Here is a 72,089-nt window from a genome sequence, read left to right as displayed (position 1 = left end):
CTTCGTGCAGCTCGATCAGTTTATCCCAGAGCTCCTTAGCGTTTTCATGCGGTCCGACCCGGTTTAGTTCTTCTCGTGTTAGTCCGCAGTGTAGAGTGTTGATGGCTTTGTTCTCAATTGATGCCTTTTTCTTTAAATCGTTTGTCCATTCTTCAGGGTCTATTATTTTCCCGGAGTTGTCTACTGGAATTTTATAAGCCTTTGTGACGCTCATCCATTGGTCGTAGTCTGTCTTCATGTAGACCTCCATTCTTCTCTTCCAGTACGAAAAGTCATCCCCGTTGAATAGGGGAGGACGTACTGTGCTGAAGCCTTCTTGTTGAGACATCTTATCCTGCACACACTAAATTAACTGGAAAAAGAAAATCCCAAGACTTCGTCTTGGATTAGCAGTGCGGAAAAAAATAGAAACTCTAAGTTGGTGTTGTACCAATTTAGATTTTAAGTGCAACAGAAAAAAAATCTTCCAAAAAGATAATAATATCAGTTTGGAATAAAAAAAATATTTCACCCCCTGTCTGATTGGTGGTTGCACCAAATCAGAGCGGTACCTGCTCTGATACCACTTGTAAGACCGTTAGATTCGATAGAGGGGGGGTGAATATCGATTCGAAAAACACCGAGTTAAAACGCAGCGGAAATGTAAAGAAATAAAGAAATGAACACGGTTGATTTTTACTTCGTTCGGAGCCTGAGACGACTCCTACTCGAAGGCCCGTACTCCTTGAGTACTTTCGTTGGGCAATTCACTAGCAATTCGGATAATTACAGTTTACGTACAGATATTGCTAATGAAAAGAAAGAGAACAAAGCTAACCGACAAACAATAAATTAAAAGAAGGAGTTGTCGGAGCTTTGTGAGCGTTGTTGGGCCTTGAAGGCAGAGTGATTGGACTCGAGTTCTCGAAAGGCGATATCTTGAAGCTCTGCACGGGGCTTCTTTTATATCTTTCTCGGCTGGATTCCTCCGGCGCAGGGCGCGGAACACTCCCAACCAGCGTGCTCCAGTGTCAGCGTCGTCACGGGGATAAAACTTGCCTCGGGCGGACCCCTCTTCTCGGAAAGTCCTTCTCCTGCAAGAAAAGGTTAGTCCGAGGCAATCAAAAGATTGTTAGCACAGTTTTATAGATAAGCAAAGTATGACTTAGATTCCGTCTTTCCGAGACAGGAATCTAGTCACGATCTCGACTTAGATATCCGAAATGGATCTAAGCCGGATCGACGCCTAATGTTCCCTTCCCGGGAACGCGTCCTCGCAGTCACTCCCCTCCAGTGACTTACCTCCTTCACGCCGGCCGTCCGGTCAGCCCGTCGACCCGTCTGGACTTCTCGCCAAGCGTCCGGTCAGCCCGTCGACCCGCTTGGACTTCTCGCCAGCTATCCGGTCAGCCCGTCGACCTAGCTGGACTTCTCGCCAAGCGTCCGGTCAGCCCGTCGACCCGCTTGGACTTCTCGCCAGCTATCCGGTCAGCCCGTCGACCTAGCTGGACTTTTCCTGCACACTTGATCAAAGTGTCAGACAACAACACAACTAACTTAACCTGCTTGTCATTAATCAAAACCTGGATTAGACCGTTAGTGCTACCCGCACCAACAGAAACTCCACCATCCTTGGAGCTTTTTGTGGTGGCCGAATACCTCTTGAAGAAGAAGAAGTAGAGATAGTCTTCATCCCTTGGAGCTTGGTTGGTGTATTTCTTCTTCCTTGGTGAAGCTTTCTTGTTTTGGCCGAACCTAGCTAGGAGGAGAAGAAGGTGTTTGGTGGTTTCTCATCTCGGAAGATCGTTGCCCACACAACGTCCGAGGTTAGAAGAGGAATACGGTAGAAGATCAAGAGGTCTTTCTAAAAGGTATAACTAGTAATTTTTCTTTCCGCGCCATACTAGTTATTTTTGGAAATAATACCAAATACAAGAGGCTTACGATTCTAGTATTTCGAATATGTTTTTCGGTGTTGTGTTCTTTTGTTTTATTTTTCCTTGTGATTTGATTGTTCCTTTCGGTTAACCTAAAGTTATTTTAGGAAATTAAATATTAGCTTTCCATAAAAGGTTTTGTCTAGTCGGTGGTGGTTGCTCTCATATCCAAGAAGGTCATGTGCCTCGCCATGTCAGTACTGGGAACCAATTATGGAAATTAATACTTAATGGAATTAATAACTTAGGTGATTTGGATCAAACGTGTTAAGTTCCGCAGGAGATCCAAGTCTAAACCTAAAAGAACAAATAGATTAAGTTTTGGATCAAACGTGTTAAGTTCCGCAGGCGATCCAAAATTTAATTTAAAAGAACACATGGTAGCTAGGAAAAAGTTCAGACCTTTGTACAAAATTTTTGTACAGTGGAACCTCTAGGTTTTCCGAGTAGCAACCAACACCATTTGGACTTCCACCAAATGTCCGGTCATCCTCGCCCATCTGGATTTTCTCGTGCCAAATATTCGGTCAATTTTTTAACCTACTTGGACTTTCCAACAGCAGGTGTCCGGTCAACCTTGACCCACTTGGATTTCCACGTGTCTGGTTTTACTCACCAGTTATTTCTATTTGCCTGGCTTCACTCATTAAGACTTTCCATCTGCCTGGCTTCACTCATCAGGACTTTCACCTAGCTTCACTCACTAGATATTTTCCAACTGCTTGGCTTCACTCACCAGGACTTTCAACTGTCAAACCTCCAGTTAGGACTTTCCCAGTCAAGTATCCGGTCAACCTTTTGACCTACTTGACTCTTCTTCACATCTAACTGGTCAACATTGACCATAGGGGAATTGTATCAATAATCTCCCCAAACGGACGATTACATCTGCAATCTCCATGTATTGTCAAACATCAGGACTCAAGTTTGAGCCAACTCAAGCTTAGTCAACCATGTCAACCTTGTCCTTGGGATATTGCACTAATAATTATCGAGAAGGACGACACGGGAGAAAGCTGACGGGCTTGGTGCGTCTGAGAGACGAGGTGCTACAGAAGAGTACCCTGGCAAACAAGAATGACACATGTGGTGGTCCAAGGGGTGAGAAGCCGGAGGAAGACTGCTCGAGGAGAAGATCGGAAATTGGGTTCGAGTGAACTCTATTTTGATTGGCCAAAATCATCAAAGCAAGCGGAGTAGCGGAAGAGCCAAAGGAGAAGTTTGGAGTTCGGTAGTAGCTGTTGGGGGCGCTTTCAATGGATTGAAGGCGCCTTCGATTGGGCAAATTTTGCCGTTGGCAAAGGATAAAGCCTTATCCTTTGGTGACTTGTCGGAGGTGCCTTCCAACCTCTTGGAGGTGTCGTCTAGCCCAGGATAAGATTTTCCATGGACTATAAAAAGACCCCTAGACCTAGGAAATAGAACACAACACTTTTAACTGAATCCTCTTGAGTTCTGTTCTGTAATTGAGTGTGTTAACTACTGTAAAGAGGCTTCTCTGGCTGAAGGAGAGTTTAGTGTGCTTTCAACTTCTTTGGATTAACAACCTCTCCGGTTGTAATTAAGTAACCCTTTTGTGCCTCTTATTTTGTTTGGTCGTTTATTTTGTTTATACAAGTATTAATTGTTTTTAAGCTATAAAGATCGAGAAAAGTTCGTATAAATTTTACAGGGTTATTCACCCCCTCTAGCCGGCTGCCCAAGGGTCCAACAGTATTATGAGGGGTCCCAAAGGTGATGTGGTGGTCAGGGTTAAGGTAAGGTGGCAGTAAGAGTCGAGGTGATGTGACACTCAAATTAAGGAGTATGCAGTCGAGCAGACCTCTTTTAGTAGGGTTCAGCTTCTCACTCCTTGAGTATGACTCCCAATATCAATCTAACCGACCCAAGAGCCGGTAAGACCTCTTGGACTCAACTCCTCATTATTTATGAGCATGACTCCCAGCATCAACCCGATCGAACCCAGAGCTGGTCAGACCTCTAGTATTCAACTCATCACTTATGAGCATGACTCCCAGCATAAACCCAACCGTACCTAGAGCCGGTTGGACCTCCAGTACTCAACTCCTCATTACTTATGAGCATGACTCCCAGCATCACCCCGATTGACCCTAGTCAGACTTCCAGAGTTCAGCTCCTCTTCACTTATGAGCATGACTTCCCCTATCAGTAGGCTCTTAGTTGACAACCTGCCTCCAAAGCCGGTTGGACCTCTAGGATACAATATTGTCAGAGAATCATAACCAATTATAACAGAATAATTGTTATGCATCAGAGAATATTATACTATTCTGACATATACTAGCAATAGAACCTTCTTCTGCCTAAGGAAGGGCCACCATACAACCTCTATTACTCGACATATTCTAACACCCAACATTCCTTGACGTCTCATTATTGTGAAGGTTATGAGAGACGTTATAAAAAGGGGGTCATCTTTTTCGTCGGCCAGGTATGCTCATGCTCGTGCTCACACACATAAGCTACTTTTCATTTCTACCATACTAGCTCACAATTTTTCCTTCATCACCTGTCCAACTTGAGCGTCGGAGTACTTGAGCCAAGGACCCTTTCCTGACCCAGTTACTAACATTTTCTTTCTCCTAATTTTCTCCTTGATATGCAGGAAGACATGCGACAATGAATACGTTTCCTTAGAGTCATCTCACAGTCAACCTCCAAACTGCATCGTCCATCTTGTCATTTCCTCCTATTACAAACATGATCAATTACTCTCTCTCTATTTGATATATTTATTTTAAAAAAATAATATTTAGAGTGAACTAGAATATATTAGTAATATGATTTAAAGTTAGGTATTTTTTTATTTTATTTTATACATTTGCATCGAGTCAATAGGGACTTGAATAATACAAATGTAACTAGTTAACTCAATGACATTGAGTTGTAGAATTATGACTTTTTCTAATTAATAATCTTTTCCGTTTATAGATCTGGCAGAAGGGCGCTAGTCGACGGTAATTTGGTCGCTCAATTCTATTGTTTCGAAGATGTAACCATCCCCGTCGGATCTTCATACGGGCTCTCATCCGACGCACTCATCGTAAAGTATTCCACGCTCCGCACCTCGGTCCAGGCTCGCCTACAGATCCGAGGAAAGCTTTCCGTATCTATCGTCTCGTTGCGAGGCGGGCGGAGGTAGCAATGGAGAAGGGGAAAGGCGTTGCACGGCGATGGGCGGTGGAATTCGCCGACAACTCTTCATATTCCTCGCCTTCTGACATCCCAGATCCCCTCGGTTTCACCCGATCTTCTTCTGATCCCGTACTGCCCTCTGTTAGCTCTCCTTCTTCGATCTGTTTACCTACGTCACTTGGTCTGTTACACTGACTTGTTTTGGATGCTGGTTCTTATCCCAGGATGATGCAAATGCCAGCCGGCAGAAGCGGCTTGGAAGGCGCAGGTTCTAATATTTAGGGTTTTGATTGTCCTTGTGCTCGATTGCAGTTTATTTAAGTTCGGGTGAAAATTTTCAAAAATTGAGGAAATTGTTTTTGAGATGTTTTCATATAACTGATAGGAAAAAAGTATATTTGTGCAATGCATATGAAGTTTGCGCTCTGTCAATTTTCAACAAATCGAGTTTGAAAATTCTATGAGCGCTATGTAATGAAATGGTATACATACGCAACAAACAAAAGCTTTTAGTGTTAGTGAGAGGTATGGTGGTTAAAATGAGTTTAACACAAATCGGATATGTAGCATACAATCCAAATACTAAATTTAATCTATCATCTGAAGAGTACAGATTTTTTTGTACATATCTGCATTAATCATAACAGAATCTGTCATATCTATTTGCATTAATTAAACTACCTTAGGTAAATACCAGTAACCTTGACACCTTGAGAAGGGAGCAACACTTTCAATATATTCTTGCATAAGACATCCAGATTAACACACTCTGTTATGTGCTTATATGCTATATCATCAGGACTCCATGTCAACAAATGATTATTTTTAGACTTATTGTTTAAACTAATTGTAATGAGTTTTAATATTGGTTCACCATGGACCAAGTTATTAAAATAATTTGTTTTACAATTAGTTTACTTTTATTTGAAGATGTCCAGATAGATGATTCTTTAAACAAAGCTTCAAAGTTTAATTAAAATAATCATCCCTTTTTCTTTCAATCTTTAGTGATCAACATCCACGATACCTGGGCCTTGGTGGTTAAAACATGATAACATTTTTCAGTTTCAAAAATTGGAATCTAACGTTGACCATATTTGTAACTGATTTATATCAAACCAGAATGGAGACTGGCATGGAAAGATATATAATGCCCTTGTTTCACATTCATATAAATGTTTACTATTTTTTTTTTCTCGTTATACTTTTTGCCTATATAATTCTTATACAAAAGACTTGAACTGAGTTGTTTGATTTTGGTTTTAAACTATCAATTCATGTGGGTATGCCAAACTAAAATGTGGGCATATGAATTTTGTTTGGGTTATTTACTATAGGTTCGTTTTTTGATGGATTGCTTTATTTGTCTGTGAGTGAAGCTTAAATTTATGGATGCTTTTGTGGGTTAATATCATAACAAGATTTCAGATATGCAGAAAATATGATTTAACTAAAATACAGTTGCTCCTTTATATTGAAAATTGTGAAGGTTAATGAAACCTTTTATTCTAAAATTGTAGTATCTGTGCTCGTGCATATTATAGACTCAACCTTGTCATGTTTCTGATAATTAACACTTCATTACCCTCTTTCCCATGTCCGATATTGACACTCTAACAACGTTACTCCACACCTAATATCCATGTTTCCAAATTAGCACCTTCTGAGGACTACTTTTTGTGGCACAGACCAAGTGGTTCAGATCATGGTAAAGGCTTTCTAATGACTTAATTTTATAGTCCCCTAACTTTGTACACGGCACCCAAGATGGATTTGGTTTGGGAAGGTCCACAAGGAAGATTAACAAACCCACAAGTCATACTCGCCCCCTAGGAGTGCTTTTTTTACTACTTTAATGAAATATAATTATGGACGCAATGAAAGGATTCTGTCTGCTTGTTCAAATAATAATAATAATAATAATAATAATAATAATAATAATAGACTTACTTAGCCATGATTAATAAATATAAAAAAGAGCAACTCTTCAAGAAAATACAAACAAACATGAATTTTTTGTGTTTTGGGCTACATCACTTTGGATTGCTTGAGCAAAATGGTTGTTGTAGCATGTACACTTAGGATTAAGCTGACTTTTACATGCAACTGTTTTTTTTTTCAATTATTATTAATCTATGTTTATAGTTGATACGGAATAAACCTGTTCCCTTCAAAGGAAGGAAATTGCTAGGGGAAAAATTAGTGAAAAAAAATCAAATAATCGCAAAATATTTTCCATCCGACTAATTTCTTGGAGGAAAGAAAAGACTGAGGGAAACTTAAATCTTAATTTTTTAATTTAAAACATAGAAAAAAACATTAATGAAAAGCAAATTTGAAAAGGAAAAGTAATTTTGAACTTTTTTGATGTATGAATTTGAGCTTCATTGCTCTTAGAAGTGAGGTTTCCTTACAAATTGGATGGAAACAATAAAGAGGAAAGCTTGTGAAAATTATTTCCTTTATATTTTCCTTCTATCCGAAGGGGAGCCTTGGCGCAACGGTAAAGTTGTTGCCATGTGACCAAAAGGTCACGGGTTCGAATCCTGGAAACAGCCTCTTGCAAAAAGTAAGGTAAGGTTGCGTACAATGGATCTTTCCCCGGGATCCCGCATGGCGGGAGCTTCGTGCACCAGGCTGCCCTTTTTTTATATTTTCCTTCTATCCTTTATTTTTCCCAAAGGAAATAGAGGGAAAGTGTGACAAGAAAATCTCTATGCATCCTTATTTCTTTCTCAGTTTGCTTCCCTTAATTGTAGATACAACTAGGTATGTTTATTTGTATTGCACCTATGAACAACACATTTTCGTTCCGTCTATTTACATTCTTGATGGGGAAGGTGACATTACAATCATTGTGCTTTTTATTTTACTCTGACTACTGGATTCTGAAGTAATTGATAATGCAAATGCTTTGTGATTAATTGTTAATTATCATTTCTAGGATAGTACTTGTCTATCTTCTTGAATTTATAGGTTGCAATAATTATTTTTGTTGCCATTAAGTATTGCACTTAGTGACATGTCTAGTTTCATTTTTCTTGTTTTACTCGATTTCCTTAACTGCACAGCATCATCATTAGACTGTGTTTTTCTTTTCCTGTCGTGCATGTTTTAATTTGTGCCATATGTTCCCCTTTTTCTTATGAAGAAAGCTTGGGAAGTGGCTCAAGCCCCTTTCAAGAACTTGTTAATGATGGGGTTTATGATGTGGATGGCTGGAAGTACAGTTCATTTATTCAGTATTGGTATCACCTTCTCGGCCCTTTGGCAACCAATAAGTGCTCTTCAAGGAGTTGGAAATGGTTTGTAATAATTAGTATTGTTATTTTTGATATAATAATATGCAAATTTTTTGCTTTTATGTAGCATTTATTTATTTTATCACTCCATGCATTGTGGTTTTTCTTACATTGGCTATATCGTTTCTTTAATCTTTCAGCCATATACATGTATGCTAACTCTTTTCTACACATCCAATTTAGTTACCATTAAGATCTACTAAACTTAATAACTACAATATTGACAACAAGATATATATCTCAATTTTGGCACCAACTTGGATCATACCTCAAAGAATAGTGTATTGTTGCCAATTTCTACCAATACATGTTATAGGTCAATGACAATCCAACTTTATCAACCTAGGTTTTCTTGCATCGCTTGCAATTTACACATTGTTATAATCTCTCGACTCTTTAATCAATCATATTCTTCATCTCTCTTAAAAGAAATTCTTAAAAACAACTTAGCCCTCTATAACAACTTGATTAGCTCAAAATCAGCTTGCAGCCATTCAGTTCCAGCACACCAAGTTCACGGGCACTAGCTGATTTGTTAATCATCTTGCAGTCAAATTTTGAAAACTATGTTTTTTTTTTTGGTTTTTGGCTTTAATACAAGTGTAAGTTCAGATTATAGCTCTAAAAATGTTAGAAAGTTTGAATTTATGAGGTATGCTGATTTGTACTCGCACCTTGGAATTTGACATTGTTTGCAATCTCTGCTTGCGTCAAAATTTGAGACAAATAAACTTTTCTAGGTTCTTGACACAGGTCGTAATATGTGTTTGGGACTACAAAAATATTGTAAATCTTGGATTTATAAGGTGCAAGTTGAGTTACAAATCACTTTGTGCCCTAGTTTGCACACTAGAGATAATGAACTTTGTTAAGATTTAATAGGGCAAGGATATTTCGGCAGTGTATCTCTAGGGGCACTCCAGAAATGCAACAAATTGTGAAGAGCAAAATGACTTTTTCTCTTACAAATATTTTCTATTAATCCGTCTTTCCGGTATTGTTATATATATATTCAAACTCCCCACCTTTAGCTGGAAACTCTCTGGATCTAGATTGGTTACCACTAGACAAAGCAACTGTTGGTTACACACATTTAAACCAGTTTTTTAAACTTCTTTCTTTTTTATATGCTGCAAGTCTACAATTTTGAATTCTTGGTAGTTTGCATTTACTTTCTCAGATGTGGTGTTATTTCTCTTGCCATTTTTGTAAACCTAGGCTCCCAATGGTTAACATTCAATTATCCCACATTTTTTATATGAATACTGTTTTTCTATCTTCAGTTTTCGAACCTTACAAGGATCCAAGGGTGGATACTCTTGCACCCAAATTGCTCTTTATTGCCCTTAACTTGGCCGCGATGGCATTGGGTGTCTGGAAAGTAAAAATCTGACCATCTAAACTATGTAGTTTGTGCAAGTTGTTACAAGGAACCTTCAAAAAGTTATCTGACTCTTTGACAGCTGAACTCATTGGGTCTTCTTCCTACACGCATCGGACTGGGTTTCTTCACTACCTACTGCTCCAGTATGTTGCAATTTCATGCAATCCCTCTGCATCATTTCATTGATACATCATCTCTACTGAAATAGTGCTGGATAAATGATTCAGAAGCATCTTCAAAACAAAAATCCAGTTTATCTTTTCGCTCATCATTTGTGTGACTATTCTTCAGGAAGTTGAATATTCTAGCGGGGGACTTCCTTTCCACTAATGTGCTTCTTCATCCTTGGCTTTGTTTGACGCTAACATGGATTCTCATGGCGTAGTGGAAATTTTTCTGTCGGTCACAGATTTTTTATTCAGTCATGTGAAAATGTGATGAACTTCATATATTGCCCTGTTTGAGGGCTTAAAGACTTATTGAACATTGTATTAGAGCTTGGTTACCAAGTGTTTTAGATTTTTGGCTTAAACTTCATTGAGTCTAGAAATTTCTGTTAACTATGTGATTTTTCGTTGATTGTCTACATTTTTTATGCTTGTCATATAGATAGAATGTGTTTCTCGATGGGGGGCATGCAAGAGCAGTTGCATTCTATTTATCATGCAGCCTGTTCTATGATTTTTGGTGTTAGAACCATTAACGTCATATAATTTCCATATGCTCTTGTAAATATAGTTTAGATTCTCATTACGTATGTTAGCTGTGGCCATCGTATGATGCAAAAAATTAAGGCTGGTACTAAGGAATGGGTCAGAAAATAGAGTGGTCTGTTCATATTTAGAGTTATTCCTTTGCTTGGTTTGACATTCCACCCGATATTCTGGATTGAGTCGCTACCCAATGCCTGATTTCAGAACCGAGAACTGGAACTCTTTTTCATTTGTAGCTCGATCTCAGCCTGGACAACTCGCGTTCCTATTCGTCCATACGCTGATCAAAAATCAAATCCTAGCAGCACCCTATACTTGTGTTGATATTCTCTTTTGCCACTCTTCCTTTAACCATTGATTTTTTTTGTAACTCTTATCGTGTGAGAGCAGAGACCATAGCTGAGGCACGAGACCGGTGCGGAGCTGTTGCTTTAGGTGGTGAATGATATATTGAACACGACAAGGACATGACATCAAAGGAGTTGGGATGATAGGAAAGGACGTGGCAAGGGTAAAATGATGTTCCAAAGGTTGCGGAGATGGAGATAGGGAAGATGGAGGAGAGCTGTGAGTTTTGTCATTGTATTCGGAATTAATAACTTTCTTTATAATTTTAATCATATAGATTATAAGACAATTTATATGATTTTCGGGATGAAATAGTAAATATTCAATTATAGTTTATCTTTAGATATTGTTCTGCATTGCAACCTAAAATTACATGATGTAGATATAGGTTGAGGGGTAGAGAACAAATTAGGGGGACGAAGGAGGGCATTTTGATCTTTTTGCTGGTTAGGACTTTAAGGGGGGGAAGGATGCACTGTAGCCGGCGGTGTTTTTCTTCCCTCTTCTTGGAATTTTGCTCCCCCGTCGCCAACAGAACCAGAAAAAAGGGCCTTCTTCCTCCCTCTCATGCTCCTCGCCGACGTCGGTTGCCGGTCGGCAAGCCGACACCTCTTTCCTCTTCCTCTTCTCCTTGACGCCAGCTATAGCCTTCCTTTCTTCTCCCGCTGGACACCATGCCGCCAACAAGAACTAGGCGTCTTCCTTCCTCTCCCTCTCATGCTCCTCGCCGGCTCCCACTCCGACGCCGGCAACCACCTCGGTTCCTCTCCTCCTCTTCCTCTCGCCACATCCGCCACGACCGGGAGGAGGGGAAGCTTAGTGCTTCCTCACGACGCCGCCATCGAACGAACTCGGCATCGTCCTCCTAGCCACCTGAGCCCACCAGCCGACACCGGCAGCCGCCCCCTTCTCCTCTCCACGCCACCATCACACACTGTAAGACGTCGCCACCACTGGACCAACCCTACCGCCTACGAGCACCTCTCGCCAGAGCCACCTCAGCGCCATCCTCCCTCTGCTCTCTCTCTCTCCTCTCCTCTCACCGGAGTTGCCGCAAAGTCGTCCCCCTCTCTTCCTCTTGCCGGAGCCACCCCTCTTCTCCACGCTGCCTCAACCAAGGAGACGACCAACAGCCTTCTCTCCTCTCCCCGGCCAACGCCGCTGCACTCGTGCCACTACCCGCGCCAGGCACGCTCGGCCATATCCCCTTCACCGTGCCGCACTATCGACATCTTCGCGCTGCAACCGCTGCCCCCTCTGCATGATGGCTGGTTGTTGTCATCTTTGAGAGTCCGACGATGCTCCAGAGTGGATTTCTCGTCGTCGTATGCTTGCGATCTGCGGGCCACTAGGGCATTCCCGCCCTTCGTGCCGTTATTGTGTTATGATCTTCGTGTTAATCTGGCTTGTGTCATGTTTTGGCCTTCGTGCCGTTATTGTTATCCGGCCTAGGTGATACTATCGTCTCTCGGCCTATATGTCGAAGTTATATTCCGGCCTGCGTGCTGAAGTCATATCTCGGTTTGCGTGCTGATTTCATATCTCGGTCTGCGTGTCGATCTCATATCCTGGCATGCATGCCGATCTCATATCCTAGCCTGTGTGCCAATCTCATATCCCTGTCAGTGCGACACGGTGAGGTCCCGACCTGCATGTTATCTTTCAGACCCAAATAGCGCTCGACTAGATGTCGTCAGATCTAGATCTTCATCCTGCTCGAAGTCACCTACTCTTCCAGGTTCTGACAACTCGAGCAGCATCCTATCTGAGGGCCCCCCCTGGGCCAGGGTATGTTCTCTGTACTCACTCCTTATTCGTTTCATTATTTTAGTATTAGCATGTTATTTATATATTCGTTGGATCTACCTCGAGCCTCGGGGGTACCAGGGACCGGGGGGATCTGGTCGCTGGCTGCAGGTAGCGTTGACTAAAAGACTTTTAACGACTTGGTCAACACAGAAGTCATCTTAGCACACCCCCTTCCAAAACGTCACGACTCGGTCAATATTCTGACTCAGATTCCGGACAGGATTATTACATATTATAGTTTATCTTTAGATTTTGTTCTACAGTATAACAACAAATTATATATTATTTTTACGATTTCTCTCCAATTTATTTGATTTTTCATCTTTATTTCCATTTTAATTATGATACTATTTGATTCTCTTCAATCACGTGTATCTCTGCAAGTTAATGTTACTCTAAAAAGTTATACATAACCGTTACAATATTATTTCATTTCATTTTCATTCGTTTAAATTATGATTCTATTACATTCATATACAAGGTAAACGTATGACCATCATTAACATTCTAGAAATAAGTCAAAACTTGATTTGCAAGACAACGGCAATTTACCAAAAGCCGTAATTAGTTTAATGTATTTATCAAAAGGTACATTCTCGTTTGGTATTTACTAAAATACGTAGTTTACCAAAATCAATTCCCAGATTACCCCTCTAGCTAATCTGGCAATCGTCTTTTTCAAACACATTTTTCCAAGCATCCAAGTCGAAATTAGAATTGCAAAATATTTTATGCTTCGGATGCACGTCTTCTCACCATCTCTCTCCCTCCATCCCTCTGCGTGGTGTTATAAACCTGAAAGAAATATGAACCCTGTGCTTACCATTGCTGCTCGTGCTGGTTGGCAGGATTGCAATAGAACAGTTAGGTTTATGATATAATGGCGTAAGAGTCTAGAGGAAATCAAAGGACAAATGCAGTTAAGAACGTCAGCCGAGAAGGACAAACTTTTTGCAAGAGGGAAAATAGTAGAAGAATACATATAAAAATTTAGACATGTATGTATTGATTTTTTTACTGTAAATTAGGGTAGTGTTGGTTAATAAAAATTACAGTATTGGGGGAAAGGGTGGCGGCAAAAAGTGTTGTTGTAGTTTATTTTGGTAGTGTGGGGAAAAAATATTCAACAATACTTGAATTATGATGTAATAGAAGACTTAATCGATTTAAGTCTTATTATTTTCTGACATTGATAGTTAAGTTGGGCTAAATATTTTATATTTATGGTTTAGGGTTTAGTCAATGGTGGTCCTAGTTTTCAAGAAGTATCTGCTTCAAAAGGGGCCTGATATCATAGATATCAGGCCCAACGTGTTATGTGGGTAAAACTTTGCTTTTACATCAGATTGTTCTTTTTCTCGCTCAACCCTTCTTGGTGGTTTCATTTGAGCAAAATTACAATTTAACTACAGCAATAGATTATGTAGTTGCAAATTTACTAAATTAGTTTGTAATTTATTAATCAGGGATGATCATATAACTGAAGAAATTCTCTCTGAGATATGGAATACTCTTGATGCAAATGCTAGCATTGGACATGGAGCTAATGTAGGAGAAGTAGCCAGAACAAATATTCCATCATTTTCACAGTACAGTTATGTGTCTAACACAAATAGAAATACAAGCAGTAATTTCACATTTGATCTAAATGAAGAAGCTAGTATTCAAGAAGATGAAGTTCTGAACCCGTGTACAACACTTGGTGATTACTATGAGGCTACTTGGAGTGAGGAGGAAGGGTATTATAACCGAAATGGAGAGGAAATGCAATGCAATATAGATGTACAATAATTCTTTGTTGATGATATGCAGACTGAACAATATGAAATATCTCAAGAGCAATACAGTGACTTAGAGGAGGAATTCCTAATAGTTGATGATCCATATATTCTAAATTTTCGATTGCTTCAAAGGCCAATTGAAGAGGCAACAGATCAGCATGAATTTTTTGTAGGACAGATTTTTCCATCTCGACAAGAGTTCAAGATTGAACTTGTGAAGCATGCCATGGTTAAACATCTGAGATATAACCTAGTTGACACTCGGAAAAATAAAGTAAAAGCTGTCTGCTTTAATCAACCGTGTAAGTGGAGAATAGTTGTCCGGGGTGATGTAGAGTTCATTGTTATAAAATATATAAAGGAACACTAATGTGGCACCATTAGGGAAAGTGTTGATTATCAAGCATGCTCTTCATCCTTTGTAGCTTCTTTTCTTGAAGAGCAATTTCTTGCTAATGAACAATGCAAGTCAAGTATAATTATAGCAGATATAAAAGTTAGGTTCGGAGTGATCATATCCTACAGAAAAGCATACATAGCTCGAGAGAAAGCGATGAAGAAAGTTGTTGGAGATTATGACCAAGCATATAAAGATCTTCCACTATATCTGCGTGAGTTAAGAGTAACGGATCCTGAAACCTATGTGGCACTACACATAAATGGGAATAATTAGTTCCAACGTTGTTTTTGGGGGTTTGGAGCTTGTAGAAGAGTATTCAGGTCTTATCTTCGTAAATTAATTAGAATTGATGCCACACACCTAAGAGGCAAATATCCGGGTGTGTTGTTGATGGCTACATCAATAGATGCTAATGGCAATGTCCTCCCAGTAGCCTTTGGAATCGCTAAAGTTGAATGTGGGTGTGCATGGGAGTAGTTTCTGGATCATACGAAGAGATTCTTTAATGTTGATCCAAAGTCAATGAGTATAGTATCAGATAGACATTGTGACATTATATCAGCAGTTAGGAAAGTCTACCCTACGACCCATCATGCTTTTTGTTGCCACCACATATCTTGCAATATGGTAATAGATACTGCAGTAGGTCAGGTTTAGGGTTGCTTTGGGCAGCAGCTCGAGCAAATACAACACTAAAATATGATCTCATAATGCAGTCCATGCTTGAAAAACATCCAGATGCTCATAAGTGGCTTCAGAACATTGACCCTAAAAGATGGCTAATGCACACTTTAGTGGCAGAAGGTACACAATGCTAACCACCAATTGTGTAGAGAGTTTAAATGCTTTGTTCAAGGAGATGCGTGAACTTCCCATAAACAGGTTAATTGATAATACCAGAAGAAAGGTAGCTCAATGGTTCTTTAACCGTAGAGAGGAAGCGTCAAAATTGTATGTTGCGTTGACACCTCATGCTAACAAAGAAATGGAATCAAGGAGGAAGAAAGCTAGACAATATAAAGTTCACCCCTACTCTCAATCCGAAATGGAAGTAGAGACATGGGGTGCTTCATACATTGTTGATTTGGAGAGAAAATATTGTAACTGTGGGGAGTTTCAAATTTCAGGATTGCCTTGCTCACATGCAATTATCGTCATAATTCACCGGAACACGGATACACTCCCATATTGTGAGCATTATTTTCATTCACAGAATTGGAAAACGACATACATGGATCATATTTACCCCGGTCGAAGCAAGGAATTTTGGCCTAGGGGAGTAAACAATATTATAATGCTATGTCCCCGTAGCCTTGTGCAACCTGGTAGGTGAAAGAAGGCAAGGATCGAGTCGAAACATAATGGAAAGGTAAAAATCAAATGCAGCAGGTGCAAACAACTGGGCCATAATAGGAGGACCTGTAGAATGTCGCCAGCCCCCTGGTTCTTGACTGAATTGTAAATTGGAGGAGTTGAGCCATATGTTTTGTATGAATTACATATATAGGATTGTAAGAAAAATATTTGTGGGAAGTGATGTTTCTGTTATATAGGTTTATGGAGTATTTATTTTGTGTTACAGTGTTATTATAGGAATGAGAAGTGTAAACCATCACCTGCAAGGCGGAAATAATACTTCACACCATATCTCCATTGTTTAAAATAAAAATGCGAAACATTTCAATTCAACAGAAAGAGGTTAGTAATTTCAAAGTCACGTAAATATGTTGTGAAATATAAATGAGTTAAAACTCGCACAAAGAGATAGTAGTAATCCTTGCAAAATAAGATAGGATAGCAGTTCTCGGTCATTGAAAAATAAAAGAGGTGCACTGTTCCGTGTCAACTGGCACGGAGCAATAACTTCTTGGACATGGTGTAAAAATATGTTTTGACACCAGATATACCTTCTTCTTAGTCATACCTTAACAGGGAATGTGATTTCAGGTAAATCCAAGTAGGGGAGGGTCATCAGTGGGTTTTGGTCAAAACTCACTGATGAACAAATATGCACATCAATCGAGAAAGAGGAAAACGAAAGAAGACTCAGTTAACAATGAGAAAATAAAATAAAATTCATTTAAATATAGATGAAGATATAGTAGGGGGATCGAGCCTAGTGATATAAAAGTATCCATATAGCTGAACCCACTTAGTGAAATAAAGGATTGTTTGTTCTTGTTGTAGATGAAATCCTTCCTCTTATTCATATCATCATTCTGCTATTCCAAGTTTTTTTCTAGAACAGTTGCATAATTTGTGATTATTATATGTACTCATCACCTTTTTTACTTGACCAGTTTTTGCTCCCTCTTCTGTTTACTTCATAGGTGTCTAGGTCCATTAGTGGATTTTGACCAAAACCCACTGATAGCCCTCCCCTACTTGGATTTACCTGAAATCACATTCCCTGTTAAGGTATGACTATGGAGAAGGTATATCTGGTGTCAAAACGTATTTTTACACCATGTCAAAGAAGTTATTGCTCCGTGCCAGTTGGCACAGAACATTACACAGCTTTTCTTTTCATTTACCCTATGGAAGCACCTTTTAAAATTGATCTTATTTTATTTTTTTGATCAGGATCCTTTTAGCATGTTTGGAGTTTATATTAGGGGAGATAGAATCAAGCCTTGATATGCTCTCATATCAGGCCCACGTTGGGCCTGATACGAGAGCATAGCATGCCCAACGGAGGCTGATTGTATTTTTTTCCAACACCTATAGAGATTTAAATAGGGCTTTGCTAGCAGATTTAGGCTCCTTGCAACTCCAGAATCCCAGTAGAACTGCAACGGGTCCAATCATAGGTGTCTAGGTCCATTAGTGAGTTTTGACCAAAACCCACTGATAGCCCTCCCCTGCTTGGATTTACCTGAAATCACATTCTCTGTTAAGGTATGACTATGGAGAAGGTATATCTGGTGTCAAAACGTATTTTTACACCCATGTCCAAGAAGTTATTGCTCCGTGCCAGTTGGTACGGAATAATGCACAGGTTTCCTTTTCATTTACCCTATGGAAGCACCTTTTAAAATTGATCTTATTTTATTTTTTTATCAAGACCCTTTTAGCATGTTTGGAGTTTATATTAGGGGGAGATAAAATCAAGCTTTATGAAACGATACGATACCAGGCCCAATGGAGGCTGATTATATTTTTTCTTATTCCAACACCTATAGAGCTTTAAATAGGGATTTGCTAACAGATTTGGGCTCCTTGCAACTCCAGAATCCTAGTAGAACTGAAACGGGTCCAATCATAGGTGTCTAGGTCCATCAGTGGATTTTGACCAAAACCCACTGATAGCCCTCCCCTACTTGGATTTACCTGAAATCACATTCCCTGCTAAGGTATGACTATGGAGAAGGTATATCTGGTGTCAAAACGTATTTTTATACCATGTCAAAGAAGTTATTGCTCCGTGCCAGTTGGCACAGAACATTACACAGCTTTCCTTTTCATTTACCCTGTGGAAGCACCTTTTAAAATTGATCTTATTTTATTTTTTTGATCAGGATCCTCTTAGCATGTTTGGAATTTATATTAGGGGGAGATAGAATCAAACTTTATGAAACGATACGATATCAGGCTCACGTTAGGCTTGATATACTCTCATATCAGGACCACGTTGGGCCTGATACGAGAGCATATCAGGCCCAACGGAAGCTGATTGTATTTTTTTTCCAACACCTATAGAGATTTAAATAGAGCTTTGCTAGCAGATTTGGGCTCCTTGCAACTCCAGAATCCCAGTAGAACTGAAACAAGTCCAATCATAGGTGTCTAGGTCCATAAGTCGGTTTTGACCAAAACCCACTAATGGCCCTCCCCTACTTGGATTTACCTGAAATCACATTCCCTGTTAAGGTATGACTATAGAGAAGGTATATCTGGTGTCAAAACGTATTTTTACACCATGTCGAAGAAGTTATTGCTCCGTGCCAGTTGACACAGAACAGTGCACAACTTTCCTTTTCATTTACCCTATGGAAGCACCTTTTAAAATTGATCTTATTTTATTTTTTTTATCATGACCCTTTTAGCATGTTTGGAGTTTATATTAGGGGGAAATAGAATCAAGCTTTATGAAATGATTCCATACCGGACCCACGTTAGGCCTGATATGCTCTCATATCAGGCCCACGTTGGGCCTGATACGAGAGCATATCAGGCCCAACGGAGGCTGATTGTATTTTTTTCCAACACCTATAGAGCTTTAAATAGGGCTTTGCCAGCATATTTGGGCTCCTTGCAACGCCAGAATCCCAGTAGAACTGAAACGAGTCCAATCATAAGTGTCTAGGTCCATTAGTAGATTTTGACCAAAACTCATTGATGGTCCTCCCCTACTTGGATTTACTTGAAATCACATTCCCTGTTAAGGTATGACTATATCTGGTGTCAAAACATATTTTTACACCATGTCCAAGAAGTTATTGCTCCGTGCCAGTTGGCACGGAACAATGCACAGCTTTCCTTTTCATTGACCCTATGGAAGCACCTTTTAAAATTGATCTTATTTTATTTTTTTATCAGGACCCTTTTAGCATGTTTGGAGTTTATATTAGGTGGAGATAGAATCAAGCTTTATTAAACCATACGATACCAGACCCAACGGAGACTAATTGTATATTTTTTCCAACACTTGTAGAGCTTTAAATAGGGCTTGCTAGCAGATTTGGGCTCCTTGCAACTCTAGAATCCCAGTAGAACTGAAATGAGTCCAATCATAAGTGTCTAGGTCCATCTGTGGGTTTTGACCAAAACCCACTGATGGCCCTCCCCTACTTGGATTTACTTGAAATCACATTCTCTATTAAGGTATGACTAAGGAGAAGATATATCTGATGTCAAAACGTATTTTTACACCATGTGCAAGAAGTTCTTGCTCTGTGCCAGTTGGCACGGAACAATGCTCGGAACAAAGCTGACCTTGTACTCTTGAAACTGAGTGTTGGTCCAAGCCTATTTGATTTTCTAAATAATCCCAACCGTTACCATGTTTTAAGTTTTGAGAAGATATAAATGATGTGCAGTATAACTTATATACATTATGTCTTTTTCCACTGATAAGCACCAGCATCACATTTTGTATATTGTGACTTATACAATACTAATCACTATGCAATATTATTAATATTCCAGTGATAGTTTATAATTTTATCATATACTATATACCACTGTATTAAACAACAAAGACTACATACAAAGATATTAAACTACCTACACTACGTAATAATTTCATTTACATTCTATACAAGTTTTTGCATTACAAAACTATGGATATTTAATCCAATGTTTTAAAATACTTATCCCTCAAAATTGATACCATTACATCAATTCTAATCTTTTTCATGTCTCCTTGTTTGAAGTCCATATTCATATCATATAGGAGACATTGAATGTATTACATCACAAAAAAGCCACAGTCAACACTGTAAATAACAACATTTTTATGGTCAATATTTTTTTTATCAATAACTTCTATTCACAATCTGTGCTCGATTTACCTTGCTTGTTGTTGTGGACATTCTATTGTGCAAGAGACCCATTCATCGAACGGATAATGCCTTTCCAAGTTTGGATCAATAGCAGCAACGTGCTCACGACTATATAGTTTAAAATCTGATACCTGAAGATTGAAGAGGAAATTTTCATTTTCCATCAACTAGCATTTATATTAGAATATAACCATACACATTATTTTTAGATGCTCGCTGCTGCTTCAAATTCATATTTGTATTTACTTCCACTTGCTAGAGAATTGTACTGCTTGAACGTCATTGATTTGGTGTCCACCAGCAGCAAGTGGAAGTGTGCATTATCACTGCACAAAGGTATAAAAATATACCTTACCTCTTCATCTCCTATATCTGTCTTTATCAGGTGTTGGAAGGTAAACTTACTTGACGATTTAATTAATGACTACAAATATGCAAAGTCATACATATATCACCAAATAATTAAAAGAATTCTAATTTTTACTCTTCTCAAATAAATTCCTTACTGTGAAGAATGTTGGACAATATATTGACTTGTTGTATGTGCTTCCAGACGGGAATGCCCCCCTAACTAGAATTTTACAATACGTGTCGATTACATCCCCTCTTGTCAACATCTCTCCATTCACACCAGATAAAAGGGAATACAAATTTAAACAAAAGGGTGGTTCCTCCCAAACTATATCATTTGTAAACCTACAAAGTAAACAAATCAGAGATTATTTTTACAAATTTAATTTTGATAACCTTAGATCAACTATGTAATTAGATAAGCATATAATTGTTTTGACTAATCAACTATGTAATTTACATACTTTATTTTCTCCAAGGCTTTTAACAAGTACGCCACCTCTTCGTCTTGTTTTTTTTTCTTGGAAAAGTTAAATTGCTTCTTCACATACTATGCACATAAACAAAAAAGGCAATTAGATAATCCATTAAATCTAACAAATTGTTGGTTGCTACTCGGAAAACCTAATGGTTCTACTGTACAAAAATTTTGTACAAAGGTCTGAACCTTTTCCTAGCTACCATGTGTTCTTTTAAATTAAACTTGGATCGCCTGTGGAACTTAACACGTTTGATCCTAAGCTTAATTTATTTGTTCTTTTAGGTTTAGACTTGGATCTCCTGCGAAACTTAACACGTTTGATCCAAATCACCTAGGTTATTAATTTCATTAAATATTAGTTTCCAAAATTAGCTTCCAGTACTGACGCGGCGAGGCACATGACCTTCTTGGATATGGGAGCAACCACCACCGACTAGACAAAGTCTTTTAAGGAAAGTTAATATTTAATTTCCTTAAATAACTTTAGGTCAACTGAAAAGAACAATCAAATCACAAGGAAAAGAAAAACAAAAGAACACTATATCGAAAACAAATTCGAAACATTAAAATCGTATGCCTCTTGTATTTGGTATTATTTCCAAAAATAACTAGTATGATCCGGAAAGGAAAAATACTAGTTATACCTTTTAGAAAGACCTCTTGATCTTCTATCGTATTCCTCTTCTAACCTGATCTTCTATCGTATTCCTCTTCTAACCTCGGACGTTGTGTGGGCAACGATCTTCCGAGATGAGAACCACCAGACACCTTCTTCTTCCTTGCAAGTTTCGGCCATCAAAACTTCTTCTAGGATGAAGAGGTTCGGCCACCACCACCATGCTCCAAGGGATGCTAGAAACAAAGTTTTCTTTCTCTCCTTCTTCTTCTTCTTCTCTAAACTTGATCCGGCCACCATATGAGTCTCCACAAGAAGGATGAGGTTCGGCCATCAAAGAGAAGAGAGGAGGAGAGGATGGCCGGCCACACCAAGGAAGAAAAAGAGAGAGGAAAAATAATAGAGTTGTTAGCCATGAAGCCTCCTCTACCCCCTCTTTTATAATCCTTGGTCTTGACAAATAAGGAAAATTTAATAAAACTTTCCTTAATTCTTTTGCCACTTGAATGAAAATTTATTTAATTAAAAATAATTCTCTTTTCATCATGTTAATGGTCGACCACCTTTAATCCCTTAATCAAGGAAATTTTAATTCACACAAGAATTAAAATTTCCTAATTTGTTTCCGAAAATTTATAAAAAATTCTCCATTAATTTTTCCCTTCATGGTGGTTTGTAAAAAAGAAATTTTAAACACTTTCTTTTAAACATGTGGATGATTTTCAAAAAGGAAAATTATGATAAAAACTAAAACTTCGTTTTAAAACATCTCTCCATAAAAATAAATATTTTTAATTAAAATTCCTCTCCTCTTAATTCCATGTGATCACCTTGTAAATTAATATTCTCACGTTGACTTAATTGGCAAGCAAAAAACGTGAAAAACTTCTCGCGTTGACTTGGTTGGCAAATAAAAACGTGAGTTGCTTAAACAAAGCTTCTCACATTGACTTGGTTGGCAAACAAAAACCGTGAGTTGCTATTCTTGTTTAAGCAATCGGCATTTCACAGCAAGCAATTGCTTTTTACGTTGATCACAATAACATGAGGCATCCTTGGATACGCCAATAACATGAACTTGAAGATAGGCTTGTGTGGATACAAGACTTTTATATAGAGGTTACAATAAGGATCGAGAGGAGGAATTGATTTTGGTCTCCCGATGAAATTAAGCATCCCATGTTCGCCCCGAACACACAACTTAATTCCATCAATAATAATTCATTCCACTAAAGAATTATTATTGAACTACCACACCAATCCCAAATTATATTTTTGGGCTCCTTCTTATTATGAGTGTGTTAGTCTCCCTGTGTTTAAGATAACAAATGTCCACTAATTAAGTAAATTACTAATAACTCACTTAATTAATATCTAGCTCCAAGAGTAGTACCACTCAACTTTATCGTCATGTCGGACTGAGTCCACCTGCAGGGTTTAACATGACAATCCTTATGAGCTCCTCTTGGGGACATTCTCAACCTAGATCACTAGGACATAGTTTCCTTCTATAATCAACAACACACACTATAAGTGATATCATTTCCCAACTTATCGGGCTTATTGATTTATCGAACTAAATCTCACCCATTGATAAATTAAAGAAATAAATATCAAATATATGTGCTTGTTATTATATTAGGATTAAGAGCACACACTTCCATAATAACTGAGGTCTTTGTTCCTTTATAAAGTCAGTATAAAAAGAACGACCTCAAATGGTCCTACTCAATACACTTTAAGTGTACTAGTGTAATTATATAGTTAAGATAAACTAATACCTAATTACACTACGACCTTCCAATGGTTTGTTCCTTTCCATCTTGGTCGTGAGCTACTGTTTATAATTTATAAGGAACCGATAACATGATCTTCTGTGTGTGACACCACACACCATGTTATCTGCAATATAAATTAATTGAGTAACTACATTTATCATAAATGTAGACATTTGACCAATGTGATTATTATTTATAGATAAATGTTTATACCAAAAGCTAGACTTTTAGTATACATCCTAACACAAATTACAATGAAATTTGCAGATATCGTCTTACAGCAATGGCTTGTTCCTCATTTTGTCATATTTGGCAAACATATCTACATCCTTCTCTGCCTCTTCATCAGATTTGTCTTCCATCAATTGTACAATATCAATTTCTTCTTCCATTTCATCCAAATCAATTTTTCCTTTTCCTTTGCCCACAACATCAGATTCTTTGACAACTTGTTTTCCTTCTCCTAGACTTGACACTTTCTCCGCAGGCTCACTTATTTGTATATTTCTACGTTGCCTCTTAGGTAAAGTTTTGAGCCACAATGGACTATCAATTGGAGTATCCCTGTAATTATAGCGACTTCTGTCACGTCCTCTACTACTTCCTGTTGCAACACCTACAGGTTCAATTTGAGGATCATCTACAAGCTCGCTATATTGAGATTCCATGTCTTTATTTTCAACTACTTTAAGTAATTCTTTCACTCTCTCCTTCAATTGCATGTTCTCCATTGTTAGCTCTTTAATTCTGTTTGCTTGAATAATGCAATTACAACACTCCTTAATAATCTGCCTTCCTCCTTCAATGACTTCAATTTGTGATGTCTCCATTGCATGTGGACTGTCATCAACGCCAGCAAGGTTCTCAACCAATGATTTTTCATCTTGGTTAGGGATTAGGTCTATCACAGCCTGTAAGAATATTAAATCACATGTTAAAACAAGACTTTTTAACCAAACTATAGTCAAAGTATTCAAAATTTACCTCTTCATATGAGACTTGATCAATCAATTCCCTCACCTTATTAATATGTGAAGGAATATTTCTCCACTTATTTATTCTTGCTCATTTTATTTTGTATGGTTTTTGGATTAGAACATGCTCCAAAAACCATGCCGGATTCATCATAAGGGTTAACTATTTATAAATGTCCGTAAAATATTAATAAATTTCACATAAATTATACACTTACTGCCAAAAGACCAGCAAATCCCTTTAGGTAAGGGAGGTTAGTGTTAGAATATTTTGTCTAAGTTGATGAAAATATGTCCCCAATCTTAGATAATTGTAGAGCCATAAATTCATGGATTGCTTCAACCAGTTGAATCTATCAAGATTCTCAAAATCATCTACTATATCTATAAGACATAAAGAGACCTTATATGTACTAGAAGAAAATAATACACAAACAAATATATACAAAATATAGAATTTATAAAATAATAAAACATTATCTTCGCTTTCAACGCGATTCCCATAAAATTTAAGCAACTCCTCAATTCTTGATCTAGTAGCTTATTTTTTGTTTGAGAAGTAAGTTAGAAAGAGGTTATTGGATGCTTTAGCTGAATTCATTGGAATTGAAGCTCCTCGGTCTGTAATACCAAGTAGCAATGAAACGTCTCCTTTTGTGAAGCCAACCGGAACACCTGATCAAGTTAAATTATTATTAGATTTCTACCAACACATACAAAAATATTAGGAACATCGTGGACCTGATACGATGCCATATCAAGCACACGTTAGGCCTGCTATTGCATCGTATCAGGCCCATGTTGGGCCTGATACGACATCGTATCAGGCTCACATTGGGCCTGATACGACATCGTATTAGGCCCCACGTTTAACAAAAGATTATATTACAAAATTATAATTTGTACCTGAAAATCTAAAGGTTTGACTACTTGAATCCCAATTTTGAAATATATTTACCAAAATCCCACGGATGTGCTGCATATCTTCTATGTCCAAAAAAATACGAAATGGTGTCTGTTTGATCAACAATATGTGTCGGTCATGTAAAACAACAAACCCTTCATGCGTTCCTTTCTTCGTGGATGCTTGAAAAAACTTTTAAAGTGACCTTGGACACTGTTCCAATGCAGTTTTTGTCCAACATCTACTGAACCCTATACTTTATAAAAATAAAAAAATTAAATCATACTAGTTCAGCTTCTTAAAATCACAGAGTTTGTAAAATAATAACCTTTACAGCTAATTGATGTGGAGAGGATGATGATACACCCGATCGACGTCTTTGCGCTATTATGATACTGGATGGTTGACGTAAACCCTAGAAACCTTCACTGGTGGCTCGCGAACAGTCCTGGTTTTTAATTGTCACGAAATGCTTGATGCCGCTTGCGAAACACTCGAGGTCACTAAACTAGGGTTTCACAAGAGGGCGCTGAACTCGCATGTTACGAATGAGGGAGGTACAGAAATGATCGAATTTATTTTTTTTAAATCAAAGTTATTCAAAAATGTGATTCAGATGTCTGGGAAACAACGACTAAACAGAGGAGATTGACGGGAGGGTTATATTGAGTATTACACATCATTTACCTGTGCCTTTTGATAAATACCAAATGATGATATATCTTTTAGTAAATACAGTATACCATGTACGTCTTATGGTAAATTGCCGACAAGGCAATGTTATCGTAGAAAGTGGTACACAACCGTTACAGTAATCTCGTAACGTTTTTAACGTTATTTACGGCGAATCTCGACTGGCGCACCTCCTCACCTCTAGGATGAGTATCACGACTCCGAAGTGTCACGGTCCAAACCGTTATATTTATCGATTTCTTTTTATCTCATATAAATATCCTAAAATGAGCGTGCTAGAGCATGCTCTTCTTCAACGCGCTCCCGCCGCTACGCTACCTTGTCGCAGGCCCGGCCCTGGAGGAGGGCAAACCTGGGCGATGGCCCTGGGCCTCGATTTTGAAGGGGCCCAAAATTTTTATTTTTTTAATATTATGTTTAATAGTGGAGGAATGAAAATTAGGGCAAAACTTACCGATGGAAAAGTTGCAAGCCTGCAGGCTGCAGCGCTCGCCGTCACGCCGCCTCCCGCCTGCACCTGCGCCTACGGCCTACCGCCTACGAGAAGGACTCAAGATGTCTTCTCCTCCATGTCGCATCTCTTCTTCTTGCTCACGGCTCCGCTCTTCAACGGTTAGCTCTGTCTTCTCCTCCCTGTCGGCTGTCGCATCTCTTCTCTTCTTCTTCTACTTTCGCATCTCTCATCTCTGTCACTTCTCACGAATTTCTTACCGTTGCTTTTGTATCCACAGAGATGAGAGATGATAAATACAGGTACAGCCCATGGAAATTGGAATCGAATTAGAAGTTTCATTGTGATTTGTGAATTTGAGCTTTGGTTGTCTATTGATCACTGTGCTTCCTCCGTTCCTTGCCGGCGTCGCCGCCGGAAAACGCTCGTCCACATCCTCGAATGCTCGCTTCCCTCTGAAACATCTGGTGTTTCAATTTATAGTTTAGGTATGTTAAATTGCTAACTTGCCCTAGTTTCACTTTATCTCTGCACCACTCCTAGATTTCTGTAATTTATTTTTTTCCCTTGCATATCCTCTTCTGTACTATCAGTCTATCACAATACATAGATTAGGACAAATAATAATGTTTTATTTGTTATAATAGGTGTGAGGCTTTCTCAACTTACCCAAGAACCTATGATCTTATTCATGTGGTGGGAATTAACTCTTTGATAGAAGATGCAACTTCGACCAAGGACAGGTATGTGGTCATTATCTAATAGTTCAGTTTTATTATTTAATTGATGGACAAAAATTTATGAGAGCCACCAAAATACGAAAGTGGTGTTTGTAAGTCAAACATATCTTAGAAGTGGTGTTTGGTCACAATTCAATTAGTCCTCTTGATTTAAGTCTTCTTACCACTCAAAATTTTAGTGGTTATGTCGAAGAACAAATAAACAACATCAAGAAATTAGATAAGTTTGTGAGTGCATCATTCGCAAAATGAAAAATATAATGAAAAATATAGTTTTTTCAACAATCACCACTCGACTACTATTTTTAGAAAAGGAAAGCTAATTTGGATTCATCTTTACAAAGAATTCTTTCTGCAAGTTCATTATGATAAACTCAAGCTTTGAGCATATGGACTAATTTATAAAGGTCTTTGAAGAATCAATAAAATCGGATTCAAGATTGAACTTATAGGTGAATATGGTGTTGTAACCATCTCATTGTGCCTTATTTTAGAGAAAATGAGAATACAAAGTTTATTTGACTTTTTTAAGCAGAAGGAGAACGATGCAAAAGCTAATGTGATTTCTTGATTTTTTGGAGTGCTTGATTCTTCGATCTATTTGATCATAGGAGTGAACAAGATAAGTGGAGTAATCCCTTGGATAGAGACATAGAGTGGCCAAGCTACTTCACGAGAAAGTCATTATGGAAAATACGTTACTCTTTATATTTGAAACTGTCACCTTAGCCACATACATTACTCTTTATATCTTCTTTAGTAAGGTGGATTTAGTGTCACTCCTTGGAAGGTAGATTCTTTTATGGTTCCCTTTCTTATTAATGGTTTCCTTGTTGAAAGAAAAATTTTCTATTGGTATATTTGGGCTAGTATAGGATCGACTAGTGTCTTGCTGACTGTTTTCCTACAACTTATGGTGTCAAGAATTGGGATGCGATGAGGAATAAGATGGCTTCTGAAACAGAATTCGAGTGAAGAAATGAGCAGATCACCTGAGATTCACTTTCAATGATTTCTAATTTCTGTTGGCATTGGCATGTGGTTTGATGATATCTTCCCATAAAACCCCTCAAGACCTGCTTCCACCAAATGATTCTCATCTTTAGTAACTTGAAGAACTAACAGTTTATTTTAGTGCCATAAGTATAGTCCCTTCATCTTGAACTTTTTCTTTCACGTTTGGAATCAATAACTTGTTTGCTACATAACATGTGCTAATAGGTTACTAATAGGGGGCTACTGCTATTACTAATCTGAAAAAAAAAAATTAATCCACCATAACTTAGAGTGATACGCCTGTGCTCAATGCTACATTTTTTGCTACATGATATGTACTAATAGGTTTTTAATAGGAGCTACTAATGATCTCAATACAATTGACCTCCACCATAGCTTGGAGTAGTACAACTTAGCTAACCTTAAATTAGTTCCCACGTTTTGAGTTGATTCTAAGACACAGATTTGGTAGCTTATTCATTAAACTCTTAGCTTTTGGGAATTGCTTAGTGATTTCTGCGAATGTGTCATTGGCCATCATTTTGTGCAAAGGGAGAAAGATGTTAGCTGCTTTTTGCAATGAGTTGTTGGCACATGCTTGCTGAGCCCTACCTCAATTATTTGACTCCAAACTTGTCATTTCTATTGATTTTGTCTTTTTAGTAGTTCCATTTCTGACATTCAGCTATGAAAAATAATTAAATCATGATTTTTTTTATTTATGTGCAATATAGAAATGCCCACTCGCCTTTCATCCACTGAAGTATAATTAATATTGTTGTTTCTTTAAGTATCATAATTTCACTAATTAGTTTTAATTTGATAATAATTTAATTTTTTTTAACAGGTGTTGTCTGATGAGGTGCTTAACTTAACGACCTAGGACATTTCCATTAATATTGAAAACTATCATATTCCAGGTGCTATTGTTCCTTTACTAGTGAAATAATTTGAATTATCTATTTTTTTTGTAATTGTTGTAGTTTTATACATTATAATATGTTGCCTAAAAACATCTTTCCGGATGTGAGAAAAGGAAAAAAAGGAAAAAACTAGAACAATTGACTGAATCACAAAGAGGTGCTATTAATAAATTCTTTATTAAAAGTTCTCATGGAAATCCACAAAATTCAACTATGACTGTGAATGATGTAGATGAGTGTCATGAGATTCACGATGCTAACGAAGAAAGGGAAAATTTGAGTGAGCATGAAAATGTTTTAAATAGGTTAGATAATGAGAATATTGACATAATGAACAATTTATTTCTTCACTTGATATATATGATCTAAGAAATTGGGATAATCTTGATAACAATGCACGTGATATTTTAGTTGAAAAAGGGCCTATGAGAGAAATGAATATTGTATATCCTTTGGACGACACTTCTAGACATTTTTCTTGTGCTCATTATTCTAGACATTTAAGCAATGGAGAAATAAGAGACCGAAAGTGGTTAGTTTACAGTAAATATGTGGATAAAGTTTATTGTTTTTGTTGCAAGTTGTTTAAATCTGAAAATAATAGAAGTTCACTAGCAAAGGATGGATTTAGAGATTGGAAACATCTTAGTGAACGACTTAAAGAACATGAAAACACTATTGAACATATAACTAACATGAACACTTGGAATGAATTAAAAATGCGATTAGATAAAAATCTAACAATTGATAAAGACCTACAACGAGAAATTTCCAAAGAAAAAGAGCGTTGGAGACAAGTTATAACAAGAATAATAGCATTTGTAAAATGTCTTTCTAAACGTTGTTTGGCTTTTCGAGGATCTAATGAGAAACTTTATCAAGACAATAATGGAAATTTTTTGGGGTTGATTGAAATGATTGCTGAATTTGATTATGTGATGCAAGATCATATTAGACGTATTCAAAGTAATGAAATTCATTATCATTACCTAGGTCATAAAATTCAGAATGAGTTAATTTCTATTTTAGCTAATAATGTTAAAAGTGTTATCATTAATAAAATTAAAGAAGCAAAATATTTTTCAATAATTCTTGATTGTACCCCGGATATAAGTCATCAAGAACAAATGACTTTTATAGTACGATGTGTTAATATGTCAGATAATAAAGTGAAAATAGAGGAGTACTTTTTAGAGTTTCTAAAAGTAGATGATACATCAGGTTTAGGACTTTTTAACGAATTACAAAATGTATTAAAATCACTTGATCTTAGTATTGAAAATATTAGAGGTCAAGGTTATGATAATGGTTCCAATATGAAAGGAAAACACCAAGGAGTTCAAAAGAGGTTACTTGAAATAAATCCAAGAGCCTTGTATATGTCATGTGCTTGTCATAGTCTTAATCTAACTCTTAGTGATATGGCACATTCTTGTGTTAAAGCTGTTTCTTTTTTTGGAATAGTGCAGCGCATATATACATTATTTTCAAGTTCTCCTAAGAGATGGAAAATTTTACTTAATAATGTGAAAGGATTAACCGTCAAATCTTTGTCGAATACTCGTTGGGAAAGTCGTATTAAAAGTGTTCAAGCTATTAGATTTCAAATTGTGGAAGTGAGAGCAGCTTTACTTGAATTAAATAATATTTGTGATGATGCAAAGTCAATAAGTGAAGCTGAAAGTTTAGCTAATTCAATTGAAAATTTTGAATTTTTACTTGGTATGGTCATTTGGTATGATATCTTATTTGCTATAAACACGGTGAGTAAGAAATTACAATCAAAATCTATGTGCATGGACTCTGCCATGAAACAATTAGAAGGTGTAATATCATTTTTTGAAAAGTATAGGAATGATGGTTATGCTGCAAGTTTGACTATTGCTAAGAGTCTTGCATTAGATATGAATATAGAGCCAATATTTACAACAAAGCGCCGTATTTTTAGAAAAAGACAATTTAATGAAAGAGAAGATGATGAAGTTTCACTATCATTAGAAGAGTCTTTTAGAATTGATTATTTTATTGTTATTGTGGACATGACAATTGCTTCTTTAAAATGTAGATTCGAGCAAATGAAAACTTTTGAAAATATATTTGGCTTTTTATTTGATTCAAAAACATTAAGAACTTTGAATGATGATGAATTAAGAAAATATTGTGTCAATTTAAAATCTACTCTAACTCATGACAACTCATCAGATGTTGAGTTAGATGATTTATTTACTAAATTAAAAATATTACAAACGACTTTACCAAATATGATAATGTCTGCAATTGATATTCTTGAATTTGTTCAAAGTGTAGATTGTTATCCAAATGTTGCAATTGCTTATAGAATTTTATTAACTATGCCTGTTACAGTAGCATCGACTGAAAGGAGTTTTTCAAAATTAAAATTATTAAAAACATATATGAGATCATCAATGTCTCAAGAAAGATTAAATGGATTGACAATTTTATGTATTGAGAAAGATATCTTAGAAATTCTTGAAACTGATAATATTATAGAAGATTTTGCAAATAAAAATGCAAGAAGAAAGTATTGTAGATAAATTATGTATTATTAAAAATTTAATTAGGGTCTCATTTTATTATTTCGCCCAGGGCCGGGCCTCTTCAGTCGAAGGACCGGGGCTGCCTTGTTGGCCCTAGGTTTAGGGTTAGCGTCTCCATCTACTCCACCGTTGCCTCTGCTTTCAAATCGGCGGCGCCTGCGACGAATATGGATCGCCAAGGGGCGCCGGTGGAGTGGCCCGCGGACAAGGTGAGGGAGACCTTCGTTCGGTTCTTCGAGAGCAAGGGGCACGTTGAATGGCGGTCGAGCCCTGTGGTTCCTCTGGATGACCCTACTCTTCTCTTTGCCAACGCGGGGATGAACCAATTCAAACCGATCTTCCTTGGGACGGTGAACCCCACGACTCCGCTAGGACGGCTCAAGCGGGCGTGTAATACTCAGAAATGCATTCGCGCTGGAGGGAAGCACAACGACCTCGATGACGTTGGGAAGGATACCTATCATCATACGTTCTTTGAGATGCTTGGCAACTGGTCGTTCGGTGATTACTTCAAGACCGAGGCCATCTCTTGGGCGTGGGAGCTTCTAACCGAGGTTTTCTATTTTTTCCTATTCGTCTCCTACTTTCCAATAATAAAGTCTCGATCTTTAGCGTGCGTTTCATATTCGTCTTCAATTGTTTTACTAATTCAAACTATATCTTTCAGAAAATAGCATTGTTTATTGATTTTCAATCAAATTACCAGTCTTTCAATACAAAGTCCAACGCCGGTTGAGTATGTTTGAATATTCATGGTGCTTGTCGGAGGCTGAAATTGTTTCCTTGATTTTATTTAATTTGAGTTTTTACAAGTCAATGCTTGTATGTTCAGGTGTTCCAAATCATTAACTTTTACTGCTTCACATAAAATGTACGATAGCTTCTGCATATTAATTGCTCAGTGCTAAGTCAATTCATAGTTATTTATTGACTTGCAGGTATATAAATTGCCTAAAGATAGGATATATGCTACTTATTTTGGTGACGATGAGCAGCTGGGGCTTCCAGCAGATTTTGAAGCTAGAGATACATGGCTAAAATTTTTGTCACCTGTTCGGGTGTTGCCCTTTGGATGTAAGGTAAGATATGATTAGTAACATAAGTTAGTGTTTTGTTTTTTCATATTACCTGTTTATTTGAAATTTGAAATGCCGTGGGACTTTCCAATCTGCTTTAAAATTGATTTGTTTGTAAATTCTGCATTTGCTTTTGTGAATAAGGTTATTAGGAGACTCAATTTTGAAAAATCTTTATCAAGTATTAGCACTGTGTAACGAATACTCATAATGAATTGTGAATATATCTTATTTCATTCTTCTATTTTAGTAAAACTTCTCTAGTTGAGAATTTCTGTTTTCCAAAGAATACAACCTTACATAGCTTCTCATACTGTGAATCAAAAGAAAGAATTTGTGATGCAAAGATGAAATTTTATTCTGGAATCTTCAACTATATTAAGGTTTTTGTCCACTGAGGAAAAAAAAATGAGCGAAAAGGGTTATGTTAACTATTTTGCAAAAACTAATTTCTATCAGCTCAAGAAAAACTGACCTATCTTAAAATGTGCAGCACCAGCTGTTAGTTGACATTTGACTGCTTCCACAAGTCTTTAATAATTTTAAACTATTTTGCTGATATTTAGCCCACATAATAGCAAATGCTTAAGGTATAGCTATATTTCAACAGAAGGGAAAATGCACGGTTTTTTTGTCTATCTCACTCCTATCATGTGTTTATGGAATAGTATATAATTAGAATATCCACATATGAAAGCTTCAATTATATGGACATGCAATTTTCCTATTCATCATTAATACGTCCCTTACATTGACAACCAATTCTATGCATAACAATGATGGTTTTGACAAAATATCATTTCTTAAATTTGGCTATAATATCTTAACATTTATTCCAAGGCATGAATAAGGTAATTTACCTATGTAACACAAGAATCAAAGTCTCAAATGAATAAAAGGATGAAATATACTTAGGGTGTAAAATCAAAGTGTCATATCTTTTTACACTAGTTATGTATGAACTCATTGAACACATCTAAGACACTCTATCATGTTTGCTTGCAGATGATATTGTTTTGGTTGATGAAACATGTGAAGGAGTAAATGCTAAGTTTGAACCTTTGCAAGAAAAATTAGAAGAAAAAGTAAAGGGCTTTAAGGTTAATAGATGAAAGACAGAGTACATGGACTTTAAATTTAATAGTAAAAGATGATAGTTTAAATGAATAAAAGGATGAAATATACTTAGGGTGTACAATCAAAGTGTCATATCTTTTTACACTAGTTATGTATGAACTGGACACATCTAAGACACACTATCATGTTTGCTTGCAGATGATATTGTTTTGGTTGATGAAACATGCGAAGGAGTAAATGCTAAGTGTGAACCTTTGCAAGAAAAATTAGAAGAAAAAGTAAAAGGCTTTAAGTTTAATAGATGGAAGACAGAGTACATGGACTTTAAATTTAATAGTAATAGATGCAGCAAGACAATTGTTGAGATAGAAGATGACAAATTACCTGTAATTAACTTAAAGGAGATGATGAATTACTTGTAATTGATAAATATAAATATTTAGGATTGTTATTGTAAAAGGATGGAGGAGTTGATAGAGATGTTTCATATCGGATATAAGTAGGATAGTTGAAATGGAAGAGGGTCTTAGGTGTTTTTTGTGGCAGTAAGGTATCTCTAAAGCTTAAAGGGAATTTTACAAAATGGTGGTTAGACTTGTTATGTTATATGAAGTTGAATGTTGGATTATGAATCAAGTACAACAAAAGATGAGAGTCACAGAGAGGAGGACGTCAAGGTGGATTTGCGGACATAGTGGATGTGCGAATATACAAGGATGGACAGAAATAAGAAATGAGAATATTAGCAGAAAGACATGTTTAAGATGATATGAACATGCATTTAGGTGACCAATAAATGTCCTAGTTTAGGAGATGTGAGATCATGACAAATATGCACATCAATCGAGAAAGAGGAAAACGAAAGAAGACTCAGTTAACAATGAGAAAACAAAATAAAATTCATTTAAATATAGATGAAGATATAGTAGGGGGATCGAGCCTAGTGATATAAAAGTATCCATATAACTGAACCCACTTAGTGAAATAAAGGATTGTTTGTTCTTGTTGTAGATGAAATCCTTCCTCTTATTCATATCATCATTCTGCTATTCCAAGTTTTTTTCTAGAACAGTTGCATAATTTGTGATTATTATATGTACTCATCACCTTTCTTACTTGACCAGTTTTTGCTCCCTCTTCTGTTTACTTCATACGTATTGATTAAATTCTAGATTAATTCTTATGTCATGCAATACAATTCTCAAAAGGGCGGATCAAATTTTGAGTGGAAAGGCCCAAATTGGTATTTAAAAAAAACTTAAACAGTTAAACTTGTTTTGCATTACTATGTAATCTGTAAGTGTCTTTTCCAATCTGGTTCTTGATTACTTTGTTCAATTTCTTGTGCTCAATTTCTGTTTTGCTCAAGTTATGATTAAGCTTCATGTTAGCTTGATCTATATGGATTGCCAATCTGTTTCATAACAATTATTAAAAGTTTTCCATATGTAATTCTTTGTAATATCAACAGGACAACTTCTGGGAAATGGGTGATACTGGTCCTTGTGGCCCTTGCACAGAAATACATTTTGATCGTCTTGGTAATCATGATGCTGCATCTTTGGTTAACAATGATGATCCTACATGCATTGAAATTTGGAACCTCGTGTTTATTCAAGTATGATTTTATTTTTATTTTGTCTTGTTTTTTAATAATATTTATTTTCTTTTTTAATTGATTCTCCTTCTTTATATTTCTTTCTATACACTTTCACAGTTCAACCGGGAAGCTGATGGAAGTCTGAGGTCTTTGCCTGCTAAACATGTTGATACAGGCATGGGTTTTGAAAGATTGGCTTCTATTCTTCAAAACAAAATGAGCAATTATGATACAGATGTATTCATGCTTATATTTGATGCCATTCAACAAGTATGTTATTATCAAACTCCTTTGTTTATTTTTGAAATACATTGAGATTTTGATGAAATCTCCCTGTTAATGTTTACAGGTGTCAGGGGCTCGTCCTTACTCAGGCAAGATAGGATCTGATGATATGGACAAAGTCGACATGGCTTATAGAGTGGTTGCTGATCACATAAGAACACTTTCTTTTGCTATTGCCGATGGTTCCCATCCTGGTAAATATTTCAAAATTTGTGTTTCTGAACCATATGGTTTTATCTATTAGAACTCTTAAAGTCTGTTTGAAGTTTTCAGACCACCATAAGTTGTTAGAAGCAAGTAAGTTCCAGTCTTTTTCCAAACAGGGCGTCTAGCTGATTCCGATTGTAATATAGATCACTATGTTATTCCATATTTTCATGCCTAAATATGCATTTGAGGTATGGGGAATTCTGGAGCTCTGGAAAATAATATTTTTGCTCACTGGAAGTCTATGATGTTTTTTTCTAATCCTTAAATATTGTTGTTAGCTACTTGATTGGAGTAGGTAAAATGAAATCGCACAACTCTATTGCTAATGTCATCTGGGGTTATGGATATTGTCAATGTATTCACTTCCTGATAAATTTAACGGCACTTTCTTCTCAATATGGTATCTAGAAGTTGCAAACTTTCTTGCTCTTTATGCCGCACCTCTAGTCATTCCACTCAATATCATCAATTCAGTCCATCTATCTCAGCATCGTCAGCAATCATTTAGCCAGGTAATGTTGCTCAACGTTGCATTGCTTTCCTTTTGGCTGTGTTGACCAAAGCTGCCATAGCCATTCCCTTGAGCTTTTCATACGATTTTCTAGCAGCAAGGCCAATTCGAATTATCATCTTTGTCATCTTCAACAACTTACCAACCTCATTTAGTGGGATAAAGACTTGGTTATTGTTGTTGTTGTTGTCATCTTCAACAACTAGGATGCATATATAAATTCTTAGATAGAACGAATATACATGATGAACTGTTCAAACAGAGGTTTCTAGTATTCTGTACCTGACATTTGGTCGTTATGCACTGTGTCAAAAGTAGTTGTCTGATGTTTTGTAATGGAAGGGTACCAGACAAAGCTACCAGTCAAGCATAATTGATTCTCTCTAGTAGCCAAGATTGTATGCTTAGCACACTTGCAGCCTAAACTTTCCCTGTTGTAACATCTCAACTTTAGTTATGGTATGCCATGATTTTGATTGTTTGTGCATGTAATAAGGTATCTCAGTTGTCAACTTCTTATTTGTGAATGACCTTTGATTGCATATCGTTCACATATGTATTTTTTTTTCTAATCTGTTCACCTTTGCTTGTGTTTCATCTCATATAAATACCTCAACAAGTTGTCATATCTACAGGAAATGAGGGGCGGGAATATGTTCTTAGGCGCATTCTTCGACGAGCTGTCCGATATGGTAGAGAAGTTTTAAAAGCACAAGAAGGATTCTTTAGTGAGGTAAGGTGTAAACAAGACAGTGCTTGATCATCATCATGCACACATCTTGTGTTGAAGCGTTATGCTTAAGTGATGGATGTTAATTTCTCATGTCTTCATGTTTGATTTTCTCTAACAGACAACCCTAAATATGTTGTCAAACTACCCGTTGAAGAAGTGGATCAAAGCACAAAGTCCTTTCTCTATGCATATTTCTTGTTTTTACCATTAGAAGAATGTTAATGCGGGAAAACTTTTTTTGTCAGATAAAAACAGTCAAAAAAAGTCTATATTGCTGGGATTTGAATAAATTATTTTTTATAAATACAATTAAAATTTCTCCGCCATCATGTTAATATTTCTAATAATCATGTATCGAGTTTATAGAGCTTATTGTGCATTTGAGCGTTGAGTTATTATCAATATCCTAATGGATACGAAAGTCCATGGCCTCCAACTATGATACTTGAAGATTCCATAGTAGATGCATTGTTGAGAATGATTATATGATCTTTATTGTGATTGGGTGGACATGAATTTGTTGATGGTGAGCCGTCTTTATGCACAAATGATTGATGCTAGGCAATTTAGAACTGCATGTCTAAGTAATCCTATCTTATCAATATCCTAATGGATATGAAAGTCCATGGCCTCCAACTATGATACTTGAAGATTCCATAGTAGATGCATTGTTGAGAATGATTATAGGATCTTTATTGTGATTGAGTGGACATGAATTTGTTGATGGTGAGCAGTCTTTATGCACAAATGATTGATGCTAGGCAATTTAACTGCTAAGCTGTGTGTTGGTATTATGATAAAAAAAAATTAAACTCTGCTACCTAGGTGCTTTATGAAACTATCTGGAAAAGGCTTTTTTTCACAATAGGATTACTCGTGTTGAGGACTTTTTCAATTCTAGATCAATCTCATATTGCCTTTGTTATCATTAGGATATAGACATTCAAAAATGTAACTTTGATCTTGTTTTCTATGTTTGTTATTTTTTGTCTCATGATTGCAATGATATCTAGTCTTGTAGGTATTGTTGCTAAAGTGATGGGCGATGTATTCCCAGAGCTGAAGCAATACCAGTCTAAGATACAAGAGATAATAGCAGAGGAGGAAGCAAGTTTTGGAAGGACATTAGTAAAGGTAAATGTTTTATTCATGTAATTATAGATGCCAAATTGAAGCCATGCATCATATTTTTCTTTTTTTTTCCCTCTGAAAAATATTTCTTTTGTTATAATATTATTATCTTACCTATTTGGTTCTTGTTAATTCAATTTCATGTCATTCTTTAATATCTCCCAGTTGCAATCAGAACTTCTATAATCAGTCAGAAAAGTTGGTTTTGACAATGCATGAGTATAGGTCGTATAATTGCATTTTATTCAACTTGCCTTTATGTTTGACCGTTATTTGAATTGCATTTCTCTGTTTGTGAATATTCAAGATCTTATTATTGTGAAGTCTGTGAAAGAAGTATATCAATCTGGAGCAGGGATGAAAATGCCATTAATTTAGTTGTGTTCTCATCATATTCATTTGTTAAACATGTAAGCTGCATTGTCTTCTCCATTTATATGTAAATTCCTCCAGTTAGATGTCCACATACTGTGAATGCTGCCCCACTCAATTTGGCGGTCCATGTCATCTTCATATATTTGATGAGCAATGAGCTTGGAAGGTGGTACAGCAATAGTATCAAGGATCACAGCAACCAATTAGTTTCTTGTTGTTTATTACTATATATTATTTGATCATTTATCAAATTTTTGTATTGGTAAATAATACATAATGGAGCGCATTGTTTTCAGGGAATTGAGAAGTTTAAGAAGGCTGCGCAGGATGTTCAAGGCACTACAATAAGTGGGCAGGCATGTACTGTTAGTTGTCGTTTAATTTAGTTGTATGATCATTTATGTAAATAGATTTGTCTTTTTATGCTCTCTTTGTTGTTACATTTCATGTAGCATTCATGAGGGAGAGAAGTAAGCTAGGGAAAAAAGTTTGCAGGGATATGATAGAGAAACTGATCTCTCAGATCGTGTTCCCTTGAAAATCTGTTCCACATATCCTTGGAGGAAAAAACAAAGGAGTGAGGGAAACTTTATTTTCTAAACTTAATTGCTAAAAATGAGAAATGAACTTAAGATAAACAAGAAATAAAATAATATTTTACTGAAATGAGTGATTTTTTGCCAAAATAAACACTTTCTGTTTGACTTTTCGGTGAAAGAGAAAACTGCAGTAGGTTTGAGAAACCTTTCCTATCCCTCCAGTTTGTTCAAGGAAATGGACGGAAACGAGTGACATGAGAATTCTCTTCTCAATCGCATTTCATCCATCTCATTTTTTTTGCTTGGAAACACAACTTTAATGAAATATTCAATTTCTTACTTGGTCTTAATGTGACTATTGTTTCTTACAGTCAATTACTTATTTCCCAGTTAATTTCAAACTTTGTTGTTATTCATGTCCTTTTCCTTTTCAGATTGCCATTTCTTCTAATTTTATAATTGGGTCTTTATAGAAAAAGTAAGAGTGCGTTTGGTACGCGTGTTTTCCATTTTCATTTTTTTGGAAAATGCGCGTTTTCTGAAAAATAGTGTTTGGTTTGCGTTTTTCGTTCTTGTTTTCTAAAAAAATAGCTAGCGTTTTCTAGAAAAACAGAGAATGACAAAAAATTGTTTTATGTTTTCTAGAAAACGCGTGTTTTTCATAAAATGAAAATGAAAACGGTGTAAACCAAACGTACCCTAAATGATTTCTATTTTCCCTTATTAAGTGAGCAGGTAATATTGATATCATCCTTTGAAAAGAGGGCTATTACATGCTATATAGAGTATGCACCACATAATCTAAATCTAAGACATTTGAGGTGGGATTAATCCCCTTGCACCTATAATTTTTAACTGAAAACTCAATAATTCTCCGCACTCCCTTCAATCAGGAAGGAATATACTATATCTGTATAGCTTGTTATTGAGTGGAGGAAGAGGAGAAAGAAAGAAAGAGTGTTGAGGTAGGGAAGAGGGAATGAAGAGATTGGGGGTGGGGGTGTTGATTTCCTTTGTTTTGTTTACTTGAAAGTAAAGGAGGGAAGAGGAATGAGAGAAAAGGACAACTTTAACCTTCAATTTATCATTCTTGATATTTGAGATAAAAAGAATCCTTACACTTTATTGAATAGTGAGGCATATATATATATAAACAAGGGGCCTATTTTAGGAAACTATAATTAGGTTATTTAGTAACTAATATATACGGATATTCTATATATATATATATAATACTCCCCTTTAAGTTGAAGGATAGATACTAATCATACTCAAAATCTGAACTTTATTTAAAGCTTTTGTGAAGATGTCTTCGAGTTGTTCTTTAGTCTTCACATATCTTATAGAAATCAAGTTTTGTTGAATTTTCTCATGAACAAAATGACAATCAATTTCAATGTGCTTAGTTTTGCTCATGAGACACAGGATTTGATGCAAAATGAAGAGTAGCTTGGTTATCGCACCACAGTTTTTTTGGTACTGAAATTTTAAATCCTATTTTAGTCAAGAGTTGATATATCCACATTATCTCACATACAGACTGTGCCATAGCCCTGTATTTTGACTCAAAACTGCATCGTGACACAACTTTTTGTTTCTTACTCTTTCATGAGACTAAATTTCCTCCAACAAAGATACTATATAACCTGAAGTAGATCTTCTATCCATTTTGAAATCCGCTCTGCCCAATTTGTTTCTAAAAAACATTCAATATGAGTGTGCCCATGATTTGCATATACGATACCTCGTCCGGGTGTTCCTTTCAAGTAATACAAAATTTGCTCTAACGTTGCCCAATGATGACCAATTGGAGATGACATGAATTGACTGATAACACTAACTGAATATGCAATATCGGGATAAGTTACAGTAAAATAATTTCTTTTCAACCAACCTTTGAGTTCTCCATCTCTTGTGAGGTGCATGTTCTGCACTACAAGGCTTTGCCCTCAACTTTCCTGTTCAGTTAATAGATCGAGGATATATTTTCTCCGAGATAGAAATGTACCTTTTTTACTCTAACTTCATATTTTAGCATCTCCAAGTCTTTTGTGTGAAACTGAGTATCAATGAAAGATTTGAGAGATGAGATTCTCATAATATCACTATCAGTGATAACAATACCATTCATATACACAACTAATAAAATAATACCAGCTCCAGATTGCTTGTAGAACACAGAATGGTTAGATTTGCTTTTCATCATACCAAATTTTTCAACAATCTGACTAAATTTTTCAAACCAAGCACGAGGACTTTATTTCAAATCATATAAGATTTTCGAAGACGACAAACTCGCCCTGAGTCCCCCTAGCAACAAAACCAGGAGGTTGCTCAATATACACCTCTTTTAAAAGATCACCATGAAGAAAAACATTCTTGATATCAAGTTGATGTAAAGCCAATGATGAGTAGCGACCATTGAAATAAATAATTGAACAGATGTCAACTTTGTGTCAGGAAAACAAGTGTCTGAATAATCTATACCATAGGTCTGAGCATAGCCTTTAGCGATAAGACGAGCCTTTAATCGGGCAATTGAGCCATCTGAATTGACTTTAACCGCGAATACCCATTTGTATCTAATAGCCCGTTTCCCTGAAGGTAGATCGACCAAGTCCCAAGTGTCATTGTCATCTAAAGCATTCATTTCCTCTGTCATTGCATCTTTCCAACCAGAATGAGATATGACCTCATGGACAGTTTTAGGAATAGAGATAGACTCAAGTGAAGCAATACAAGAATAAGAGGAAGACGATAAGCCGTTATGAGAAACAAATGAAGTAGGATAAGTATACTAGCGTTTACGTTTGCGTAACGTAATAGGAAGATCATCGCTTGGGACTGGATTGCGAACTAGTAGGTGTAAGACATGAATCAAGAGGTTGACGCCTGGAATAGACTTGAATAATAGGTGGCTTAACATGAGCCAGTTCCGGGTGTAGAGGATGTGATAGAATTTACCAACAAATCATCATCCTCCACTTGATGAGTCGGAATAGGTGAGGATGAGAAATAAGGTGTGTCTTCCATAAAGGTAATGTCAATTGAGGCAAAATATTTGTTAATACTGTGGCGATAACACCTATAACCTTTTTGAAGACGAGAATAACTAAGGAAGATACACTTCAAAGACTTGGGATCTAATTTAGTGTCATGCGGACGAATATCCCGAACAAAACAACTGCTACCAAATATCCTAGGGTTAATAGGAAACAATTGACTTATTAGGAAAAAGGATTTTGTAAGGGATCTCATCGTGAAGAATGACATGCGGTTAATAAGAAAATATGCTGTAGAAACTACATCGACCAAAAAGGTTTAGGAATATTCATTTGAAATAAAAGGTCTCGTGCAGTTTCAAGAAGATATCTATTTTTACCTTCAGTCACTATTTTGGGATGGAGTATCAACACAAGAAATTTCATGGAACATGCCATTCTGACTCATATAAGATTGGAATAAATCGGACGTATATTCCTTGGCATTATCACTTCGCAAAGTACAGATGGATGCATTGAACTGAGTTTTAATCTCAACAAAAAGACACAAAACAAAGAAAATAACTCAGAACAATTTTTTATTAAGTATAATCATGTTACATGAGAATAATCATCCACAAAAGTAATAAAATACCTAAAACCAGTTTAGACAAAATAGGACAAGGACCCAAATATCAGAATGAATTAATTCAAAAGGAATAGTAGCTCGTTTATTTACTCTAGGACTCGAACTAAGACGGTGATGTTTTGCAAACTGACACGACTCACAATCTAACAAGACACCTTACCATATTGTGGATAAAGCTTTTTGAGCAAAGGGAGAGATGGATGTCCCAACCTACAATGAGCCTCGAAAGGAGAAATGACATGAGCAAACAAAAGAATTTGGGAGCTGTGTGTCAAGAATGTAGAGGCCTCTAGACTCGTGTCCTTTACCAATTATCTTCTTCGTTAAAAGATCCTAAAATAAGCAATGATAAGGAAAAAAATGAGATGCAACAGTTAAGATTACGAGTTAGTTGACTGATATAAAGCAAATTAAAAGATAAATTAGGTAAATGTAAGACAGAAGATAGAGAAAGCAAAGGGGTAGGATTGATAGTGCCAGATCCACGAACACAAGATGGAGACCCATTAGCTAAAGAGGTAGGAGTGTTAGCTTTGGACTGAAAAAGTAGAAAAGAGACTAGAATTGCCTGCCATGTGATCCGTGGTACCAGAATCAATGACCCATCTGGAAGATGAGGAAAGAAGACATGCATTTTGTTTACCTGAATCAGCAATAGCAGTGACAGAGGGAGATGAAGACTTGATATTTTGAGAACTTGGCAAATTCATTTGCAAAGATAAGAACTGATTTTTATATTGAAGTTTTCTACAATCAAACTTCGTATGTCCTTGCCTATGATAGTAGTTGCACACAATACCACCCAAATTCGGCGTTCAAGTTTCAAAGTCCTGTGAGCCACTTCCTTTATTTCCATTGCGATTAGTTGATCTTCCAGGCATATAATTAGTATTACGACTCACCAAAGCATCACTAAGAGGAACATGTGTTGTACTTTCTGTACGAGGAACATGACTAAATACATCTTGTAAAGAGACCTCAGAACTAGAGAGAACTTGTGACTTAACAGACTCAAAATCAGGAGATAGGCCAGCGAGGAAGCTCATGATAGCCATCTGCTCTCGTTGGCATTGGTCTACCTTCATATCAGGGCTAATGGGCAACAACATATTAAGCTATTCTTATGTCTTCTTGAATGCTATAAAATAATTGATCAGTTCTTGTTTTTCCACATGATAAAATGCTTTGCAAACCTCATACATGCGGGAGAGATTCCCTTTTCCAAAGTACAGAAATTCCAAGTAATCTATTAGTTCTTTAACAAATTCACAGTGATTGATCAAACCAATTACCTCACTATCAATACAATTCCGAATTTAAAGGAACAAACGAGCATCCTCTCTAAGTCATGCTTGCTACGAATTATCTCGAGGAGGGTCATCAATCAAATGACCATCTTTGTCAATACTTAATAGATAAAGACGAATGGTCTTGCTCAAATCCAAATAGTTTGAACCATTTAACTTATAGTCTGTGATGTTAGACATCACAGACATTACATCTGTCACAATAGAAGACTTGTTTTCCGCCACAAGACTTTATCTCAAAGGAAGTTAAATAAAAGAATTTGAGACCGTGGGGATTTGAAGGTAGCAGTGGGCAGGCGCACGTGCATGAGGAGGGAGATGACATCGAATCAAAACTTAGGGTGTGCGCGAGGATGAAGAACAGCGGCGATGGAACCCGGGCCGTCGATGCTGAAATTGGCAGCAGGGGCGTCGACACTGAAATCGGTAGCAAGGGTTGTCGGCGATGAAATCGGCAGCAAGGGGTGTCGGCGCCAAAATCAGCAGCAAGGAGGGAGAGGGAGAAGAGAAAATGAGTAGATGCTCCCGGAGAGGCGACGACAATGGCCCAAGAGAGATCGGGAATAGGTAAAATCTTAATTTCTAATCCCTAATTTTGACCGCGGCTCTGATACCATGATATTTGAGATAAAAAGAATCCTTACACTTTATTGAATAGTGAGGCAAATTTATATACAAACAAGGGATCTATTTTAGGAAATTATAATTAGGCTAATTGTTAATTAACCTAATAGATAGATATATATTAACTAATATATATGGATATTATGGTACCTAATATATAGAGATATGGTATCTAACATATATTGATAATAATTCTCAAGACATGCAATGGTAAACTTTTTTTTTTTTCCTTTTTTTCTCCTCTCACACACACTTTCAAGTAAACAAAAGTGAGGAAAAACGATTCAAATTGATCTTATCTTTTCCCTTAACTTTTTTTTTGTTTTCTAATCCAGGTAGACAAGGCAAATTGCTGCTTTGCTCCTTCTGTCCCTATCTTGAGTCCCCTTCCTCTTAAGTAAACACAACATTAAGCTAGAAAATGCTTCACAAGGAGAAAAGATAAAACTAAGATATGACCATGATGAAAAAGAAATGCAATACTAAGGCATCCAGATAGAGAGAGAGCATGAGGTTAGATTGCAGGAGACAATACCTTGTTTATTCTCAAGTGGCTTCCTCTGTGACAGTGTGGATAACATGCGTTGGACTGATGAAAGGAGAGAAGTAAATCATTTGATGACTGTATCCTTGGTAACATGCAGGGATTGACAAAGTGGGAGAAGGAAAATACTTGATGAAGTCCTCCTGGTGAATGAGGATGAAGTGAGTATTCCATTGAATAAATATAAAGAAGAAGCAGGATACCAATCTTGATCTGGACCTGGATCTGATTGGTTGTCAATAGATGGAGGGAGATCAGAGAAGAAGTAACTAGATGCTTGTCTTTGACCCCAAAGATGAAGAATCAAAGCTCTAATACAAGGAGGAAGAAAAATCTTACTTGCTGTGAGGCAAGTGCGAGTCTGAGTAGTAGATGGATTGCAGTTGTAGAAAAGCAACAATTAGACAAGATAACTGAGGTTGTTGGTTTTGCGCTAGTTGCTCCACTAGTTTAGGCTGTCAGAATAGATTGACTGCTTTCATTCAGATAGCAGTTTTTTGGCATGATTCATGCAGAGGAGTTGGCAACTAGTGATGAAGGAGAAGAGGTAGTAGGTGAAAATAATATTGTCCGGGGAGTGCACTGCTGGAGATGCCAATGGTGCGCTGCCACAGTTTGTGCTTGGTGAAAGTACTGGAGGAAGAACCACAATGAAAAGACGAGGGGGAGTAGATCTTGTCAGGAAAGAAGAGCAACTGTTTCAGTAGGAAGAACTCCCTCTTTGCTGATTACAAATAGAGAGCTTTGTCCCAAGGAGGGAGTAATCATAGGGTATACAACTGGCCATGGTTCTGCCCACTGACTGGATCTGGTGTCAGACCTACTCGTGTCCGTGAACACTTAAGAATGAGCAGTGTAGAACTTGATCTCCAGGTTGATGATGATGTTGAAAAGAGACAGTTGGTGCAGTCGAAGCGAGGTGTCAAAAATGCATAACACAGGTTCAATTCCTAGAGGAGCAGATACCTTGTGGATCTCTATTAATGGCCACCGTTATACTGGGTTAGATTTGTGGTTTTGGAACAACTAGAAAGGAAGGTACTGCCTTCCTGCTCCCTCTTGGAGGGGATAACAATTATTGAAGCTTGTGATTCCCTTGCTGAGCTTTGGTCAGGTGTATTTTTTGAGGAAGGCAATGTAGGGTGGTGAAAGATTAATGGATGAATGGAAGCTGTCATCAAAATTGTCGCCCTCTCCCTGAGGGGATTGCTTTAAAGAATCTAACCCTAGATCACCTCTGATATCATGCTAAGTGGACTACTACGTCATGTATATATAGGATGCAATAATTTTTCACTTTTTTTGTGCTCCTGTCTTTATGATTGTTGCCCGTTAGAACTTTCTTGCTTTCGGTTTGTACTTTTATTTAATACTATGTTACAGTTCCTACATCAAATTAATTTCTTTCTTGTGCTTTACTTGGAGACCTATTTTTGGCAGGAGGCATTTATTTTGTGGGATACCTATGGGTTTCCTATCGATTTAACTCAGGTGAAGTGTTTTAGTCAATGCATATATTTTACAATCTCTTCTTGTTATTGAATTTTTTTCCCAATATCTATTTCCTTAGTTAATGGCTGAAGAAAGGGGACTTACAGTTGATGTGGAAGGTTTTAACATTGCTATGGAAGAAGCCAGACAGAAGGCCAGGAGTGCTCGCAGTAAGGTGTGTGTGTTTTATTTGGAAGATGGACTTACTGATTATGATGTGTTAATAATGTTTGCTCATCTTGATTTTTTGTGAGGAATACCTCATTGTTCAGTAACTTATCGGATATTAAGGTAATGAATAACTGCCTGAGATTTTATTGATTTGAATAAATTTGAAGACTTACTACAGATAAAACACATTGTAGGCCTAGGATGAGAAAAGGGATATGGTACTTGAATTGAACAGGATTACATATTTGAGTTATGTCACTGTCTTGGTTCCATGTTAACTGATTATGCACTAATATAATTTTTAGAAACAGCTGCAAGATTCTCTTCTCAACTAGTAAGTGATAATTTGAAAGAGTATATTTACTTTTTCTCACCTTAGCCTTTGTGGTAGTTTCACTACATGATATTGTAGTTGAAATCAATTATCAATTTGAATTATGGAGACTTGCTTCTATTACTTGGGTTGATGATGACCAAACTCATGAGTGCCTCTTGAATGACATCAGAGAATTTAGATGCTAACTAGAAATTATAGGCACAAGAAACTTCTAGAAGTAGAAAATTGACATCGCTATTTATTAGGAATGCCATCTTGATGGATAACGTAGTTCATTCTTGTAACTAGCATAATTTATCTACAGACATGATGAAATTGCATTGATGTACTGAACCTTAATCCTCGTTGATTTTAAATTCAATTCAATCTACTTAAAGGTTGTAAATTTAGTTTATGGTGTTGTTTGGACTGGGTTGCCATCAGCAACGTGCTACCTTGGAACTAGTATGGATGCTAGTGGTTTGGAAACTAAGGTTGACTTGTATAACCACTTGTACTGAAATCCAGTTTGGTTTCAAATTCAATTCAATCTGCTTAAAGCTTGTAAAGTTAGTTTACGGTGTTGTTTGGACTGGATTGCCATCAGCGACAATTTACTGTAACATTGGAACTAGTATGGATGATACTGGTTGGGAAACTAAGGTTGACTTGTATAACCACTTGCACTGAAATTCCCTTTTTGTTTTAAATTCAATTCTATCTGCTTAAAGCTTGTAAATTTAGTTTATGCTGTTGTTGGGACTGAATTGCCATCAACAACAATGTACTACCTTGGAATTACTATGGATGCTAGTGGTTGGGAAACGAAGGTTGACTTGTATAACCACTTGTCCTGATTTAGAATTCACTTATCTCCTCTGTTTGTCAATGCTATTTTGTGAAGTGCATCTGCTGTATCATGCATATTTTTAATGAACAATTTTCACTTTTAGACTGATCCTTTCCAGACTTGTTCCATATCTACATGAACCTTATTGTAAACTTTTCTGAGGCTGTTTAAGATATTCTAAATTTATTGCATTTCAGTTGTCATTATGATATTTCTGTTGCTTTATGTGCTTGGCAGGTGGTTGGGGAATCCATTGTAATGGATGCCGATGCTACATCTGAGTTGCATAAGAATGGTGTGGCTACAACAAATGATAGTTACAAATTTATATGGAACCAGGTTTAAAAGAAAGATAAGTTTTGTTATCATTTGTACTGGACTTCTTGTTTCCATTTCTAGAATAGATGTTATCTTTTCATATTTGGAGCTTAGCATTTGATATGCACCTAGGTTTTCTACTAAGAAAAACTCGAAATTGTAATTTTTTTCTTGGTTGTTTATGCTTGTTATCTCAGGCCAATTCAGTTGCTATGCTAGCTTAGAAACCCTGTTGACTTATATTGCAATTAGGTTATCTGTTCCTGCTTGGGCAAAGTTTTGGCTATTGCAATTGAAGATAAGTAATTAATACAGAATCTATTTTTAATTAGGAGCATGAAAGTGTGGTTAAAGCTATATACACTGGTAGTGAGTTCATAGAGATTGCTCCTGATGTAGCTGACATTGGCATCGTGCTGGAAAGTACAAGCTTCTATGCTGAAAAGGGAGGACAGGTAACATGTGCTTCTCAACTTATAAAATATCTTCAAATTTTGTAAATAAACTCCTTTTGATTGTATCTTACTAAAAGTTAAATTGTTTCTCCTGTTTTCTACTTCCATTTGCATTTCTGAATAGTCTTTTGCCTTCTGCACAATTTTTTTCTTGTCCAAAGCATTTGTGTGAGCTAGGAATTAAATTGTTTCTGTCTCACATTTTTGTGTGGATATGGAAGTTGTATTCAGTGGGCATAAAGTAATGGCATGAGACTGTTAGGACCAAAAGTAGCTAGAAGGTGGGTGAATAGCAGCCACGTGCTTGGTGCTCGTCGATACTTGTTTCTTCAAAGATGCACAGCGGAAATACAAGAAACAAACCACACAACGCTAACAAGGTTGGTTTACTTGGTATCCACCTCACAAGAGGTGACTAGTCCAAGGATCCACACCTACTCACGCACCCTCCACTAATAAAATCCTCCTTTTCGGTAACTACCGAAGGCGGAGAAGCCCTACAAGACTCCCAATACAAGAAGAAAGGAAAGGGAAACAAATACAAGCACAAAGCTTACAATGAGTTCAGAAAACCCTAACCCTAGCTTCTCTTCTTGGCTTTGATCCGCCTCTTGACTTGGAAAACCTCCAAGATCCTTCAAGAACTGGCGATCTGAGCTTTGAGAGTGCTGTGGAGGAGCTGGCGAGAGATCTGAGATGAATCGGTGAAGGTTTGCTGAAGGAAACGCTCGCCCGCAGCTAAATACGACGCCAACGGTCGGATTCCGATCGATTGGATTGCTCCCAATCGATCGGGGAGGCTTTGGATCGATCAACCGATCGATCTAGAGCGCTTCTGTGCTTTCTGGAATAGCCTGGATCGATCGGCTGATCGATCCAGGGCTTATCGCGCACAAACTGCAGCTCCCAATCGATCCACTGATCGATTGGGACCTCTGGATCGATCCACTGATCGATCCAGAGCTTATCGCGTACAAACTGCAGCTCCCAATCGATCCACTGATCGATTGGGACCTCTGGATCGATCCACTGATCGATCCAGAGGGGTTCTGTTCGTGGGGACTTCACCGGATCGATCAGCCGATCGATCCAAATCATCTGGATCGATCCACTGATCGATCCAAATCTGCTGGATTGATCAGCTGATCAATCCACTCTTGGTTTTTGCCCAAAACCAAGTCTAAGGCCCCTTAAACCAACATCCAGTCAACCATGACTTGTTGGTACATAAAACCTAGCATCCGGTCACCCTTGACCAGCTAGGATTCTCTCACCAAGTGTCTGATCAATCCTTTTGACCCACTTGGACTTTTCTCCTCTTGCCAAGTATCCGATCAATCCCTTTGACCTACGTGGACTTTTCTTCTCATGCCAAGTATCCGGTCAATCCCTTTGACCTACTTAGACTTTCACCAGATGTCTGCTCAACCTTGACCCATCTGGATTTCCCCGTGCCTAGCTTCACTCACCAGGACTTCCCTTCTGCCTAGCTTCACTCACCAGGACTTCTCTTTTGCCTGGCTTCACTCACCAGGTCTTTCACCTAGCTTTACTCACTAGGATTTTCTTCTGCCTGGCTTCACTCACCAGGACTTCCCTTCTGCCTAGCTTCACTCACTATGACTTCTCTTTTGCCTGGCTTCACTCACCAGGTTTTTCACCTAGCTTCACTCACTAGGATTTTCTTCTGCCTGGCTTCACTCACCAGGACTTCCCTTCTGCCTAACATTTCAGTTAGGACTTCCCAGTATCTGGTCAACCTTGACCTACTTGATTCTTCTTCAACCAACCTGATCAGACCCTGATCAGAGGGGAATTGCACCAAACAATCTCCCCAAATGAACAACTGCACCTGCGCTTGTCCATATCATCGAAGTCTTGTATTGTCAAACATCGAAACCCAAACCAAGATTCAAGCTTGGTCAACCAGGTCAACCTTGACCTGAGGGATGTTGCACCAACAATCTCCCCCTTTTTGATGTTTGACAATACCAACACTATCACTTACAATACCACATGTAAGTTAGGCTTATCCCATAGCCTAAACCTTCTTCATGCCAATGGGTAATGAATACATAAGTTAAGTCCTTCATTTTCCCCCTAAGAGGGCAAACTCCCTCTAGGTAATGAAAGCCTAACTTACTCCCTTTCATTCTCCCCCTATTAGCACACATCAAACAATGCCCCATTTTTGGGCACACATCAACAAATTCATTTGTTGAAAACTCTCCCCCTGAAGAGTTGCTCATCGTTATTCACAACTTCACTCGTTGTGATCAACACGATAATGAGGTCCCATCCCCTTCATTATCTTTAACCCTATATTCTCCCTCAATGTAGGCAAATACCCATCCTTGAGCATTATCCACTTGAACAATGAGGATATCCACTCCCCATTAAAGTTCAAACGCTCAACCTTGAGCATGTTCTTAACGGAAGGTTAACCACCTTCCAGGGTTTATGAAAAAATAATTTTCATGTCTTTAAAGAGTCCCTCCCCCTAAAGACATGGTGGTAACTTCTGTCATTGCACCAACAATGACTTGGAATCCCTAAAACTTTAGGAAACCTAATTTTAGAAGTTTTGAGGTTCAAATATTCAAAATTTGAAACAAACCTCAACCTAAACTTCAACTTAGCCTTCCTTAACCAGTCCATCCTTGTTTTCAACATGAAAACACTCTTTTTATGTATACAAATGTATTTCGAGGGGTTAGGAATGGTTCCCTAGACTAAACTTGGTTTGGAATGCTGAAATCAGGCTTTCCCAGCCAAAATCAACTTCCTCAATCGATTGGAGCTGGGTCCCAATTGATTAAATTGCCTTGAATCGATCCACTGATCGATTCAGCCAGTCTGGATCGATCGACTGATCGACCCAGCGAGCTTCTGCTCGCGAGAATGGCCTTCTCAATCGATCGGCTGATCGATTGAGGCACTCCAATCGATCGGTTGATCGATTGGAGTTCTGATAGTTGCTGAAATTCCATTTCAGTCAACTTCAGAAACCCCTAGAAAATTCTACAAAAATCTAAAAATTGTGAAAATTTATGTAGACATTATTTAGGGCATATACTATCATGGAAAAATAATTTTATAAGAAAATACTTCATATTTTCCAAGATTGACACAAACTAGAGAACTTGCAAAAACTTTAGTGTTTTCTTCTAGTTTGTGCTCAACTAATCAATGATGATCACTATCAAGAGATGGGTTTCATCAAGGTTTTCCAAAAGCATTTTAAAATGATTTTCAAAACCAATATCCCACCATGTTCCTTGGGCTCAATGCACATGACTTGTACATTAGCTTTCCCAATGATGGGAAAACACATAACTATGTGTTTTGATGAACTTAAGACTCAAAAGAATGCACTAAATCAACATCTTGAGTTTTGTTCATCATCCTAACATCTCACTTGTATCTAATGTGCACTAAAACACATACAAGTCACCTTATGGGTCTTTGTGAGATGTAAAAATTTAGTTTTGCCCTAATCTAGGGATCATGCATATCTATCTAGGCATTTTTGAAAAATAGACATCCACCAAGGGTGTTACTTGTTAATTAATGTCATTTGTCCTTAATTGCAAGGAATTAAAAATTAATGCATGAAATGATATGACATACATCAAAAATGAAATATTTTCAAAAGAAAATTTTCTTATAACTACATGATGTATGTATGGCATGACATGATATTTTTGTATTTTCATAATTAGGCATGAGTGCAAAATACGAAACTAAATATGATGTCATGTCATATAATGGGCAAACAATCATGGCAAGGTTTAGCATTAATAAGATACTTAGATTACCTATCTAAATATCCTAAAACCTTAGCTAAACTTAAAAACTAAACCTAGATTGTCCAAAGTGCTTCCAGAAAGTGCCAAAACCTAACTTGGCATTTTTAATTCTCTTGATTACTTTATGCCAATTGAAATTAAGCATATTCCTCAAGTGTTGGCATATTTCATTTTTCCACAAGAGTAGCACTTTAAATTAAGGCTTAAATTGCCTTTAATTTTCTAAGAACTTACCAAAATCCCAACTTGGTAGTTCTTATGATTTCCCAATTTGTGCCACTTTAAAATAAAATCGATACTTCTCCAATTTGGCACATTTTACTCTTTCATGGAGTAAGTAATAATTTCATTTCATTTTTAAAGGTTAACAAAAACCTTGAAAATACTCCTTGAGTGTCAATTTCCTCAAAGTTGGGTTAACTACCCTTCTTCTTAGAGTTGACACTTTCTAACCCATCTATGGGGTAGAGAAAATGCTCCTAGGAACCCAACACCTATTGGTGCTCCTTGGGTGCTCTAGGTACTCACTAGGGATAACTTCCCTAGATACCTTCCTAGTGACCTTGTTTGGCTTCTTGGAAGCCTTGGTCACTTTTTCTAGGCCAACCCTAGGGATTTCCTCCCTTGTGACCTTCTTTGTGACTTTCTTTGACTTCTTTGAAGTCTTAGTCACATTGGTGGCAAAAATACTCTTAGGGATGACTTCCCAAGTATTTTTGACTTTACCACTAGGCCTAGGGTTAGTTCCATAACTATATGGAACTCTATGGTAAGTAGGCACATCCCTTTTGATCTTGGGTTTGTATCCCAAATCCCTATGGCTCTTGGATGGTCTTTGTCGTCCTACACCTAGGTTTTGCTCATTTTGCCCTATTAGGATGTTTTCCATCCTTTTTAGGGTCTTTTCTAGTTTATCAAGTCTTGACCTCAAGACTTGATTTTCCATCACTAAGTCCTTTGATTTTGGTTTTTCATTAAGTCCATGAGCATTTTTGTTTCTAGGCTTGTAGCTAAAATCCTTAGAGTTCTTGCCTAAAATTCCATCTACCTTCCTAACCCTAGGTATGGTAGATTTAGCATGGAGAGCCATGTGTTTTTCCTTAATACTATCATGCTCTCTATTCTTATGGTAAATAGCATTAAAATGATAAAGACTTGACTTAGCATGCTTTTTACCATTGTTCAAGGGAGTAGGCTCAATAAATGATACATTTCTTTTTACCTTGGAGACTCCTCCTTGAGTTGAGCTTCCTCCTTGAGCCTTGACCGCATTCTTCCCCTTGTGACATTGACTAATGTCCCTTTTGATTGCACAAAAAACACACAATGTGCTCCTTGCACCTTTTTGTTCCGGGAGCGGTCTCCTTGGGCTTCTCCTTGCTCTTTTGTGCCACTTGGCCCTTCTTCTTGGCCAATTTAGGGCATTTACTTTTGTAATGCCCTTTTTTCCTACACTCAAAGCAAATGATATGATTTTTGTTATTTTCTATTGAAATTGTTATACCTTTGCTGGTAGGGGTGACTTCTTCTCCTTTTGATCCGGAGGTAGAAGCTTCCTCTTTATCCGAACTTGATACTCCTCCAATAGATTTGTCTTGACTTGTGGAGGTGGAAGCTTCTTCATCCTCTTCTTCTTTTGACCCGGATGTAGAAGTTTCTCCTTCTTCTTGATCCGGCGTCACCAAAGATTGCTCCCCCTCAATCCTAGAGGTGGAGACTTCCTTATCCTCATCTTCTACATGGAACAAGGAGTATGCTCCCTCCTTGCCTTCTTCATTGCATTCCTTTGAAGATAAAACTTCTTGGACTTCCTCTTCTTCGGAAGTTGAGCATCTCTCAACTTCGGAGTCCTCTTCCTCTTGAACTTGCTCCAATGAGTCGCCCTCTTTGGATTCCTCTTGATTTGGTACAGTGGAGGGTTCTTCATGGATTGTTGCCAATTTGCTCCAAAGCTCATTGACATCATTGAATTCTCCGATTTGAGCCAAAATATTGCTTGGCAATAAATTGACCAATAACTTGGTCACTTTGTCATTTGCCTCGCTCCTTTGAATTTGCTCTTGGCTCCACTTGCTCCTTCTGAGAGTTTTACCCTTTGAATTTCTTGGAGCCTCGAAGCCTTCCATTAAAGCAAACCATTGCTCTATTTCCACCATCAAGAAGTTTTCAATCCTTGATTTCCAAAGATTGAAGCTTGTAGATGTGTAAGGTGGAGCCACCCTTGTGTCAAATCCAAGTCCATCTTGGAATTGCATCTTGAAGTTGAGCTTCTTGAATTCTTTGACTTTGATGAATTTTCTCCAACTTCTTCACCCTCTAGCTTTGCTTGTTTTGTTTGTCCCTTCCGGCGATGATTCCGGTGAAGAGCGACCTTGCTCTGATACCACTTGTTAGGACCAAAATTAGCTAGAGGGGGGGGGGGGTGAATAGCTCGTCGCGTGCTAGGTGCTCGTCGATGCTTGTTTCTTCAAAGATGCGCAGCGGAAATACAAGAAACAAACCACACAACGCTAACAAGGTTGGTTTACTTGGTATCCACCTCACAAGAGGTGACTAGTCCAAGGATCCACACCTACTCACGCACCCTCCACTAATAAAACCCTCCTTTTCGGTAACTACCGAAGGCGGAGAAGCCCTACAAGACTCCCAATACAAGAAGAAAGGAAAGGGAAACAAATACAAGCACAAAGCTTACAATGAGTACAGAAAACCCTAACCCTAGCTTCTCTTCTTGGCTTTGATCCGCCTCTTGACTTGGAAAACTTCCAAGATCCTTCAAGAACTGGCGATCTGAGCTTTGAGAGTGCTGTGGAGGAGCTGGCGAGAGATCTGAGATGAATCGGTGAAGGTTTGCTGAAGGAAACGCTCGCCCGCAGCTAAATACGACGCCAACGGTCGGATTCCGATCGATTGGATTGCTCCCAATCGATCGGGGAGGCTTTGGATCGATCAACCGATCGATCTAGAGCGCTTCTGTGCTTTCTGGAATAGCCTGGATCGATCGGCTGATCGATCCAGGGCTTATCGCGCACAAACTGCAGCTCCCAATCGATCCACTGATCGATTGGGACCTCTGGATCGATCCACTGATCGATCCAGAGCTTATCGCGTACAAACTGCAGCTCCCAATCGATCCACTGATCGATCCAGAGGGGTTCTGTTCGTGGGGACTTCACCGGATCGATCAGCCGATCGATCCAAATCATCTGGATCGATCCACTGATCGATCCAAATCTGCTGGATTGATCAGCTGATCAATCCACTCTTGGTTTTTGCCCAAAACCAAGTCTAAGGCCCCTTAAACCAACATCCAGTCAACCATGACTTGTTGGTACATAAAACCTAGCATCCGGTCACCCTTGACCAGCTAGGATTCTCTCACCAAGTGTCTGATCAATCCTTTTGACCCACTTGGACTTTTCTCCTCTTGCCAAGTATCCGATCAATCCCTTTGACCTACGTGGACTTTTCTTCTCATGCCAAGTATCCGGTCAATCCCTTTGACCTACTTAGACTTTCACCAGATGTCTGCTCAACCTTGACCCATCTGGATTTCCCCGTGCCTAGCTTCACTCACCAGGACTTCCCTTCTGCCTAGCTTCACTCACCAGGACTTCTCTTTTGCCTGGCTTCACTCACCAGGTCTTTCACCTAGCTTCACTCACTAGGATTTTCTTCTGCCTGGCTTCACTCACCAGGACTTCCCTTCTGCCTAGCTTCACTCACTAGGACTTCTCTTTTGCCTGGCTTCACTCACCAGGTTTTTCACCTAGCTTCACTCACTAGGATTTTCTTCTGCCTGGCTTCACTCACCAGGACTTCTCTTCTGCCTAACATTTCAGTTAGGACTTCCCAGTATCTGGTCAACCTTGACCTATTTGATTCTTCTTCAACCAACCTGATCAGACCCTGATCAGAGGGGAATTGCACCAAACAATCTCCCCAAATGAACAACTGCACCTGCGCTTGTCCATATCATCGAAGTCTTGTATTGTCAAACATCGAAACCCAAACCAAGATTCAAGCTTGGTCAACCAGGTCAACCTTGACCTGAGGGATGTTGCACCAACAGAGACATATTTTGCTGTGGGCATGGAAGTTTTTTTCAGTTGGCACAAAGTAATGGTTTGTTGAATCATCAAAACAGTGATATCCGATGTTGTCATAATCCAGATCCTTCTTATAAACGTAAATAGGTTTATATGATCAGACTATAGGATTGTTATGTAAAATCTAAGGGGGTGTTTGGTTGATGGGTTTGGGAATGAGGGAATGGAATGATAGTAAAAGATAGTGTTTGGATTGTGGGTTTGGAAATGACATTTTGGGAATGATTACTAGATTTATGGGAATCAACCAAACCCATATAACTTGATGGGTTTCATTTCCATTCCTATTTCCATTCCACCCTACTATCAAACCTATACCCATAGTCATTCCTATCATTTAACCAAACGGCCCCTAAGATTCTATACTTTTATTAAAATATTTTGGAGCTATTTTTTGATTTCTATGTTTTATCATGTATATTAAATTAAAATATATAGCATAATATGCATATTTTATACACTATCATTACAATATCACGATGCATAAATAAACTTATTCAAATAGTAGATATATACAAAATAAAATAGAATTCTCAGTGTTCCATATTTATATAGCTAGTAAATTCTATAAGATTGACAGTAATGACAAGCATGAAAAAGAGTTGTTCTACTTAGTTCTTATCTTATGTAATTTAAAATTCCCTCAAATGATATGAAATGGAAAAAATATTCGTTGCAGTAAATATCAATTTTTAAATGTCTAATTGTATGTGCATTTTTTCTATTTATTCATGGTTGGGACCAAGATACCATATTGGAACAGTAAGCAAGTATAGGATTGGATCTTAGGATTATAAGATTCTATTTAGGATGTGGATCTTTTAGGTCGGTTTGGATCATAGGATCTTGAACTCCTAAGGTCCAAAACACAATTTTGACCACTATGGTTATATCCATTTCATGAATTTAAGTGTATAAGAAATCATTATATGAGTTTGTGCATGAAAAACGTAGTATGGAACATGCCCTGAGACAATGATATGAAGCTCAATTCCCATGAAATTGGAAAGAAAACGATGAAGGTCTCAGGATGAAATACAAACTAGTATAATAAAATGATAAATCTCTTCCATCTGCACATGTGTTATAAACTAATCCTATGGCTTCATGTACCGGAGTCTGTCATGTTGACAGCATCACATAACCCCAAAATTTCGAACATAGGCCTGTTAGTGATTGAGTGTCATGATTAAGTGATCAACTATTTAGCTGAGTGGATGATGTTTTAAGTTATGAATATACTAGCAATTGTGACATCTTTACTTTAGATGCCTTTTAGTGTATATCAAAAATAATAAATATATGGTTTGATCAGGTGGATTGTATTAACTTCCTTTTGAATTGACACTATTTTTGTATTTTTGTCATCCTTGTGTTTTTGTTTGTTATTGTGGTGTTTCAATTTACTTTAGAGTTTGCTTGGTGGGCCTGTTTCCTAATTCTACTGATCAAATATGGAATTTGACATTTGTTCCCATCCTCAGATCCTCAGATCTACTTTGACATTTGTTCAAGAAACATAATCTTTCACTTCTTTGCTGTAGATATATGATACTGGGTCAATTGAAGGGTCATTTGGATCATTTATAGTAAACAATGTTCAAGTTTATGGGGGCTTTGTTCTTCATATTGGATCTGTTAATGGAGGGAAGGGATTGTATGTTGGTGATAAAGTAACATGCAAGGTTAAGTATACCCATTATTTGAATGCCCTTATGTTTTTCCTAGACCAATATAAAAGTATTTGTTGTCCTAGCAGGTTGACTATGATAGACGGTCTCTGATTGCTCCTAACCACACATGTACTCACATGCTTAACTTTGCTCTCAGGGTATGGTTTAATCCTGATTTTCATGTTTCTGGCTTTGTGGTTTTAGCCTTGCTATTTGTTATCTATGCTTATTTTTGACTGAAAGTAGGAAGTGCTTGGGGACCATGTTGATCAAAAAGGTTCAATTGTTCTTCCTGAGAAGTTGAGATTTGATTTCTCTCATGGTACTAGTCACTTCAAATTTATGTAATTCTTTTTGCCAAATTTGACCATTCAGGGACCTTATTTGTTAACAAAAATTTGGCAGGAAAACCTGTGCATCCTGAAGATTTGAAAAAAATTGAGTCAATTGTAAACCAACAGATCACAGATGAATTAGATGTGTATGCAAATGAAGTAACCTTGCCCGCTGCGAAGCGCATAAATGGATTAAGAGCAGTTTTTGGTGAAGAGCTATCTTGTTCTGAATAATTTAGCCTTAATTTTTAACTTGCCTTGGGTTTTTGTAAAAAATTTGGGGTGTTCTGTGAACCTAAATACAATGTATATTGTGCTCATTCTTAGATCTATCCTGATCCTGTGAGGGTTGTTTCAATTGGACGTAAGGTGGAAGATCTTCTACAAGATCCCGACAATAAAGAATGGTTATCCATATCAACAGAATTATGTGGAGGTGTGATATTCTTTTTGACATTTATGGTCATTTCCTGTTTTATGTAGACACTAGTTTTCTCTGCCAGGAACTCATATATCAAACACACGAGAAGCTAAGTCATTTGCCCTTTTATCGGAGGAGGGAATTGCTAAGGGAGTAAGAAGAATAACAGCTGTCACGACTGAATGTGCATTCAAGGCCTTAGAGTTGGCTTCCTCTATGTCTGCAGAAATTAGTGAAGCGTCCAAATCAGAAGGAAGCTTACTGGAGAAGGTATGGATGCCACTTTGATCTGTGAGTTTCTGTATGCAGATCCTGTTACAGCAATCTGTCACTTGCTGTGGACAAATAATATTTGTTAAGCTCATGTCTTCAATTCTGGACAAGTGGAGTCATATATTCACTATTGAATTGTTGAGAAGTTTTATCTTCAAGGTCAAGGTTAATACCTGCATCCCTAACTCAGGAAAATAATTGACCTTATTTTGGATCTTGGGCATGGATAACCATAGCAGGATTGCAATACCCTACAATCTATTGAAAATTGTTCACCAAAATATCATCTCAAAGTTGTCTTTTAAATTATAATCCATAAAGTGCAGTTAATTGCTCCATATGCTAGGTTATTGTATATAAATTTTCCATTATATTAAGTTGTTTAAGTGGCATATTATTCAATTAAAGTTGTTTAATATTTAAATTTTAGTTGATTTCCAATAGTTGGCACTCATGGTTGCTGCTTGTTTATATATGTTTTAATAATAAAATTTGGATGAAGAAATGAACTGAAAATAGCTGGCTCATGACTGCTTGTTTATTTTTTTTTTTAAAAAAGGTAGCCCGGTGCACGAAGCTCTTGCCATGCGGGTCCTAGAGAAGGATTCATTGTACACAGTCTTACTTTGTTTTTTGCAAGAGACTGTTTCCCGGATTTGCTGTGACCATTTTTGTCACATAGCACATTTATTTAAGTATTTGCAAAATTAAAATGAAGCAATCGACAGAATGTGCTTTCTGTCATGTATTATAGTTGACAAAAAATAATAATTATAATCAGGTAATATAAGAAAATATCATTAAAGTTTTTGGCCTTAAAGGGGCTCTTTAATGCAAGCTCTATTGAAGAATTACCACTACAACAACTATTACTGCTTTTACCATAACACTAGATTGCTTGCCTACGATGCTTTTGATGTTCAAATCAGCGTCTTTCAAATCCACAGTAGTCAGTAGATTGGTCAGAGCAAGTGGAGAATTCTGAGATGTTATTTGTTCTCATCATGATGTTTGCATTTAACAATGAAGCAAGTGGAATTCAGCAGTGGAGAAATATCTTCTTATATTTCTACTCTAGTTCTCTACCTTTCTCTACTTCCTCACTCCCTTTTCCTCTCTTTATTGACGCTGGTACGCGTGCAGTGCAATTTCTATTATACTATTGCCTGTTCTTCAGGATAAGGTGAATTTTATCCTAGTACATTCGGTAGCATATTTTCTTGTGAGGGCATAAACTCACTCCATTCTTTCTGCCTTTTCTGGCACAATTACTTGCAATAAATTTACTGCTTAATGTTGAGAACTTGTGATATTGCACTTCATTCTCTCTGTTATATGTATTTCTTAATCCTCAATTAGATTGGCAAATAGCTTTCCTATGTTTTTTTCTTTCTATTCTTTGTCAAAAATCATGCTTCCTCAATCTGTGTATCTAGATGATGCACAGTTCATTATCTCATTCTCGTATATTTTAATACTTAACTAACATGATGTAGATTGGCAATTAACTTCAGTGTTATTGTCTCCTATTTTGTAACATAAATCATGTCTCCTCAAGCTGTATTTAATCAGTTGGCATAAGGAATAGAATCCATAATAGATAGCTATCGGAAGGGATACTGATGCTCATCCCAGTTCCCTAATTATGATTGGTCTTCCAGAATGATGCTCACCAACATCCTAAACTCAAATTTTTTACTTAGTTTCTTGCGTTGCCTATATTTTTATACTTAAATATCTTACTTTGTTAGGTATATCAAACTTTGTTTTTCTGTCTTTTTGCAGAAAGTTGCTGCTCTGAAAAGTAAAATAGATGCAGCTGCCATTCCAGCAGCCTTAAAAGCAGATCTCAGAACCAAGATTTCCCAATTGGAGGTACGGATGGTGTTTTGCGGATCCTTAAATTTTTTTTGTAACACGTCTGACCAGGATGGCATTAGAAAGTTGAAAAAGAAGATTGCTGAAGAAAATGTTCAGAAAGCAGTTAAAGCAGCAATTGATGTTGCAACAATCGCTGCTTCTGAAGGAAAAACTTTTTGCATCACTCAAGTGGATGTAGGACTTGATACTGCTGCAGTGCGTGAAGCAGTCTTGAAGGTTTTGGAACAACAGGTGAATCTCTTTGAACGCCTAACTATATGTTTGAAAGAACTAAGTACTTGCAGAAGCCTTTTTTAAATAAACTCCAGTAGGAGGAAATTTAAATTTCTTGTGAAAAATCTACCCTCTGATATATTGGTACATTGCCAATGACTGCATTGCAAGCATGAGATGGTCTCAACCTCTTGGTACTGCTTTATGTTTAACTGAATAGAAAAATTGCTTCTGTAGTATGCTGCACTATTAACGGACTTATTTCCTTGTCTTTCTTTCATTTTGTGACACTTCCATATGCACTCGCAGAAACAATTTACCATTATTATAGCTTAGTTCTATTTTAACTTCACAATTCCTCACTTATATACATTTCACTTTTCTATGTATCATTGATTTTTTTTGTACATACTGGTGGGTTTTCTGTAGGGGTTACCAATTATGGTATTCAGCACTGATGAGACATTGAACAAAGCTGTGGTGTACGCTGGAGTACCAAACACTAGTCCAAAGAATGGGCAAGTAGTTTTGGAGTGGCTTAATGAAGTTATGAAGCCTCTTAAAGGAAAGGGTGGTGGTGGGAAAAACGGCATTGCCCAGGACCAAGTGAGTTGTTCGATGCTTATTAACACAATAGCAGATATCAAAATGGATTTGTTTTCTAGTTAAAAATTCTTACCATGGCATATTTTTGCAGGGGAGTGACGCATCTTGCCTCGGTGAGGCAATGGACATTGCTGCAAAGTTTGCTTCGCTGAAGCTATAGCGTATCTGGATTAGAACAATGGAAGCTGATTAATTTGTAATATATTTGCCTAGTGACCAGTGTTTCAAACCAGTACCAGTTCTAGCTTTTGCAGCTGAACATTCTTAACGGCAAAGCATGATATTTTATCAGTATTTATTGGCGTCTTTTTCTCGTTCTAAAACATTCTCGTGCTGTATGGGATAGTTTTTTCTTTCATTTTAGCATTATATTTTTTTTGCTCATTCTGGTTATTGTTTGTTGACGAGTCAAGTAAATTTTACATTGTGCTATAGTATTGGGTTTTCTCTATAATGACAAAGTCACAAGTCGTCTATTAACCTGCCTACCCCCTTTTGAATTGCTTCTATTTATTATTTGTTTCGTGTAGAAAAATGTCCCCAAATATTCTTCAAATTGTAAAATGTTTGTGCCGAATGTTTTATACGTTGATTTCAACATGAACTCTGCGAGTTATTTCCTGTTTGAAGAAATTTGCATGTTAATGATTCTGAAACAATTCATCCACGGATTCTTGGGATAAATTTGTATGGTCAACTTGAGTTAATTCTGAAATCAATTTATGATTTGTTATAGGGATTGTGTAAGATCGTTTCGCTTAACTTTACATACACGCTTTGGGATATCGAATAACTCATTTGAAATGAGAATAGAAACAAAAATAAAAATAAAACGTGGCAATTTTCTTGTTAAAAATAACACAAAGTGTCATGTTTGGGTAAAAATGTCCAAGCATGTTTGTAATGGTGATTAACACATGCGCTTGGTTCGCATCAGCCACACCTTGTATAACGATGCTGATGATGAAGTGGAAACGTTGTGAGGTTCGTGATACAAGGCATGATGGAGCTAGTGATGTCGCTCAGCATTTGTACCTCCAAATTGGCGTGTGCACCAAAAGAGATAAGGAAAGAGAGTTATGCCGAAGGGGAAGGTGCTCAAGCATCAAAAGGTCGTGGAGGATAGCAAAGGTATCCAGCCAGCCACAAGGGATGTATAGTTTGGAGTAAATAGTTTAGTGCAAGGAGAGGCGAAGAGATAAAAAGAAGGGGGCAAATTAAATTAGCTTTTCGAATACGTTCAATTCCACTTTCCTCTTTGCTTTAACAAAAGGAAACGAGGAATGATGTGCGATCATTCTATCCTTTTTTTTTTCCGGCCAGTAGTCTCATTGAGGAATCTAATTCCACTTTTGTTATCTCACGGTGGATAAACAAAGCCTAAAACAAGCAAGTCTTTAATTCCATTCTAAACCCACACAAAATCCTAATTGTAGTAAGCATTCCAAATTTAGATCAATGTGAAAAATGGAAAAAAAATTTGTTCGACCCATTTATAGTTCACAAATTAGAATGGCCAAGCCCCCGGATATTAACTGAGGTGAATTCAGTTTGGATAAGGTTGAAATGGTTCATTGAAATTGACGCAGAACGGCCAGAATGAGCGTTTCAACACGGAAACGCCTTATGTTGTGTGTCAAATTTTCAGTAAATAGCATTAGTTGTTATGGGATAACGTTCTTAGTTGTTATAACGGCAAAGAAGACATGGAACGGAACGGAACGGAACGGAAGAAGAAGGCTCTGGTTTTTCGACGTCTCTCGACATCACTATTCTTTATTGATTTGGAATGGAGACATATGATTTTCCAGTGTCGAATAAGGAAGAATTTTCCGTGAGATTTAACCATTTAGGGTTTTGGCTCTATGTAAAGGAAGATGAAGAGAGGGTCGGTGTGAGATGAGGAAGGTCATGTGCATGAGGAAAGAAGGTTACGGGTTTAAGGGCAAATAAAATTAATTAAGGGGAAAACTTAAGAAGAATGAAAATAGGAAAACGAAGAAAATTAGTCTAAATAAAATTATGAAAAAAAATAAATGAAAATAAAATATGGAAAATTATACCTTATTTCATTGAAAAAGATCATGATATATGATGTGGTGATAAAAGGGAGCCCACCTAGTTTGGATCAAGAGTGAGGTCAACTGCCAACGTGAAGATCAAAGTCAAGGAGGTCAAAGCAGGGGAGTCAACGAGTCTATCCAGGACAACCGAACGGAGGTCGGCTACAAGTGTCTATCGGCAAGCGACGAGCTCACCCATGGTAGCCGAGTGAAGTGAAGTTACAAGACCGACCGGCGTGGCAATGCCCAATTGATATATTGTTGTGATCATACGACAACATCGTTAGATGCGCAAGGCGAATTGGTAGAGCGTTCAGCGGGCTGGGGTGCTTAGCTAGTCAGGAGTCAAGCCTTTAGCATCTAGTTACTGCAAGGAAGAGAAGCCGAGGCCAACAGAGTGGACAAGTTCCTGGCTGAACGGCTATCCCGCTTGGCCAAATAGCAGGATCACTGTTGTATCTCCTAGTATCCTTTTGGGAGATAGCACTGCTGGCAACTAGCATGGTCAACAGACGGATCGTATGGTGGAAGCTTCCACTGTCCCATTAGAAATTTGCACGCCCTGTTAAGGTATGATGTTAGTGTTAGAGTGTATACTAAAAGCCTAGCTTTTGGTATGAACATTAATCTAGAAATAAGAATCACATTGGTCAAATGTCTACATTTATGATAAATGTAGTTGCTCAATTAATTTATATTGTAGATAACATGGTGTGTGGTGTCACACACAGAAGATCATGTTATCGGTTCCTTATAAATTATAAACAGTGGCTCACGACCAAGATGGAAAGGAACAAACCATTGGAAGGTCGTAGTGTAATTAGGTATTAGTTTATCTTAACTATATAATTACACTAGTACACTTAGAGTGTATTGAGTAGGACCATTTGAGGTCGTTCCTTTTATACTGACTTTATAAAGGAACAAAAACCTCAGTTATTATGGAAGTGTGTGCTCTTAATCCTAATATAATAACAAGCACATATATTTGATATTTATTTCTTTAATTTATCAATGGGTGAGATTTAGTTCAATAATTCAATAAGCCCGATAAGTTGGGAAATGATATCAATTATAGTGTGTGTTGTTGATTATAGAAGGAAACTGTGTCCTAGTGATCTAGGTTGAGAATGTCCCCAAGAGGAGCTCATAAGGATTGTCATGTTAAACCCTGCAGGTGGACTTAGTCCGACATGACGATGAAGTTGAGTGGTACTACTCTTGGAGCTAGATATTAATTAAGTGAGTTGTCAGTAACTTACTTAATTAGTGGACATTTGTTATCTTAAACACAGGGAGACTAACACACTCATGATAAGAAGGAGCCCAAAATATAATTTGGGATTGGTGAGGTAGTTCAATAATAGTTCTCTAGTGGAATGAATTATTATTGATAAAATTAAGTTGTGTGTTCGGGGCGAGCACGGGATGCTTAATTTTATCTGGAGACCAAAACCAATTCCTCCTCTCGGTCCCTATCGTAGCCTCTTAATTATAGAGTACTATACCCACCTATACCCACCTTCTTACCCATCCTATAGGGGTCGGCCGAGCTAGCTTGGAGACCAAGCTAGGGTCGACCATGGGTATATTCATGGGTGAATTCATGTGGTCGTCCCTATTAAAATAAAAAGGAATTTTAATTTTAAAATTTTTCTTATGTGGATAATATAATTTAAAAGAGAGTTTAAAAATTTAAATCCTTCCTTTTATAAGATTCTACAAAAGATTAAGAGAAGAGTTAAAATCTCTTTCCTTATTTGTAGATTAAAAGGTTGATTTTAATTTTGGTAAAAACTTTCCTTTTAATTATATTCATGATTTAAAAGAAAGTTTAAAAATTAAAAATTCTCTTTTATTAGTTTCTACAAAAGATTAAGAAAAGATTTAATATCTTTCCTTATTTGTAGATTGAAAAGAGATTTTAATTTTTAGAGATAACTTTCCTTTTTGGAAATTATCCACATGTTTAAAAGAAATATTTTAATTTATAAAATTTCTTTTTATTAACCAATCATGAAGGGATTAAAATTATTGGAGAAATTTTTATAAATTTCTAGAAACAAATTAGGAAGTTTTAATTTTTGTTTTAATTAAAACTCTCCTTGTTTTGGGGAGAAGAGTGGTCATTATAATTTGAAAAGAAAATTATTTTAATTAAATAAATTTTCCTTTTCAATGACAAAAGAATTAAGGAAGTTTTTATTAAATTTTCCTTATTTGCCAAGACCAAGGATTATAAAAGAGGGGGTAGAGGAGGCTTCAAGGCTAACGACTCTATTCTATTTTTCCCTCTTTTCTCCTTGGTGTGGCCGGCCCTTTCTTTCCTCTCCTCTCCTTTGTGTGGCCGAAACCTTCTCATGGTGGAGATAGCTTTGGTGGCCGGATCTAAGAAGGAGAAGAAGGAGAGAAAAGAAGCCTCTTTTCTAGCATCCCTTGGAGCATGGTGGTGGTGGCCGAACCTCTTCATCCTAGGAGAAGTTTTGATGGCCGAAACTTGTAAGGAAGAAGAAGGTGCTTGGTGGTTCTCATCTCGGAAGATCATTGCCTACACAACGTCCGAGGTTAGAAGAGGAATACGGTAGAAGATCAAGAGGTCTTTCTAAAAGGTATAACTAGTAATTTTTGTTTCCGCATCATACTAGTTATTTTTGGAAATAATACTAAATACAAGAGACATACGATTCTAGAGTTTCGAATTTGTTTTCGATATAGTGTTCTTTTATTTTTTTTTCCTTGTGATTTGATTGTTCTTTTCGGTTAACCTAAAGTTATTTTAGGAAATTAAATATTAGCTTTCCATAAAAGGTTTTGTCTAGTCGGTGGTGGTTGCTCCCATATCCAAGAAGGCCATGTGCCTCGCCACGTCAGTACTGGGAACCAATTATGGAAATTAATATTTAATAGAATTAATAACTTAAGGTGATTTGGGTCGAACGTGTTAAGTTCCGCAGGAGACCCAAGTCAAAACCTAAAAGAACGAATAAATTAAGTTTTGGATCAAACGTGTTAAGTTCCGCAGGCGATCCAAAATTTAATTTAAAAGAACACATGGTAGCTAGGAAAAGGTTCAGACCTTTGTACAAAATTTTTGTATAGTGGAACCTCTAGGTTTTCCGAGTAGCAACCAACAGTTAGAGGTATTTTTCTGGCAAGTCTTTTCATAGAAAACTTGGAAAAGCGTGCCCACCTTGAAATGTGGGCTTACGAGCTACAAGAGATTTATATAAAGGTTGGTCCAAATACCAGCGGAGGTACGCATTATTTTACAATCTACGCATGTGTCTACTATTGCTCTGCTCCTTTCCACTTTCTAGTGACTGACTTGAGCATCGGAGGGCCACTGCTGGGACCCCTTCTCTGGTTCGGCATTGACGTTTCTTGTGTTGCAGAACGGAGCAAGGTCTACGTGCAGTCAACCTAGAAGCCACACCCCGGCTAGCCATCCTCACGATTTTCGGGCAGGATCATATTGACATCGTCTGTGAGAACGTAGCTTGCATTTGAAATGCGAAGATGGAGGACGCTGGATGACTCGCTACTGTGACTTTAATAAAGGAGGAGCTGGATATGTTGATACAAGCTAGAGCTAAAAAAATGTTAGAGCAGCAACAACAACAGACACTGGTCGAGCGCCAAGCACAAGAGCTCGCAGCATCAGCAGTGGGGTAGCAGTCCGCATGCAAAGATCCAGCGGAGTATGCGTGTGAAGACCCGATTTTGGGCATAGTGATGGACACTAGTAGACATACCTTTGAAGGTTAAGTTAGGTTCGGCTCCTAGAAATCTTGATACCATAAAATTGAACCCAAGTTTATGATTACTTTGTGTCGTGTGTAGATTTGGATCTTAGGGATTTCAGATGTTGGATCTAGTTACGCCTATGTTTCTTCTTGCTCTTCATCATGATAATTTAATGAGTCACATATTAATTTTATATATTTCAAATTTGTATTCTAGTTATATCTATGTTTCTTCTTGCTTCCTAATAAGATGACTTAGTAAGTCATATGTTAAAATTTTATGTCTATGTTTCTTTTGGTTTTATCATGATAACATAATGAGTCATGTGTTAATCCTTTTATGTAATTTGGACTTATTCTAGCTATGCCTATGTTTCATGTGCTAAGTTGTAATGGTATGGTGACTTTTTATCTAGTCATGACCTTTCACCTAGCCTTTTTAATGGATGACCCTTCATCTAGCCATAACTCTTCACCTAGCCTTTTTAATGGATGACCCTTCATCTAGCCATAACTCTTCACCTAGCCTTTTTAATGGATGACCCTCCATCATGCCATCTCTTCATATGCCTTGGCCACCCCTTCATCTAGCCATGGCTGGCCTATAAATAGCCAAGGCATTGTCTTCCAAAGGCACACTCAAATCCTTTGAAAACTTTCTATCCAAGTGCTGCAGAAATTCGTCCAAACCTTATCCACATTTCGTGCAAGTTTCTGCCCAAGTTTCGATCAATGAGTGCAAGTTCAAGTCCTGTAAAATTTCTATCCAAAACCGAAGAAGTTTCTGATCAGGTAAGTGGACTTTTCGTTTCGAATATAACTGCGGACTATGTTTACATTTCATCATTTTATAGTGCAAATTCATTTCTTTTTATTCCAAGATGCACTGTTATGATTCAAGTTAGATATGATAAAGTGAATTTCTAAAAATATGATAAAATATGACAAGTTATGACCCTAATGCGGTAGGTAATAATAACCGATATATGACCCTGATGCGGTAGGTAATAATAACCGATATATGACCTTGATGCAGTTGGTAATAATAACCGATATATAGCCTCATCCTTTAGAGGAATTACATATTGGGGACTGATCAGTAATACCATGGAAAACAAGATGATTAACATTACTAAAAGTATATGTTTTCGATTAAGTTATGTTTCTGTCATGTTTCATGAAATATGTTCTTATCATGAATTCCGAATAGCTTGCTATCTTTTGTATTCTGTCGTGCTATGTTCGATCGATCCACTTACTGAGTGTTTTCCCAAGCACTCACACCCCTTATTCCCATCCCCAGATAAAGACGAGCAACAAGTCGAGAAAGAGGAGCAAGAGATGTTTTGGGGCTAGTAATGAAGCCCTGTCCAAGTGACTCTGCCTTTTAGTTCATGTTATCTTTACATGCATGCTTCCATTTTTTGCTTTTGGATTGTAAAGATAATATTTCCGTTATATTATTACTGGTTTGATATTCACTTTATGAGGCTTGTTATTTTCGAGTATTTATATTCGTGAGTAATGCTGATGTCATGTGCCTAAGTCACGGGGCGTGACATTGAAGTGGTATCAGAGCTAAGTTTTAAAATCTGGTTAGGACATTTTGTACACAAATCTGACGAAGTTGGATTTTCGACAATCGACCATTGCCCCATCCGAAATGGCCAAGCTAGCAAAAAAATCACAATGAAGGTTCCCTTCATCGTGACGCATGCTATTTTCTACCGAATTCCATCGTTTAGGCCTCCGAAATTACGTTGTTGCCATTTCAGGAAAGTTTCCGATTGCCTATAACTTCTCATAGGAAAGTCAAAATTTGATTCCGTCAATTGTTCCATGCTCCTCATTACTTAAGTAGTTATCTTTGAACTATCATGAACCATTCGCTTATCTGATTTTAGGAAATGGCCGACAAACCCATCCGGAACAACCGTAACCCCAACTGCGCCACCGCAACAACAATGAAGATGCAAACCCTCCCCCAAGAGTTAGCCTCAGTCGAGAAGATTTAATGGTCATCGCTACCATCGTAGCAACTACACTACAAGGGTTAGCGACCCCAAGTGCTAACCAGAATGCCAACCCTCCACCAGAAGCCTAGCCGCGTGGCATTAAGTATCACTATCAGTCTCTTCGAAAGAACAGAGCCCCAACGTTTGATGGCAACCTCGACCTAGAAGTTAGTCAAAATTGGCTCAAAAATATCGAGACTCAGCTTCGACTACTAGAAATCCCGAAGGTGTTTAAACTGGACGTCGTGACACCCTTCCTAGAAGATAAGGCACGCAAGTGGTGAGAAATCATTTCACCAGCAATGACTGAACCTGGACTAGTGACATGGCAACAATTTAAAGAGATGTTCTTGAAGCAGTACTATCCGATTGAGTTCAGGTTACAGAAGCTGAGTGAATATGAAAACTTTACTCAGGCTCCGGGTATGCCCATAGTGGAGTACAACTCAAAGTTCAACTCGCTCGGGGCCTATCCCCAACCATCATGGTAGATGACACCTTGAAGCTACATCACTTCAAGAAGGGTTTGAGTAGCTGAATTCAATCAACGCTAGCAGTCTACAAGCAACCAACTCTGCCGATTTGATGGGAGCAGCCATTAGACTCGAAACAGACATCAAACGATGTGAGGATGAAGGCAAGAATAAGCGACCCCTTGCGAGTCAATCTTTCCCAAGTGAACAAAGGTTAAAATGACTCAACCTATCAAGTGGTATGTCCAAAGGGCCCTCTTTCACTTTGCCCTCCCAAAGCATTAAGACATGTCCTACTTGTAACTTCAGACATCTTGAAGAATGCCGTAGGATCTCCAGTGCATGCTTCAACTGTGGGAAGATGGGTCACCGAATTGCAGATTGTCTTGAACCCAAGAAACAAGGGACGATACCAAATTTTGTTGCCATCTAAAATAAACCAAAGGAGAATAAGCCCAATACTCGAGTGTTTGTTATGACTCAAGAAGAGGCGGAAGATGCAAGCGATGTGGTGGCAGGTACTATTCTAATCAACAAAATGACTGCCTATGTATTGTTTGACTATGGTGCCACTCATTCTTTTATATCTAAAATATTCACTATGAAGTTAGGACTCAAAGCTAAAATACTTAGTGAACCATATAAAGTAGTGATTCCTATTAATAAGACCATCAAAACTCATAAGTTGCATCGAAGCTGTTAGGTCAGTATTGGTAATCATACATTCGAAGCTGATATGATTCAACTAAACATGGTTGAGTTCAATGTCATTCTTGGAATGGAGTGGTTGGCCAAGAACCACGCATTAGTGGATTGCCACAGGAAGAATGTCAAACTTCGGACTTCAAGCCAAGAAAAAATCATCTACTTTGGCAAGACCAAGGAAAAGAGCTACTCATGTCCACATCTTAGAATTGGAAAGCCATGAGGACCGGTGATGGAATCTATCTAGCGATGATAAGTGAGGTGGAAGAGAAGACCAAGGCTAGGCTAGAAGAAATTCTAGTCATTCAAGAATTCCTAGATGTATTTCCTGAGGAACTACCTGACATAGTTTCAACCCGTGAAGTAGACTTTGAAATTAATTTGGCACCAGGTGCAACACTAATATCGAAGGCACCCTACCGAATGGCCCTGGCATAACTCAAAGAACTAAAAGAACAACTTCAAGAGTTGTTAAACAAAAAGCTAATCAGACCGAGCGCATCTCCGTGGGGAGCCCTAATTTTATTTGTGAAGAAGAAAGACATGAGTATAAGATTGTGTATCGATTACCGGGAATTGAATAAAATCACAATCAAGAATAAGTACCCTTTTCCAAGGATGGATGACCTCTTCGACCAACTTAAAGGAGCTACAATGTTCTCCAAACTCAATTTAAGATCAGACTATCACCAGCTGAAGGTCAAGGCCAAAGATATACCAAAGACATCTTTCAGAACCAGGTATGCACA

The 72,089-nt window shown here is 37.4% G+C and overlaps 1 protein-coding gene and 1 pseudogene across 1 annotated transcript; both read left to right on the top strand.

Moving 5' to 3' along the window:
• The first annotated feature begins 4,956 nt into the window (after positions 1-4,956).
• LOC122051136 lies at positions 4,957-10,290 on the top strand (annotated as a pseudogene).
• A 21,539-nt stretch (positions 10,291-31,829) lies between these two features.
• On the top strand, positions 31,830-62,725 carry LOC122051135 (alanine--tRNA ligase-like). The gene is made up of 22 exons (XM_042612092.1): positions 31,830-32,332; positions 32,717-32,857; positions 35,403-35,549; positions 35,649-35,801; positions 35,881-36,010; positions 37,173-37,275; positions 38,284-38,404; positions 39,073-39,132; positions 46,861-46,911; positions 46,991-47,086; positions 48,486-48,587; positions 48,899-49,021; positions 58,484-58,624; positions 58,699-58,770; positions 58,859-58,934; positions 59,018-59,160; positions 59,275-59,383; positions 59,451-59,638; positions 61,427-61,516; positions 61,571-61,753; positions 62,165-62,341; positions 62,433-62,725. The coding sequence occupies exons 1-22, from the start codon at positions 31,946-31,948 to the stop codon at positions 62,499-62,501; spliced, it is 2,862 nt and encodes a 953-aa protein (XP_042468026.1). The 5' UTR covers positions 31,830-31,945; the 3' UTR covers positions 62,502-62,725.
• Positions 62,726-72,089: the final 9,364 nt, after the last annotated feature.

Source organism: Zingiber officinale, chromosome 3A, assembly GCF_018446385.1.
Source record: "Zingiber officinale cultivar Zhangliang chromosome 3A, Zo_v1.1, whole genome shotgun sequence".
NCBI lineage: Eukaryota > Viridiplantae > Streptophyta > Magnoliopsida > Zingiberales > Zingiberaceae > Zingiber > Zingiber officinale.
This window is presented reverse-complemented; position numbering and strand designations above follow the sequence as displayed.

Coding starts and splice junctions, on each gene's coding strand:
- LOC122051135 (XM_042612092.1), top strand. CDS start 31,946: ATGGATCGCCAAGGGGCGCCGGTGGAGTGGCCCGCGGACAAGGTGAGG. Junction 35,550..35,648: donor GGAACCTCGTGTTTATTCAA/GTATGATTTTAT, acceptor ACACTTTCACAG/TTCAACCGGGAAGCTGATGG. Junction 62,342..62,432: donor ACGGCATTGCCCAGGACCAA/GTGAGTTGTTCG, acceptor ATATTTTTGCAG/GGGAGTGACGCATCTTGCCT.